The sequence below is a fragment of the Rissa tridactyla genome, chromosome 2 (genome assembly GCF_028500815.1).
Source record: "Rissa tridactyla isolate bRisTri1 chromosome 2, bRisTri1.patW.cur.20221130, whole genome shotgun sequence".
In the NCBI taxonomy this organism is placed as follows: Eukaryota; Metazoa; Chordata; class Aves; order Charadriiformes; family Laridae; genus Rissa; species Rissa tridactyla.
Genome location: NC_071467.1, coordinates 20,164,691 through 20,236,779, shown reverse-complemented (window position 1 = coordinate 20,236,779; position 72,089 = coordinate 20,164,691). Strand labels below are relative to the sequence as shown.

At 39.3% G+C, this 72,089-nt stretch overlaps 1 protein-coding gene across 3 annotated transcripts; it reads left to right on the top strand.

Moving 5' to 3' along the window:
* Window positions 1-14,623: 14,623 nt before the first annotated feature.
* On the top strand, window positions 14,624-61,108 carry EMC2 (ER membrane protein complex subunit 2). Of its 3 annotated transcripts, XM_054191352.1 has the most exons (12): window positions 16,645-16,880; window positions 20,646-20,759; window positions 24,140-24,204; window positions 28,469-28,554; window positions 32,058-32,115; window positions 44,820-44,905; window positions 45,076-45,135; window positions 47,554-47,635; window positions 48,788-48,898; window positions 51,163-51,267; window positions 57,355-57,379; window positions 58,450-58,510. In XM_054191352.1, exons 1-11 carry the CDS (start codon window positions 16,709-16,711, stop codon window positions 57,376-57,378), a joined length of 963 nt encoding a protein of 320 aa, XP_054047327.1. In that variant the 5' UTR covers window positions 16,645-16,708; the 3' UTR covers window position 57,379; window positions 58,450-58,510. The 3 variants fall into 3 exon arrangements, with proteins under 3 accessions (XP_054047328.1, XP_054047327.1, XP_054047326.1); XM_054191353.1 differs by lacking the exons at window positions 16,645-16,880; window positions 57,355-57,379 and adding an exon at window positions 14,624-14,728 and having other exon boundaries at window positions 58,450-61,108; XM_054191351.1 differs by lacking the exon at window positions 57,355-57,379 and having other exon boundaries at window positions 16,651-16,880; window positions 58,450-61,108.
* The last annotated feature ends 10,981 nt before the right edge of the window (window positions 61,109-72,089 follow it).

The following is a 72,089-nucleotide window of genomic DNA, read 5'->3' as shown; positions in this document are numbered from 1 at the left end:
AAAAATCAAGACGTTTTGATAGTCTGAAGAGAGGAATGCAAAATGAAAGTAAGTATGGCACAAATCCTAAGGTCTTTGCTTAGAATTATTACAGACATTTAGGTACAACTTCTTTTGGCATCCATGGGACGTCAGTACTCTCTTGGTTCTCCAAAGGACTTAGGGCAGATCCTCTCTTACAGAAACAAAAGGCATTTGTGTTATTGAATAAAGATAGAAAATGAGAACAGTAAAAAGGCACTGGTAAAATGTCCATGCATACTAAGTTTGACCTAGATTATAAAAGTTTCAGTTACGTTTGCTAAGAACTCATATCGTTAATGGCATGTAAAAATACAAGCAGTAAATCCACACAAATTTGATTAGTATATAAACTGTGCTTAATGCATCAGGATCACAGCAGAACAAAGTGTGACCCACAGGATGACCTATGAAACTATTTGTGCTGGTAACATACATGTTTTCTCTTCATAACAAAAATATGGAACACAAATTGCCTGAGAGGTAAAAAGAGCAAAGTGTATAGCTCTAGATGACTTAATATTAATACTTTGGGCACTATTAACATATTGCCTTTTGCTTCTGATTTACTTGAAAAATATATTGCAGTATATTGCAAACTCTTGCCATTTATAGAAATAAAAATTAAATTTATTGAGTAGGATCAAGTCCAGTGAATTCAGGACCAAATAAACCCCACACATTATCTGTGGATCTCTTTAATACACTGGTGAGCATCAACTATTTCATGAGATCACACTTACTAGTTTGTCATCAGGTTGTAAAACATTTTACTTAAACTGTCAGTAAACGTAAACCAAAATAAATACCGAGTAAAATGAAAGATGGTACTGAAGCTAATGATAAATTCCTTTCATCAGTAGGGACTTCTTCTTCCATTCTGATTTTCAGAAGTAAAGTATTTTTTGAGCAACAGCCTGAACTACTCAGCCGAGAAATGATCCAGTTACAACACTATGTATGGTGTGGTTCACAGTAGCTACTTTTTTGACAACTTTTGCACATTTTTAGTTCAGAAATAGTTTGCGGTTCATGTAGTGGAATAAGTTCTTGTTCCTTTCCATTTAATGACCTTGGGGTTTCTAGCAGTGATACCTTTGAGAAGAATGTTGTGGTTGAAACTTTCAATTGCTGTACTAATGTATCTCTGGTACTCATTGTAGAACTACTGTGCGATTGAGGGGAAGACAGTAACAGCTATTATTTTTAGCAGCCATCTATTTGCAAAGCAAAGTGCTGATGACTAAATAATTTGTTACACATGTACTGGTCCAGATTCTGCTTGTCTTTTGCAATCAAAGCTCTCCTTGATGTGTCTAGGAGAACTGAGAGTACAAGCATAGCCAATTCATTCCTCTAAACATTGAAGGACCTGTTTTTCTGCTTTTCTACCCATTAAGTATGAACGTAACCTGGAAATCATATTTGTAGGATCGGTCATAGAGTAAGAAAAAACATTTACTGAAAGTGAAAAATTTTTCTTTAGATTTATAACATGCTTGTACCGGCAGAAAAAATATTAAAACTATGAGTACTCAAAAAAATATTAAAATAACAAAGTGACAATCCATATTATCATCTAAAAGCGAGGATGTCACAAATCCACTGCCACTCATGAGTCAGTATTTAAGCTCACATAACTGATTGCTATTCCTTTGATCTCCACCAAATCTCTCAATTTACATGTGCCAGTGGCCTCATTCACTCTTCTAAATGGCATCCAATGGCTACACCGAGGTTAGTAAATCAAACAGTGTTCCCAGAAGCAGGAAATCAACTGTCTCTACTATTAAGTTGCCAAATAGTCCCTGGGATGGCCATGTCCAAAGCCAGCTAGCAATCTCCCAACTAATTCCTCGGTGCAATTCAGAAAGGGGCATAGGCCAGAGACCATTGCAGTTTGGATGCAGCCACCATGTTTTGGAGGACAAGAGAGCTCAACAGTAGAGATGCAAAGCATTCAATGCCAGCTTGCGTCAGTACCAAAGAATGGTCTTGTGTACATGGTTTTACTTCTCTGGATATAGCCAGTGGGGACCACGTCAGAGCACAACCTCCGAGACCTCATCCACGGTAACTGCAGTTCTTTCACCAGGAATTTCAGGATACAGAATATGACAGTCTGAATAGCATCGCCCACAAGCGTGAGCTTTCTTGTATTACCAGAGAAGTACATAAAGTTTCAATAACCCTCTTAATTCTCACTACAAGGGGTCTTTCACCAAAAAGCTCTCACACCCTGGCACCTGGCTTTGAGTTCAGGTCCTGTGATTCATTCACTAGAGGCAATTCCATTGTAGGAGTATCACGGAGATTTTTCTCTCCTAACCTCCAGATGGTTGTTATTAGAGTTAGGGAGGATCTAGCCATCAGCTCTCACTTCTGTTTCTATGATGCCAGTTCTTCAAGAGATGTTATGAGTGCAAATGACAACACAGTATGGTTTCTTATGCTTGAGAGGGGCTGTAAAAATGTATATATTCACCATTTGTTTCCTCTTGCCTGTGGAGCTAGGCTAAAAACATATGCACAGTTTCTTTGGGTTTCCACAATAAGCAATTTCAGCACATAAGCTGTGCTCCTCTCTGGTCAAAGTTTCCATCTGCGGCTTACTTTCAGAAGCTGGAAGAGGAGCAGTTATTTTGCAAGGAAGGGCTGTTGACGTCAAAGCTGTGTTTGAGGCAGGTCTGGAGTGCAGCTTGAGATTATAACTTCCCTTATACTTTGGTCCTTTTCAGAAAAGTTGTAGTTAGACAAAAGGCAGTTGATTATTTTATGTGGTTATAGAAGTGTTTGGGTTCCTGGTAAGTCTGGATGCACAGCCACTCACAATCATCTGGAGATATTAAGACCTGGAGATGAGTGAAGCAGAAATTAAAAAAAATTACCATATGCAAGTCACTTTGGTGTCTTTCAAAGATGTTAATTTTTACAGATCCTACACCAGCGTTCTACGTTATCCATCTCTAAGGACACATCAGGCACTTTTACATTCACTCCCGCCTTTTGCAAAAATTGCAGTTCCATGGAACAGCAAATGAGTAATAAAAAAAAATTGCACAGGAAATATTTAGTTAAAAAAAGATAGCAGAATTCATCATTGGACTTCAAAGAAAAATAATGCATTTCTAAATCTTACTTCCAGCACAATCTCATTAAAACCTAGGCAAGTCTTGGTTGTGTATTTGCTCAGTCTTCTCGCAATGGCATTAGTGTAACTAATTTTTTATTGGTTACAACACAAAACAAAAGTAGCAGATGTGCAAAAAATCTCTGGTCTGAGAGAATGCCCTTTAATTTCCAAGAAAGTTGGAAGTATGCTTACACAGTTTCGGGAAGGTGTAGTATTCACTTCAAGTCTGTGCTACTGGCCTTTGCCAAAAAGCAAGCAAGATGTGACAAAAGATCCAAAAAGTGCCTGCAGATGTATTTTAGAATAAAAAGTAGCTTGTCAGGGAATTTAGGAAGCATTTGTTATCATTGCAACTGGGCTGTTATAAAGCTGGGGCTACTGAAGCCTGGTGAGAAGCGTAAAGAGGGCAGATACCCATCTGATTTCTGGCTGGTCACACATGGTAAGCGATGCAGAGGCTAATCAGGCCACATTCGGGAAGCATATATGATCTCCTCCATAGGTGCACAGGGGATTCAGCAACTGTCGTCAGGATTTAATGCTGTCAAACTCTCTGTTGAACACTTGGGTGGACCTCCATAGATGGAAGTCCCTGGGTTTTGTGGTTGTTGTGGTGGTTTTTTTACTAGTAAAAGTAAGACAGCCAGGAGACAACAGTAGCTGCTGGAGAAGTGGCGGAGATCTGGAAAACTGCAGAGATAACGAAGATTATCTGCACACAGGAGTGGTGGGTTGACTGCTATCTTTGAGCATTCAACAGCAGTCTGACCAATATCAGGTCGTCTAACAAACCCTGGGGAAGAGAACAGAACACACAGAAATGTGTCCGGAGTCCACAGTGAAGTTGAGAGAAGGACGTAATGGAAAAGAGGAGAGGAAAACCAAGATTTACTCATACGCATTTATGAGAAGACCTGAAAAACTGGTCTGTGAGTGGTAATAGTAACTCATCATATGACCAGGAAGACGACACAGAAGAAAAAGGAGAATTATTGTATATTTGCTTCATATAAGAATGGAAAGGAGATACAAAAGATGGAAGAAAAAGCACGTTCTGGATCAGGAAAAAGAGAAGAAATATGGTGGAGACAGTCAATGGTCACGGGTTATGCAGAAATCATGATGATATTTAGGAGATCATCAGAAAATACAAAAGACTGAATGATACTCAGAAAGCTGGGAGAATAGAAAAATGGGGCTTAAGATCCACACTAAGAAAAGGCAGGTCTGCCTTACAGAGGAGCCCTTGTTAAAGATCAATAGATAGGCAATGGTAGAGAGCAGAAGGGAAGAACAGAAAGGTATGCACAATGTTAGTTTCAAGCCTTGGAAGAGTAGGCCAGCAGGTAAAAGGATCCTTGTGGGACCAGAAAAAGCCTGCAACTCATTCTACACTTCAGGTTAAATGCCAGGGCAAGGTTCCTGTTACAATAGATGTGAAATGACTATCATCTTAAAGAAAATATTCACAGAAGTGCTGTAAATCAGAAGACAAAAACTAGTCATGGGGTATGAAGCAACAACCACAGATCTATCAGAAGAACTGCTTAGAATGTAGGCCAAATGTTTGTGAGGCAGGCAGATGGTCAGAGAGAAGATGAACAACTTTGGTGAATTTTCCAAGAAGTTCAAGGCCAGAAGATCTGGAGCACAGTGACAAAATATGACAGATTTGGAAAACATATTGTGCCAAATGATCTCCTATCTCTCAGCCAACCTACAAAGTTTACCCACCACTCTGCTATCAAAGCACACAAATAAGAGGGCTCATGCCAGCATAAGATCATGACCTGAAAGCCACTCAAGACCAGCACCTGTTCTGGAAAAACCTTTGCTCATATTAGTACAGATTTGTGATGCTATTTTGGAAGTTGTAAAACTCTGATAAATCCTGGACTCTGGCTTTCAGAGAATGGGGCTTACAAACTACAATAAGGTCACAGGTGGTACAAACATACTCAGCATTTTCCCTTTCACCAAAGGAACCAGTGAATAAGTGAACCTTAAGATGTTCTTTAAGAGCCCTGAGGACCATAGAGCAAACTTATGAGCACCAGCCTGGGAGGCATTGGCAAGATATACAACATCTGCGTTTGGAGCAGATAAGACACACAGACCTTTGGACAAGCTGAGGTCTTTATTCTCTCCCACTAATAACATTCTCAATAGGGTGCAGGTGCCTCCTGTTATTTTGAGGAATTCCATCTAGCTTCTCCTGCCAGGACTTAAGAAGCCAAATATACACAAAGTGCATCCACCCAGTGCATGCAGCCTGTAATCGTTGCAGAATGGTGGTGGATTATTCACTGGGAAGGCTGGAGGCAAGAAGTCATGGTTTCCAGAGTCACTTGAACGCCAACATTATAAAAACTATACATATGATGATGACCTGCTTTACCTTTTTGCAACATATGGGAAACTGGAGGTAATTTTTTTTTACTATTGGAATAATATCTGGATGCTGATGAACTCATTAGCTGATCTGAAAATCTGGAAAGAGCTCCCAAAGGCAATGCAGGTCCTAGTTCAAGAAACTAGGGAAATTAGGAAAGTCACACTGGAACTTTAGTGTATAATAATTACAAATTTTTCAGGATGACTTTATGGTCAATAGCATTTTTATAGCACCTTTTGTTATTGAAATTCTTCACATTTTTTTCCTGCTTACTTTTTCTGCCTTCACAGAAAAGCAGGAGAAGAACAAAAAGTGATTTACAAAAAAGCAACAACACCTGTTTCATTATACGAAATGTAACACATATACTTCTTTCTCCTCTGCATATATACACCAAATAAATATAGCCCATATGGCACTCTGAGTATGTATGTGTTCACATTCATGCCACACATAGTTATCCTTTCAAGAAGTCACCTGCTAACTCACGTGCTATTCTGCAGACTGGAATTGCTCCTACTGTTGCAATGCTGCACCGAACAAGACGCTGATCTGCAGGGCAGATGTTATTCCTGGTAAATTCCAAGTCTGGTAGTGTATAAAACATTGATTTTTCTGCTGAATTAGGTATTGATTTAATCGGAGCTTTTTCTGCCGGCAATTTTGGGATTGTGGAACACTATTTCTAAATTGTACATATTGCTCGGTGGTTTGGAATATTTCAGTAATGTCTTGAGGCTTTCTGTTTCATTGCAATTGCATTTACAGCAATAAATTGTTCAACAAACACTGAATTTTATTAAACTGGCAAAGTATGTGATAAAGAAAGCTAAACAAGTCCACAGTTAGCTGTGTCAAAAGCAAACAAGTGTTTTCTTTTAAATGCTACAATAATGTGCAAATGAGACTCGGCAAAACTAAAATGCAGAATAATCCAAAACCCAAAGTGTGTATAAAATTAAAACTCAAGAGAAGAATACTCACGCCATCCAGCTGCAGTTCCACAACAGAAGGGATTCATCATTCCATGTGTAATGAAATCCTTAGCCATCTTTTCCTATCCCTGGCCATGGTGGTATTGCTCCTTCAATATGGTTAACTTAACCGAGAGACTAGATCCCAGGCCCTGAGCTGGAGTGAATGGTCCTCCTTTTTTAAAGCTCTTTTTGGGTTAATTTTCATCTGCCTATATTTACTGCTTGAGAACCAGCAAACAGTTGTACGGGCACAACTGAGGACACACTGTGTTCTCAGGGATGAGACAACAGGTCTGGAGAAGACAGGCAACTTTTTACACCAGCCTTGCTGCCTAATCTTATATATGGCATAAATATGGTCCCCCTAGAAGTGATGCCCTCCCATCTTTTCCCTTTGCTTTCTACTTTCCCATCGCATCTTTTCTCCAGTGAACAAGCGTGAAAGAAGAGGGGACAGCCTTGGCCTCACGGTTGTTGAGCTTTTTCAGCACCCATGGAATGACCACGAGGGTTCATCCTCTGGCCATCTGCAGCAGCAGTGCCATATCCATGTTGATCAGCAGGCAGCTCACCCCACAAAACCGCAAGTGCTGTCGGTAGGAAATAAAAATAGCTTTCATTCAGTGTTTTGTTTTAAATTAAGTACATATAGTTTCTCCTCCTCTTCTCCTATATCCTATCTTGAGTGTTACAAAGCTACAGTTTGCATTTTATGGTTTTATCATGCCTGTGCATATCCAAGATAAGTAATTGAGGGTGAACACTAGAAGGCAAAGCAACTGCAGTCATATCAGAAAGTCGTTGTTTTTTTTCTTTCTCATACAAATAATATAGAAAGTCATAGAAACATGAAACCCATCCTCTAATGCAATCATTCCTACTATTTCATCTGTTCTTAGTACCCTTCAGTGACAAAGACTCCACAGTCTGCCCAAGCAGTCATTTACAGCAGTTAATTATCTTTACCAATTTTTCCTTGGTCTCCTATCTTGGCGGACAGCAATCTCCCTGTAAGCGGGACATGGTTACGGCTGATATAAAAGATCTCTTTCACTAGCCAGGGCTCCATTGCTCTCTTTCAAGCTGATCATCTTGTTAGGAACATATTTCACAGGCTCCTGGTTGGAAAAGGATGGTGGCACTTCACATCAGTGAAGGACTTTCTTCAAAGACTCTCTTTTACAAGCCTTGTGACTGCAAAATATACAGATGAACAAAGGGGAATGATTATTTCCTTAACTCACCGATTAGTAGATGTATAAAAACTTGCAAATGTCACTTTTTTACAATGGTGAGAGAAAGGAAGAACATCACTGGAGAGAAGAAAGAAGACCCTCAGGAGCTTTGTGTTGAGAACTTTAATGACTCGTACCCTGAGAGAGATTTGCTAAAAGCATTGTTTTCTCTTTCCCATTTTCAGTGGCTGTAGCAAGGCTCAAGCAAGGACAGGAGATACGCCTCTAGGGAGAATTCATCTAACTAAACATAGACATTGTCAATGAAGACATCTGCAGCTGAGCCAGTTCTCTCAATTCCCCTTACAGTTAATGGAAAGAAAGAGTTGCCTGTAGGTTGTGATTTACCTTATTCCTTGGACACCTAGTTTAGGATGAGATGCACCACACAAATGCATAATTTGCTCCACTGATTACAAATTGAACCTAAGATACATAGCTTCCATATAGACATCTAGTCTGTATGCATTGAAAGTGAAGTGGGATGAACCCTTCTGCTGCTGACTTTTAACATGAACAGTTTCCAAGTAAGGAGTCATATTATTTACAGGCAAAATCACAGCCTTGTTTTGATTAATTTTTTTTTTCCACAAGCTGCAGTCCATTAACACTCATTCATGCAGATTGTAATGATGTATTGTATATTCTTCTTTTTTAAATCTTATGTAACAGCTCTAGTGTGTAACAATGTCATGGTAATTAGAATCACAGTTTAGATTATTATGAGGCATTTTCTGCTTGGCTTGTGCTTTAAAACTGTTATTTCTCTCATTTGGCAGCCATACTGCCAAGGATGTGGCAAGGCGGGGGAGATGTTTAGATCCACTAAAGTTTCTATCCCAAATCAAAGCCAGTGACACCCCAGGAAAGTCATAACCCTTCTTAACTCTGTTTTCATTATGAATCCATGAGAAGACTTCCTCCCTTCCTTGAATTTTTAATTGCAAAATTAGGCAAAGAGGGCAGAAATTGAGACTGCCTGGTACCTCGGGGTGCAGCTGAGGTCGCACTACCAAAAGCATCTGCAGAGAACCTCCCCAGGCGATCTCATGGATCTAGGTTCAGAGCACATCGCTTTGCACTTGCCTAGGGATACCTATTATTGCAGTGTCCAGGTTCTACCCGTGCTCTTCTACAGTCTGCTTCCACCTCCAAAAAGAAGCCCCAGGCTGAAGAAGAACTGGATGAAGCAATGAGTAGATTAGTGTTCAGAGAATCAGCAAGTATCTAATTCAGGTTTTTGTGGCAGGGTATGTAGTCAAGGCATAATTGGCCCTCTAATGAACTCCTTTTGATTCCCAGTTGAGCTGTATCGTACGTTCGGTGTACTCATGGCCCTGGTAGAACAAAAATGCAGCTGAGGATACTGCTGCCAATGCTGATGTGTGTTACTACTGTAATGGTGGTGTTCACTGTAGCTCCTCCAGACATGCCCTGTCCTTTGGACACAGACTCTACTTTTCTAACCAGTGACTTGGAGTGTGAGAGCAATTGGTCGGACTGGTAAAAAAGCAGCTAGCTGGCAGTGTGGAAACTCATAAATGTTGGCCAAGCAGGCTTGAACAGTTTGTAAGGAAAATGAGGGGTCAAATGACAAATAACAAGGTATACATTGCCACTAACCTTCTAAGAAGTTAAAGCAGGAGAAGGGGTGGAATACCTAGAAAAATTAATGTTGAAGTTTGACACCTCACAAACCTGCCCTAATTGCAGCAGGACCTGGCAGCATATGTTGTGAGCAGCACCTAAAACAAATGTGTGTGAATACCGAAGAGCGATATGGTTAAAATCAAGAATAAGGAGTTTCAAATTGGACAGTTATTCTGTGCATGAATGGTGGGTAAATCCTTTGTTTTGCTTTAGGAGTTTAGGTCAAGTTACATCAGCTCCCTGTATTTTGATTTTCTCATCTCTAATACTGAAATGAGAAACACATATACAGAGTCTTCTTATTTTTCTCAGTATGAGGAGGAAATGGCATATGAGGTGATGCCTCGCTGAAGGAACAGCATGGAAGTAATTTCTGCTTGTGCTGAAGCAAGTATGGGTTAGCTACCACCGACAAGCCGTCACCATCATTTTGTCTTGGCAGGTGTGATAACCAGTCCCTATTTCCGCTACAGTTTACCTTTCTTTTTAAGGGTAGAAACACAAACCCCTATATCCATGAATAAAACATGCTGCCCGACAAAGAGATCATTTCCCCTCCAACTCCCGTGATTGTCCTGACAAAATAATCTCAGAAATATCACAAAAATAATGAGACATAGCTGAACACAAAGAGAGAACTCGGAAAAAGGAACAAAGTTAATAAATAAGGATTGGGGGAAAGCACAGGAGAATTCTTTGTGAGACAGACACAAGAAATAAGAAGACTTTTAAATGGTCAGGATGTCAGGAGGGCGTTTAAAAAACATTCCGAGAGCAGACTTCAGCCCAGGGAGAGCACTGTAATTCCCTTAACTTCAGTACAATTTATTTCGAGTCAGTCAAAAAAGACCCCAAATGTACATGACACAGTACTGCAGCTATGAGGAGATGAGTGAGGGGGCTGGGGGCTGCAGAGGTGAGGGCGGGAGGTGAGGGCTACGAGCAAGCAGGAGACTGATGGGCCCTGCGGGCCTGCTTAAGGAGAACGGGTGCATGCACACTGCGAAGAGAAATGGGATGAAAACAGTGGGATTAGGACAGTAATTTGCGGGCATCACTCTCCCCCGCGCCCAGAACCGCTGGCAAGGGGGGCTGGGGCGGCAAGGCCCAGCTCTGCCCATCTCCCGGCCGGGCTGGCCCCGTTCTCGGCCTCCTTTAAGCTTCTGTAACATATTATTATTAATAATGGATTCTTACATTTAATTAATGCCCACAGGATCTAGTTAAGACTCTACAAAAATTCTTAATTAAGCACACAGAGAGCTGTCTTTGGGAGAGCAGTTTCAAGCTTGTATATACTCAGCTAGTAAATGCTAAAAATGAAGCACATATTACCTTATCATATGAACCCAGGAACTTGGATCTGTGGTGCTTGTTCACTTCACTGCCATTTTAAAATCAGCCTCGGGAGGCTCTCAGGATACAGCTTAGAGCATCAAGCTGTAGAGGAAGTGCTGTTCGACTTGCTTAAGGATTGTTCAAGTTGTCAATTCATCAAGCTGATTTATATTTCTTGTTTTCCCCAGCTTTCCGAAAGTGTCTCCTCTTTGCCTTTATTCGTGGCACGCTGAATGATGTAATTCTGTCCGTGTTCTCTGTTTGTGAGTGTCAATAGCCAGGAAGATTTATAGCTCGAGGATAAAAAACTCCTCCAGCACGGTCTCCTCTTGTCCTTTAATCTGGTAGTCAGAAAAAGGGAACCGATTTTAAATTGCCTGTGAATACCAATGCTGAATTACAAATTCAAAATGTACATATGTTCCAATATATAATAGTTTGGTGCTAGTCAAAATGATAAGGAAGAAACCTCCAAATTTTTCAAGATGAGTTACAAAATTTTTACTTGTTGCTTCTTAATTGTGGTGATGCTGTGATAAAACTTAAGAACATGTTAAAATGTTCTCTTCGCTATATTACTCCTCATGGTAATCTCCTAAAGCAAATTTACTCATTTATTTTCTTGCCTATTTTTTCTTTCATGTTGGGAAATTTTAAACTTGATGTAAGAAAGTATCTGAAGTTCCAATGTTAATAAATGAACGTTGAGTAGGATCAAGCTCAAAGGCAGATACATTAAAGCACAGAGTCCTTAAGTCACGTGATTTAAATTTATTGAATTTCCTGTATTTTTCATCCACTAATTTATCTTTACTGATCTTTACCATCACTACACAAGTTGATAGTATCTGTAAATGCTTCATACATAAAATGAAGTTTGTCCATACTCTTGCACAGTGGGGAGAGTTCATCTTAACAAGCAAATGAACCATTTGGTTCACACAGAAGACAAATGAGCAATTTATTCGTTCACAGCATTCACGGATCCTATAGGTGTACATTATTCCTTGCGCCACGACTGTCATAGAGTTGTTTTCTGCTATCTCCTACCTACTTGAAGGATGCCACCATTGTTACACTACTAAACTAACCCCAACAGGTTCTGGAACCCCAAATAGGTTCTAGATCTTATTAGGTGGTGAGCCCAAATATCTCTATATGTCCCATATCTCATGCACAGGACACAGACTTTCATGCCTTGCTGTATTGATAAGCTGTAAATAAAATTACTATGTTCTTCTTCCTTGGTAGGTGTCACTTCTCTGAACCATAATTCTGAATTAATTATTATTGAACTGACTGATGGGTTTCATAATAAAAGAGAAAGGTCTTTTAATAGGAAACCGAGTGAAAAAGGGTATTTGTTAATTTTTTTTTTTTTCAATTGGTAATATGTAGAACTAGCTGTGACACCCACAAAAAGCTTTCTGCATTTTTAAATAGTCCCCTAAAAACACCTTGCATTTACCATTATTAGGTGAGATTTGAATCGCTACCTTTCTGGTTGGTTCCCGCAGAAGTGGCACAAGAGCAGAACATGACAGAGACAGAAAAGAGATTTCATATGACTACTGCTTTTTTACAGCATTTTAAGCTTTATTAGCAAAACACTTTCAACTTTGAATTAAGTGATGGAGCTCCTTGGCATTAGAAAACAGCTTTCAAAACCACTGTTATAGTTTCCAAGAAGAAAAAGCTTCATACCAAAACCATGTCTGTTTCCAACTACAACAGTATCTGGCATAACGGGATATTGTAACAATAATTCCCAGCTCTTGGTGAGTGTGGATGGTTTTCTCTTCCACAGTAAGAGCAAAGGAATGTGATTTTAGGCAAGTTGGTCTCAACTACATCCAAAAAAGGCAGCAGGCAACACTTACAGAGCATAACTTCAGGATCCAGTCTCCTCTTACAGCACAGGTGGAGGGCTGCATGTCTTAGGAACCAACTCAACGTAACCGGGGAGCTGTCTAAATCTAGCCAGCAGAGAGGTCAGTTATCGCCAAGAACAGGAACTGGATCGAGCGCCCATGAGGTACTGTCTCCTGCCGAGACAGAACGTTGTGGACAGGTGCAGAAGCACAGAGCGAGGCGTCCAGGGAGCCCACAGCCCGAACCCCTCCCAAACACTTTAAACACACATTTCTCAAATTTCAGTTCCTTCAGCATTAGGTGGCAGCTGACAGAGCTTTTAAAAGGATCAAAATTTTGGATTTATTTGCTTAAAAAGTTCTGTCTGTGTCTCACATTAGGCATTACAGCCAGCTCAGCAATCCAGCAGAACTGAACTCTGCAAGCTAATGTCTCATTTTACCTCGGCTATTTCAGTGTTACTCTGTAATGTGCAGAGCAGGTGTGTGCTAAATCCCTTATGGATCTGACATGTAACTATTCTGCATTCATTCATTTACCTGTAAAACAGGAGCGATAGCTCCCTACCCATAGGAATACAATGAGAATAAATACATAAATGCTTTTGGAAGTGTTCAGATAATACAGACACTGGCATTGTAAAATCAGCTGGAATTACAGCTGTGCTATACAAAGTCTAAACTATTCAGTGCCTTAGAAGATCAAAAACCACTTTTGAGTGAAGAAAAAGTAGGCATACAGAGTTTTTCTAGACCACCATTTGAATTCCAGTTGAGGCCTTTTAACTGTTGAAGTCATTACATGTAATTACACTGTAGATCGCATTAAGAATTAGTATTTTATTCTAGTTCAGAGGAGGCAACACAATAAATGCAGAAACAGTTTTCTTGATACAAGGGTGTATTTGTTGATGGAGCTGGTGGATTAATTTTGTGGATGGAGTCTGAGGCATTTCCCAGAGAGATCTTGACAGAGTTGAATGTCAGACAAATAAGTTCCTGGTGTGGTGGTTCACTGCACATGGGGTGGCTGGAGCAAACACAGAGAAACAGATCGTTCACAGAATCATAGAACAGTTAAGAGTTGGAAGGGACCTTAGATATCACCTAGCTGCAACCCCCTTGCTATGGGCAGAGACACCTCCCACTAGACCAGGCTGCTCAAAGCCCCATCCAGCCTGGCCTTGAACACTTCCAGGGATGGGGCATCCACAGCTTCTCTGGGAAACTTGGTCCAGTATCTCATCACCCTCACAGTGAAAAATTCTTTCCCGATACCTAATCTAAACCTAACCTCTTCCAGTTTGAAGCCATTACCTCTCATCCTATCCCTACGTGCCTTTGTAAAAAGTCCCTCCCATCTTTTTTATAGGCCCCCTTCAGATTCTGGAGGGCTGCTGTAAGGTCTCCCCTGAGGCTTCTCTTCTCCAGGCTGAAAAACTCTCTCAGCCTGTCCTCACAGGGGAGGTGTTCCAGCCCTCTGGTCATCTTCATGGCCATCTTCCTTGATGGTTCACCTCATCTCCACACGGAGCCAGGGCGCATAAACACACTGGCCGTTCACTGGCTGAAAGGAAACCAAAGCGGGCGCCTCCTCAGGCAGTGCGTATTCACTTTGTACACCATGCGAACTGGAAGTGGATTATAAAATAAAAGGAGTTCATGTGCAGCCCTTAGTGCCATCTCCGGTTCAGGCTAAGCCAGCAGCGACTCTACGCTTTAATTCAGCTACGCCATGACCAGCGCCGGGTGCCAGGGCAAAGGCGATCGCTCGTCTCCCCTGCCCACCGCGCTCCCGAGGCAAAGGCAGATCAGACAAACCCCAAACCCACGGCGGCACCAGCGCCAGATTTTTAACGCTCCGTCCCTCCCTACCCGGTTCCTCCGGGGCCCGCCTCCAGCCGGGCGGGCCGACTCCTGCTGGCCCCGCCGCTGAGGGCCGGCCCCGGGCGCCGCCGGGCCGCAGCGCCGGGCGGGCCCCGCCGCGGGACACCGCCCTCCCGCTCTCCTTCCCCGCCAATGACGGCCCGCGGCGTCACGGTGGCGCGTCACGGGGGCGGCCGCCAAGATGGCGAAGGTGTCGGAGATGTACGACGTGACTTGGGAAGGTAACGCCGCTGCCACGACCGACCTCCGGGCGCAGGGCGTGGGCGGCGGGTACGGGGCAGGCCGGCGGCAGTGGTGCCCTGGCGGGGCCGGGGCGAGGGGCCGGCGGTTGGGGCCCCTCGGGCTGCGGGTGGCCCAGCACAAGCGGGGCGGAGTTGGCGAGCCGCGGTTACCCTCTGCCGCCGGCTGGTCGCCGCCCGGAGAGCGGAGAGGCCCCGGTGCCCGCCCCGGTGTGAGGCTCCCTGCCGGCGTGCCCTCCCCAGGCGCCGGTGCCGTCCGCGGTCTTCCCGCCGGTGCCACCTTTCCCATAGGTCCCCTTGAAGTACTCGAAGGCCGCTATAAGGTCTCCCCAGAGCGTTCTCCAGGCTGAACAACCCCAACTCTCTCAGCCTTCTCTCCCTCATAGTAGAAGTGCTCCAGCTCTCTCATCATCTTCGTGGCACTCCTCAGGACTCACTCCAGCAGGTCCATGTCCTTCTTATGTTGGGGTCCTGAGAGCTGGACGCAGTACTCCAGGTGGGGTCTCACCAGAGCAGAGCAGAGGGGCAGAATCACCTCCCTTGACCTGCTGGCCACGCTTCTTTTGATTCAGCCCAGGATGTGGTTGGCTTTCTGGGCTGCGAGTGCACATTACCGGCTCGTGTTGAGCTTCTCAACCAACACCTCCAAGGCCTTCTCCTCAGGGCTACTCTCAGTCCATTCTCCCCCCCAGCCTGTATTTGTGCTTGAGATTGCCATGACCCAGGTGCAGGACATTGTACTTGGCCTTGTTGAATTTCATGAGGTTCATATGGGCCCACCTCTCAATAGCCTCCATATTTTCCTTCCAATAATTTTGATTGACGTTTGTGGAATTATGCTAGGTACATAGTTTTGCATATGGGTATGCTGAATAAGAAAATTTTGGGCAGTAGTTGGGGAGTTTTGTCCTATCAGTTTCTAAGCTGGTATTTTCCAGTTTACATCCAAATGAAAGACTTGGACTGTAAGGGAAAACCTTGAAGCTCTGCCTTGGTACAAGCATCTGTGTGCGCTTCAGAAGCACACATTTGAAAAATTATATGTATTTTTCTTCTATTGTAAGAGATACAAAGTAGAATAAAACCAAACAGATTCCTGCGACAGACTGTACAAAGGCACTTCTTGGAGAAGGCAGCTCTTCTCTTTACTCCATGTGTGCTCTAACAAATCCCTGTTGCGATGAGGCTTTTCATGAGTGGGGTGATCTCAGCAGCAGAGCTTGAATACAGCTCTAGAGATTGAATGTAGCTTACCTTGAATTTGTCTAAAACACTTAATTTCTATGAAACTAGGTGTATGGTTGGTATTAATCTGAAAAATGTCCTTTTTATACTCAGTTCTTTCTAAACAAGATGCTTTTTACTTACATGTTGCTCAAAGGTGAAAGTGTGATTGGAGGTCAGGGAAGAAGAATAACTTGAGACAGATGAAAATCCAGTTTGTACCTTGCTTCGCTTTTGACTCAGGTTCTTTAGGACAAAGGTGGGAGTTTAACGATTGTACGTTAGGTAAATGCATTGCACAGGTGGAAGGAAACACAAGTGAAAATAACTCTGATTTCCACTCTTGCAGATGTTGTCTTTATTTTTTCTTTCTTTACTTTGTCTGCAGCTGTGTCTTGAGCTTTAAAGTGTATTTTTAAACCAGTGGAGCAGGAAAACCTCTAATTTAACTTCAGGATCTTGATCAGTGGACTTAGATGATCCAAACATGGCTTCAGGGTGCTGTTGTATTAAAAGAAATGCTTATCTGTGGATATGCATCATATATTTTACGGCTTTCTTATTTGAGACTAAGGTGATATGTTCCTCCTTTTTTTTGCCACTGTTGCTAATTATCCTGTAAAAAATGTTATTGTCTTTTCTGCTTCCTTTGTATTTACAGGAATTAGAAACTATGTGGAGTGACAGGGAGCCAAGAATTGCAAGTTTGGCAAAGAAGCGTGATCGTAGGATCATAGAATGTGTTGGGTTAGAAGGGACCATCTAGTCCAACCCCCCTGCAGTAAGCAGGGACATCTTCAACTAGATCAGGTTGCTCAGAGCCTCATCCAGCCTGGCCTTGAATGTCTCCAGGAATGGGGCCTCCACCACCTCTCTGGGCAACCTGCTCCAGTGTCTCACCACCCTCATTGTAAAGAATTTCTTCCTAATGCTAATGTCTAATCTAAACCTACCCTGCTCTAGTTTAAAACCATTGCCCCTCCTCCTGTCGCTACCTGCCCTTGCAAACAGCCTCTCCCCAGCTTTCTTATAGGCCCCCTTCAGGTACTGGAAGGCCCCTGTAAGGTCTCCCTGGAGCCTTCTCTTCTCCAGACTGAACAACCCCAGCTCTCTCAGCCTGTCTTCATAGGCAAAGTGTTCCAGTCCTCTGATAATCTTCGTGGCCCTCCTCTGGACCCGCTCCAACAGGTCCATGTCCTTCTTCTAGTAGTAGTGATGTAGTAGTTCAGCACGTCAGTCACAACTGGCGATGTGGAACCTCTTAAGCCCTGTAGAACTTTATGGAGGCTGTTCATAAATATTTAACATGGTTTCAGTGATACACTGATTTGGCCCGTGAGTGGAAACATTTAAGGGGGGGAAAAAAAAACCACACCTATATAACTTCACTTTAGGAGCAGGTTTTGTAGCACGCAGGTTAGCTTGCGTGTGCAGAATTAGCGTGATCTTCAAATGAGAAGGAGTCATGATAGTCAGGAACTAGTAAAATGACCATTGTCTTTCACAGAAAGCTTGTCTGACATACTGTCAGAATTGGACAAAATAAACCAGGTTTTCTTTTCTTTCGCTACCTTGCACAGAAGCATAGTAGTGCTAACATCTCAAACCCAGCTGAAATGAAGCAGTGACTTTTGGCTAATTATAGACAGGCTTTCTGGAGATCTTTGGATGCTGTCATGGCAATTCTTGTTCTGGTCAATAATGCTTCTTCACTGGATATCAAAACCAAAAAAAGGCCAAGGATGGCATATTCTCTTAAGTAGATTTCTTTTAATATAAATTGAAAACAAGTGCAAAGAATATTTTGGAAGAGTTGGAATAGCTCATGATGACTGTTGCTTAAATTACTTAAGTTTTATGGATCATTAAATTAGTATTGCTGCTTAAGTAGTGGCATACTATGAGTTTTTGTTACATGCTTGTGCAAGAGTTTTTTCAAGGAATTATTTGTGAGTTTTGAAAATGTCATAAAATGCTTTATAAGGTGAAATTTAATATTCTGTACATCCGAGGCCATTTTCCTGCAAATATATGTATTGGGGAACATCATATATAACAAAGAAAATCACAAATGAATTTTAAAAGCGAACACATCTATCTTTACTGTCTCTAGTTCTTAGAGTTCACTTTAGATGACAAAATTGTTTCCTTCCTATGCCTTAGAAACTGAATTCACATTTACTTTGTATGGAAAGAGCCTAGGAGATAGAAAACAGTCTTAACATTTTGTCTCTATCGTAATCTGTGTGCAATTAAATGTCAGTGTGATGTTTCTGTTGTGTTCCATGCGGTGTTTGCTTACTTTTAGGTATTCCTAATTTTTAGTTGTAATCAAAGGGACAGATTGGTTTACTCTGGATTTATGGGATTACACAGGCAAAGGTGAGATGCTCCAGTTTTTGTTGGGGCCACTCTGAAAGCCGAGTTGTTAGGGTTCAAGGCAGCATCCACAGCACCCAGAGCTCTGCCTGTACCTGCTGAGTACTGGACAGGTGTCAGGGTGAGAATAAGGGGTCTAGAGACCTGCAGGGAGCAGTAACCAGGCCATCACACTCCCTCTGCGTTTAGGTGAGCTTGTTGAACTGGTGGATTGGTGTTTTTTTTGGTTTGATTCATATTTTGTAAGGTGAGGGTGGGTAGAGCTGAGGTGTGGTAGAAGATTTGGTGTCTGTAACAGAAGAACAATATACAAATGGGAGGTCGGTTGCACCAGGGGAGGTTTAGATTGGATATTAGGAAAAATTTCTTCACCGAAAGAGTTATCAAACATTGGAACAGGCTGCCCAGGGAAGTGATGTAATCACCATCCCTGGAGGTATTTAAAAGACGAGTAGACGTGGTGCTGAGGGACATGATTTAGTGGTGGTTTTGTCAGTGTTAGGCTAATGGTTGGACTCCATGATCTTAAAGGTTCCTTCCAACCTAGACAATTCTATGAAATGAGCTCTAGAAATGTAATGGTTATGGCGTCCCTGAGTGACTGCTGGTGGTAGTAGCTGTTACGTGTCAAGGGATCATTTTGGGGTACACAATCTATGTCTCTACTAATAGGGGTAACTTCCTTCATTTCGTCAGGTGCTTTTAGATATCAAGGACTTGAAAACTATGATCCAACTAAACAATCAAGGTATAAGTAATTATGAAAGGATTACTTCATATCAGGTTGCTCAGGCCAAATTAACTGACGCCTTAACAGACACAAAAATAAAACACGGGTTATTTCCTTTGGCTTCCTGTAGACTGCTTGCATATTTTTAGGGAATAACAAACATTGTGGCAAGTGTGTCTGCTCCTTTGAACTTGTAATGTTTTGATTTATATGTGCAAAGCTTGCTAATTTGAGAGAATCTAAGACTAAACCAAATCTATCAGTTGCTCTGGACCAGCCTATATACATGACAGGAGTGATTGTAATTAAAACTAGAGATTTCTCTAACTTTTTTTTTTTTTTCCCCAAATCCTTGATTGCCATTGGCCAGACTTGTATTATGTGCTGTACGTAGATTTGCCTCCAAGACTTAAATTATTACTGGCTGACTCTTTTGATAGCTTTCGTAGTAAAAAACTCATTAAGTTTGACAACATTGTAAAAAGCCTTGCGTAAGTTTTACTGCAGTTTTTAGCATTTTCTTTTTTCTGCCTCTTGCTTAAAAGTCAGTATTTCTAAAACTAATGAGCCTCTTCGTAGATTCACTTGAATGAGAACATTTATTTTTACTTGTTTTTTGGTCATCAGCTGATATACTGTTCTCTGTCCTGCAGTTTTTTTTCCGTTACTGTAAATGCACTACTTGGGTGACGAATGGTAGAAGTGCGTTCTGTTATACATAATTCAGATACTGTTCTGTGTGGAATCACACTGCAATGGAGGCATTGATAATTTCCAAGTAAATGAGTAGGTAGAAATCAGACAGCTTATTTATTTTTATGGGTTTAGCTTGTCAGCTTTTGTGAATGTTTGTGTTCGCTCACATTCTTGCTGTTTAACTTTGAATTTCCAAGGGGCATCATGTGTCTAGAACCATTTAACTTTACCCATGCATATGAAATATAACCCTCTAGTGGTTTTGGTTGAATTTCAAAATACAAAATGTAGCACAATAAGAGTCTTATGAGCTATCCAAGATCTCTTCAGGTAGATGGAGGAAAGTTCGGTGCTTAATTTTTACTGCCGGTTATGTTAACTATGCATTTAGAAGTGCAAGAAAACCTGTCAGTGTTTAGATCTATTGTTGTTTTTCCAGATGGTGTAAAGATTAAAAAAAATATTTGCAACAGTTGTCATGGTTCCTTTGTATTAGTAAATCCACTATCTATTAATGAAAACTATTTTCCATAAGTTTTCTCAAAATTTGTTCTTGTATATGGAACATCTACATGTATATAAATGTATATGTGTATATAAGATCACATTCTTAGCAATTTCCTGATCTAGAGGATAAATAAAACCTAGGCTAGGTAGTGCTCTCCAGCTGACTTTATGAATTAAAGCCTGCTCTCTTGGAGATCTGATTTATACCAAATGTACTCTTAAAACAAAAATCCTAGATTTTTAGATCTATTGTTCCCTAAACCCATTCTTCATATGCATATTTTCTGAAAATAAAATTCAAATTCCCTTAATATCTGGAAATCTCAATATTTTCTTTATTTTTTTTCTCTTCTTTGCCCCCAGATATGCGTGACAAAATGAGGAAATGGAGGGAAGAAAACTACCGAAACAGTGAACAGATAGTGGATGTTGGAGAAGAGTTAATTAATGAATACGCATCTAAACTTGGAGATGACAGTAAGTAAACAATCATTATTTTTAAAACTTCCATTATCTGATTTTGTTTTCTCTTTTCAGCCTCTATTTTATACTTCTGTGTTGCCTTTCTGTATCTGCTGATGTTGATGAAATATATATTAGTCTAATAGGCTGACAGAATTCCTAGATTTTATTTCTTTCACAAATATGGGCTGCAGTGGAAAAATTACTTACTAGAACTGTTAGTTTGCTTGATTAGTAGTTAGACCATTAAGTGAAAACTTAGCTTGAAACTTTTACCTAGCTGTCATTTGACTGATTTTCTGTTCTTCAGCACTGCAACAAAAATTGAAAAATAGCTTTTTGTAACAGAGAAAGCTATTCCTTAATCAAGTCATACACACTGCAGAAATTAATATTCAGGCTGGTTTTATTATCAACATTACATTTGTGATATTATAGTTGAAGGTAAGTCTTAAGTTTACACTATTTATGAAATCATTATTTTCAGGACATTTTAACTACCTTATACTAATTTCAGTAGGCAAAATGTTGGATGTAACATTTCATACTAAAAGAGGATTGTTTAGAAAAGTGTCACAATACAATAGCACTCTTTACTATAATCATAAAATAAAACAAAGTATAACAAAATGCTAGCAAGATTGTATAGGTTTACATATTAATCTCAAACAGGTTTTTATTTTAATGCTTATTCTTCTTTCTTTTTCCCTTTTTTATAATTCAGGTAATTTAATATAGACATCCTTTAATACATTTTTCTTGTAGTTCTTTCATTTTATTAACTGGTGTTACATACTCACAAGTGGATTTTAGCAGCCACAGCAGTACATTGTATTTACTAATAAAAGTTACAGTATTGCATACGATTAACTTTGTTCAGTTAGTTTAGTAAGTTAACTTTAATTTCAAATACCTAATTTCATACAGTGTTCCAGGAATTCAAATCCAGAAAATCCAGAAATTAAATTCAGAAAGAGACTTTGCCTCCCTTTCTTGTCAGGTGTAGTCAGGTGAGGAATCTTTCAGTATTGGCTTTGGGGTCCTGCAGATAGGATTTGTTTTATATCGATGCTCTGCTCTGGTTCAGTCTTGTACCCTCTGAGCTGTAGTTTTCTTCTGGAGTTCTTTCCATTTTATGGAACTCAGCCACTGCAGATGTTGTACTTTTTTGGATATAAATACATGGATAATCTACCCAAAGTATTGTATATTGATATGCGCAGCAGTGAGTCATGACGGGCGCTTGGAGATTCAGTGCCTGAAGCAGATACTGCACCATGAGGGGGTCTTGCACTGTAACTGTGAGGAACGTGCTTGGATTTAGCCTGCATGCGCAGGCTTAATTCACCCACCTGCAAGATAGTTGTCTTAGGTTCCCTCTACTTCAGAAGAACTTTGAGAACTAACCTTGATTTTACTTTCTTTTACCATGTTGCTAGTAATTTGAGAACTATATTTTAGTAAGAAATTGTTGAGCAGCTTAATACTCCTCTCACATCTTACTGATGCCTTTCTGAAATGTTGTTCTCAGTAATACAGGCTGAGTCATTCCTTTCTTTTTTTCAGTGTTGTCATTTTCAAGATTTATGCGTTTTATTCTTTCATAAACTTGGCATTCAGGATTCATTAGATAAATTAGCTGCAATGTTCCTGAGGTTCTTAGCAACAGCACAGAAGAATCTGAAATTTATTTACATATTTCCATCCTGTTTAATTTTTATTTTTAAAAGTGGTATCAGAATGGCAACTATATATGGTTTTAAAACCAACCAAACAAAAAACAACCACCAAACCCCCCCCCCCAAACACATATAGTAGACCTAGAATTCTTTCATGGGTAGTGACAGAAGGTGAATGAGTTGTATATGATGGGTGTTAGTCTTGTTGCTTTGTGTGTTTTCAGAAAATACCTGAATATTACAATGGCTAATTTCAGAATGCATATAGAAGGGAACATAGTGAATGCAATGGGGTAGATTATTTGGTATCTTTGTAACTTGCCTCCTCAAGCAGAAGACATCCAGTGTAATTGGAGAACAAAAAATATTATTAGTGTTTTTAAAATAAAAATAACTTGTTGAATATTCAGTCTAAGGGGTGGGGATACTATTATCCACACCATAATTTTAATGAAAAGTTGGGATTTTTTTATGGACAATCAGTATCCAAAGCTGTAGCGTTGGACTTCAAAGTGGAGAAATAAGACCTTTGGCGTTTTTGGGGGTCTTTTTTAAGCTTGAACAAGAAAGCCCTAGTACAGATTAGAAAAAGTCATAAGTCTGGACTGGATACTTGATTCTCTTACAAGTGTTCTCTTACCTAATATCTGACACTAACATGTGCTAGAGTTAGAGTATCAAAGTAGAGGTTTGATTGAACAGGGAGAGCAATTTCATAAACTATCAAAGTATCTTCTTCTTGTGTTCAGAATTTTTTTTAAAAACATAGTACATAATTTAATTCATAGGTATATGTTACCTGTGTTTTGTCCGTATCTATGTATGTATTTTTACATTCATGGAAAAAATGTATATGTTATATAATAAAAATAGAATATATGGCTTAAAAATAGTTCCAATGGGGAAGAGAGGTTACAGGCAAATTAATGCCTGTTTCTCTTCTCTTGTATACTTAGGAAAAAATAGTGATTTCTTTAAAAAATATTGGAAATTTGTATCATAGAAACTATTTTTAAAAGTAAGAGGGCCTTTGTTATTTTTATTTTTTTATTATGATTTTATATTTTTATTTTGGGAGACATTTGCTTCTGTTTCAGTTCTATGAAATTTTGGGTGCACCTGATTGGATTTACATGAGTTCAAAACACTTTGTACTTCTAATACTCGCATTACATGTTTCCCTCTGCTATAACCTCTCTTCTCTGCAGCTTGTGTAGCTAGACCGTTAAGTTCTTTACGTTCAAGACCTCAGTAGGGCTAGAACAGGAATACTGTAATCTGTTTGATTGAGAGATATTGTTCAAATCCAGGAAGAAGGCAACATTTGTAGGACTTCAGCAGTGATACGGTTAAGGGAAATTTGGGTTTTTTTCCAGCCTAAATGGCTGTTCTCCAGGTCTGATCAGAGAGCAAGCCCAAGTGGGGATCTGTTTAGAAGACTGAAGCTATAATCTTAGGAAAAGCAGAGAATTAGAGCTTTTTTTACGTTTCAAGATGTCAAAAGGTACTTTGTTACTAAAAGCAATAAAATTGCTTAAATGCGTTTTTAATTAATTCCAGCAGTTTCTTAAAATGTCCCTGTTTCAGTAGTGATCCACAGGAGTAGAAGGGGAAAAATATGCAGACAGAATTCATTAATCTTATTTACATTGTAGGTGTTTCCCATTATCTTAAAAAAAATCAATTATCTGCATTTAATGTCTCTTTTGTGTCTAGTTTGGATAATATATGAACAGGTGATGATTGCTGCTCTGGACTGCAGTCGAGATGATTTGGCATTGGTAAGTGTTCAAGTTTACCTCAAACCTTAAGTTTTCTTCCTTGGTATCTCTTCCAGATAGTTCTTTGGACATTTATAGGGTATTCTGTACTCCATAGCTTGGACTTGTAGAATATCTATCAAGAAATGCACTGCTGGGAAGAAACCACCTCCACCCACCTTCTCTAATGTGTGACTTTTGTTTAGACAGATCATGTCTCTTCCAATAGCCATGAAAATATTTACAGCTACTCTGGTATGGGCTAAATGTCAAGAATAATATTGAAGTTGCCAAATTGTACAGAGAGTGTTTGTTTATTGAAAAACTCTCAAATCATATTGGTTTTTTGAATGTTTTGAGGTAAAATGTCCTGTCATGCATAATGTATTATATGTCATGTTGGCTATCATCAAAGAAAGCCATTGACATACTGGAGCGAGTCTTCAAGATGAATAAGGAACTGGACTGCATAATGTATACGGAAAGGCTGAGAGATCTGGGTTTGTTAAGTTTTGAGAAAGCTAAGAAGAGATTTTATTGCTATATTTGAACATGTACTAATGGGAAGGTACAAAGAAGGTGGAGGCAGATTTTTGTAGATGTGCAGAAAAAAACAAGGGAGACAGACATAAGCTGCAACGAAGGAAATTCTAATCAGGACAAGTGGCACAGAGAAGCTGTGGAATCTCCATTGGAGATGCTCAGAAATGGATTGGGATATGGCCCTGCACTCACTTGGAAGCTGGTTCTGTTTTCAGTGGGGATTGGGAGCAGGCAACCTCCAAAGGTCCCTTGCAATCCAAATTATTCAGTGATGCTTGATAAAAATATTGTTAATGGATATCTGGGTTTAGTCAATTTGTATGCAAATTTATTTGAATTATACAGATAACAATTTAGATAAAATGAGTTTTATTTAGAACCGTAACCCCTGTTCACTAGATTCAAAATGGAAAAACACCAAAACAAACAAAAAAACCCCCCAACCAATCTTAGCTAATCTTTTAAAGGCAGCAACTGAAGAAGGGAAAAGTGTGTTTTGCAGGCAGATTTTAATAATTTCATCCCTTCTTCACAGAACGCTGGGGAAAAAAACCCATGAGCTTGTCTTGTGCCCTGAAAACCAGCAAGCTTGAGCTCATTCTAAATAAAAAGAAAGATATTTTCAGGAGTCCAGGTCTTTCATAGAGATTACTCTTCCAGTGCCTTGTTCTCTGTCAGATGGCAAAATGTCCCATAAAGTCTTTGAGCTTCATGTGATGTCATTTGGGTGAAACTTAATGGTGTGTGATATACAAGGGGTCAGACCAGAGGATGTAGGTGGTAAAAGGGCAATTTGAAAGTAGGCAGAACTTGACAAGTTTATCTTGCATCCCATATGTATATGGTAAAAAGGAGTACACTGGAAAATACAGCGCAACGTGCTGAACTTGTCGTGAACCCCCTGAACTTCCCTGTCTTTTGTTCCTCAGAAGAAAATACTGTTGTAGTATAGCTATGTCTTTGAACAAAACCAAATAGACTTACTGATTAAATATATTTCTCTTTTCTGATGTATATCTAAAACAATTTTGGTCTTTAATTTCAGGGTCTTTTTAGGAAGACTTTCCCAAAATTGTTGAGGGAGCCAGTGTTGAAAGATCAGTTGTGAAACGCTATTTATTTTTACTAAGCCTGGCAAGGATTTTAAATTGCAGTTTCTGTGCCCTCTAAGGAATATTGCTTGAGATGAGGGAGTACAACATTTTATAATGAAGCTCAGAAAGAAAGTTAAAAGCTTAAAGGGAAACTTAGTTGTTTTTTTATTTTTTTAAATTTGGTGGACTTATAATAAAGAAGTAGTTACTTCAAACAAGTCAATGTTGTATGTGGCTTTTTGCTACAGCTGTAGTCCCAAAGCAGACAAACAGCTTTGGAACTTCTGTGTTTTAACAGTGAGCTTTTGACAGCTGTGATGCATTTTGCTTAAGGGGATAGGTCTCATCTGCTCCAAATGAGGAGGCTGGGATGGTTTTCAGAGTTGTTTATCTGACTTTTGTTTTTCTTTCCTCTTTTTATTGCTGTTGTCCTCTGTCCTGCACAAAAAGGCTGTGCGTAAGGCATGTCCCTGCTGCAGTCAACCGGTTCTGCCACACGCGTGTTTTAGTGAAATGACCTACTCTTGGCAGGCCCTTGCAGCTTTACATGCTGAAGTCCAGGTTTATATTTCTTTGTCTTTGTCAGACATTTAAAATTAAAAACTGATGTGATTAGAAAGCAAATTAACTGCAAATTAAAGTTTCACATACAAATGAGATTTACCATTGTAATTGCTTTCTGAGAGAATCTCAACAGTAGATTATTGATATAGTGCAGACCAGTCCTCAGTAACTTAATTGATTATGGGGATTACAGGTTACGTTTAAAAACAGGACATTCAGTGCTGCCGAGCCCGGAACCTTTTGAAGATATAGCTAGTTGAGTTTATTCATGCACTTTTGTGTTCAAAAGTGTTGCACTGAGTTGTTCGTGACTGTCTCACAGCTTTTCATGTCACTTTATTGTGTCTGATGTCTTACTCTACAGGAGTTTATTTTGGACTTGTGGCTGCTGTATTTGGTTTAATAATAATAGTGTCATCAGATCTAATGTGAACAATTCTGATCTTGTAGTACTTCTGCACTTGAGTGCTATTTCATCAACTCTTTTATATCACCGATGGGGTTTTTCTGGATGTAAAAGTCCATCTGCAGATTGTGGAGTTTAGTATTATTGCAAATGTTCCAATATTTGACATTCAGAATTCTACTGGAGAAAAGCAGCGCGTGTTTTTATGCTGAAAATCACTGTCCTTTGGGATTCCCAGATCACTGGGCCATGGGGTGGATTTATTGCCTGCAAATGTTCTTTTTAAAATCTAGATTGATTGTATTGTAAAAGCTGGAGTGAAACTACTTTTTTGAAGTTTTATATAAGTTTTCCTGTCTCTTAAGAATGTACACAGGTTAGTTCAGACATCATGTAGCATGCTGCTAAGTACATGTATGACATTTATTAATTTATGACAGTTTGTTGTCCAGAGCAGCAGCAGTTCGCCTAGACATCACTCAAAGTGCCAGTAAACTGTTCTGTACTAAACCAGTCTTGCTATGTGAAATTTTTGCCATTGAGATCTTGGTTCATTGGAAACTAAGGTGATCATGATGAAAATAGTCTGTGCTTAACATTTCTGCTTTAGTTACAGTTTCCTTTCTCTCTTCCTTCTCTATTTTTTACATCTGCGAGAGAGATTAATATTTCTCTTTGCTGTGCTCTAGCAACCTCTTTATCTACAGAAACAGAGAGGGAACCTACTAATTTTTACTGATTTGCTTCTGTAGTTTTCCTTTGAGCAGTGGATGTGATGAGGTGGAACAGATTATGTAGATATTCTCTGCTAGAACCTTAGGCCTGAAAAACAAGTTTATAAGCTGTGTTGTATGAATAAATGCCTGGAAAAGGAGGGTTCTGTGTGAAGCTTTTAATGCGATTCAAACCACTGGTCTTTTTGAGAGCCTGGGGACTGTCCTGCCTCCCACCGTAATGAGTCAGCTACAAACTTTGCAATGCTATCTAGCCGCATTCATGATATGGTTAGAGTTAGTTTGCTCTGGGGAAGTTGTGACTCAGTCCCTCTACCAAACGTCCTTTTTTGCTAATCCAGAGAAATCTGCCTGTGATGAATTCCTTTTATCTAGTCCAGGTGTCTCATTGATTTCAGGAGTTAGAAGCTATGCCTCTTCTGCCAGCAGGCTCAGCCCAAGCCAGTGACAAACATTTTCTTTGGATTTCAAAGTTTTATTTTAAAAATAAACATAGAGCATAGTATTAACATAGTTTGTTCCATTGTGAGATATCCATTTATTAAAGAAGTATCACATAAGCTCTTACCATCTTTATTTTGTTTTTTTTACTGTCTTGTGTTCTTATGAGGCAACTAAGTAGACTTCAAGTTTTAATAGTATCAGAAGTGTTTTAGTAGGTGAGTTTAATTTCCTAGACAAATAACTATTTCCAAGAAGGCCTGACGATCTAATGACCTGTATGGAAGATATTTCTTAGAATTAGTTTTCTATCAAAGTTTCTGTTTCTGAGCTTCTCTTTATCAATGCATTTTATTGCTTATATCAAAATTTGATATTTGCTTTTACTCAGAAGTGCTGTTTCAGGTTGTTGACTCCATCAGCCAAAGACTTTTTTTTTTTTTCTTCCAGCTTCTGTGTAGGTAATTGTATTAACAACAGTATTTTTGGTTTTATTTGTATAGTTTTGCCTTCAGGAACTAAGGCGGCAGTTCCCTGGGAGCCACAGAGTTAAACGATTAACTGGAATGAGATTTGAAGCTATGGAAAGGTAAAACCTGAATTTAAAAATTGTACTTTCTGTCTGGAAAAGTGCATGCTATATCTCAAAAAGGCATTCAGGCATTATAAAAACATGGCAAAGCAATGCTGGGCGGTTTATAGAAAATAATAGTGTGCAGGATCGTATTATAATGTTTAGACATTTTTATTGCATTTTTACATGTACTGTGCGGTGTTGCATTTTTGCAATCTTTCCATCAGACTTCATAGATTAAAAAAAATTTCTTACAGGACAGCATAAATCATTATACAATAAAACACTAGGCACTTTTCTGGTGAAGTCTGTGAGGTTTACATTTTGTCTCACAGAGCTAGAGCAGCATATGAAAAACAGTGCCAGCAGTTTTTTGCTTTCATTGTTCTCCTAAGCTCCTAATTATTGCGGGACGTAGCTCTTTTCCCCAGTTTTCTGAGTGTGGATAAATCCAGTAGAACTTAATAAGGGTTAAATTTATAGTTTGTTATAGAAACAACTCAAAAAAACATGGAATAGAATGGCAGAACTTAAAAATCAGACTGACCTTTTCGAAATATCCTACAGAAGGGTTATAACATACTAAGGTTAACAGGAATTATTAAAATAATGAACAGCTTAAAACCTTACAGCTTTCCAAGATGAATGACCTTAGGGCTTTATGTTGACCTTTATTGTCCACCTTTTTCCTTTGGATATATCCTTGATATCAACATTCTGTTCTAAAGCACTTCTCTTGGGTGTTGAGAAGGACCTCCAGCTTCCAGTGCCTTTGAATGCTTGCAGATCGGTCCCATGCCATGTTTTGCATCCAGAGTTGGTGAGGTTTGGAGCCTTTGGGCCATCTTGATACAGAGTGGCTCAAAAGCAGCCCGGCAGAAAAGGACCTGGGGGTGCTGGTTGACAGCCGGCTGAATATGAGCCAGCAGTGTGCCCAGGCGGCCAAGAAGGCCAACAGCATCCTAGCCTGTATCAGGAATAGTGTGGTGAGCCGGACTAGGGAAGTGATCATCCCCCTGTACTTGGCACTGGTGAGGCCCCACCTCGAGTACTGCGTTCAGTTTTGGGCCCCTCACTACAAGAGGGACATTGAGGTGTTGGAGCGTGTCCAGAGAAGGGCTACAAAGCTGGTGAGGGGTCTGGAGGACAAACCTTATGAAGAATGACTGAGGGAGCTGGGGTTGTTTAGCTTGGAGAAGAGGAGGCTGAGGGGAGACCTTATCACCCTCTACAACTACCTGAAAGGAGGTTGTAGGGAGATGGGGGCTGACCTCTTCTCCCTGGTGACAAGTGATAGGACGAGAGGAAACGAGTTCAAGTTATGTCAGGGGAGGTTTAGATTGGATATTAGGAAACATTTTTTCACTGAAAGGGTTATTAAACATTGGAATAGGCTGCCCAGGGAGGTGGTGGATTCACCATCCCTGGAGGTGTTTAAAAAAAGGGTAGATGGGGCACTTAGGGACATGGTTTAGAAGTGGCTTTTGTCAGGGTAGGTTGAAGGTTGGACTCAATGATCTTAAAGGTCCCTTCCAACCTCAGCAATTCTATGATTCTATGATTCTAAAAGAATTAGAAGTAAAACCCTAAAGGATTTTTCTTTTAATTTATTTATTTGGCAGGTGTTCTTCACCCATTACATTCTTGCAAAATGAACTTTGAAAATGTTACTTGATATGACCTGCCAATGAACATCCATTGCTTGGATCAAAAAGAGTGGATAACTGGGCTGACTCCGCAACTACAGGAGCAGTCTCAGGGCAACTAGATGTGCCACATTTCACACTCACTTTATATCAAATATGCATTCATGAAGAATTTCCATTAAACCTAGCTGTCCTTCTGTCTTCATTTGATATAGGATAGGAAGCCAATGAGAGAATGGCAGCAGATTTTCCCCCCTTCCCAAAACCTGTCCACAACCGCAAAAGATCATAATTCTATTCAGGCTTATGTGACTACATTGAAGATGTTATTGCATGGGAACAGATCTTTGTGGGAGATGACTGCTGCACAAATGTTATGTATTGTTTCAGCAATGAAGTGAGATTGAGCCACAGTTTTGTGGAAAGTGCTCGTAAAAATTCTTGGCAAAATGTCTCTGTCAGGTTAGATCCTTGAGATTGGAGTATCAGAAGAGAGAGGAATTAACAAAAACTGAGGTTTCATCTTCATAGATTTTCTCCAAAAGTCAGAGAAGAAAAAGAGGCTTCAGTTCTGGGTTGTTTTGAACAGGAACCCATCTGCAGGTCCTGTAAGCCATGCTCTGGAGACCCTAGGGAGACTTTGGCTGGAGGGATCACATGTTCAGTTGAAGAAGTGAGCTTCTTGTTAAATTCTGAGTGACTTCCAGGAGTTAAGATCCTGCCTTCCCCAGCAGGAAGAGGAAACAGCTAGGAGCATCCCTGTAGATGGAGACATCTCTGTAGATGCTGGCTAATCAAAAGAATAGTATTCTGGAAGTTCATCCCATAAAGCTGGGATTGTGGCTATCATGTTCAGTCTTGTAAAATACGTTGGATAAAGTAGCAACAAACAGGGAACATGAATACAGCATTTTATAACACGTCTGTAGCAGTCACCTTCTACTCGTTTTCTGCTTTTGTGCTGCTTTTCACATGTGTTCTCATACCTTATGGTAACTGGACTGGACGGCGGAGCCATGCAAATCTCAGCAGTGCTTAGGAAGCAGTGAGAGTACGTAAACGGGTGTCCAAAGTGAGAAGGGGATGTGTAGCATCAAAATTAATCAACAGTAGCTCTCAAAAACTACTTGGCAAGCTGTGCATGAAGACACACCTGGTTATGTGGGGATAGCGCAACAGCTGTATAATCAAATGTATTTTGAATTGAATTATTTCATTTGCCCAGTTTGGGTTCATCACACAGCTGGCTGAACATACAAATCTACTTCCCAGAAGGTATAAAGCATTTATAGCAGCTAGAGTAACCTGATTTGAGCATACTTCAAATACCAGAATTAATTAATAAAACCTACGTAGTGATGGCAGAAAACATTTTTCTTCACCCCGCCTAGGGTGGACTCCTGCGTGAATCCCTCCAGTTTACCATGTGTGGCTGCTTATGCTTTATGAAATTGTAACAGAAGAAACTTCCATGGAGTTTTAAATAACAAGAATGAAGTGAAAAGTCATTATTTTGGATGGCCTTTCAAATTTTGGGGTTTCTGTTTCTTGGGAGAGTTGGTATGTGATGATTTGACCTGCTGGGTACAGAAAAAGAGAACAGATATGAGAGTAAGAAATTGGTTGTAAAATGTATAAGTTGCTGCTGAAACAGTATTCCATGAAGCAATTACCATGTATTTTTTCAACTTGGTAACATAAAATACTGCTGTTCATATTTAGCACTCACTCAAGACAATTTTGTATGAATATAGTTTGCTTAAATATATTCAGTATAAAAAGTGCAGGACAGTTATTAAATATTGCAAGGACAGTCAAAAAACTCAGGAGTTTTGTCTTACAGAAATAAATGTGAATGATTTCTTTGAACAGGTATGATGATGCTATCCAGTTATATGATAGAATTCTACAAGAAGATTCAACTAACACAGTAAGTTTAAAACATTTTTCTGAACTGCAGTGGTTTGTTGTTTGAAATTGTGATAACGTGTGTTTCACTGTGGAAAAACGTGTGTCTGTATTCCTGTATTTGTTTCCTTTAGTTTCCTGGTATAATAACCTATGTTACCCTCATTAGAACAAATGAGATTCGTTTCACGATGAGGTGTGTTGCAATACCTACTTAAACGCTGAATTTAGAAGACAGGATTATAACTAGCAACCTTTCCATCCGTCTTAGTGGGGTTTAGATTGGGCCTTTCAGCTTTTCTATTTGCCCTGAATATTCAGTATTTAAAGGACCAATATAGTCTGCCATGTGTCTTCTGTCTTCCTAATGATTAATCTTACTCAAAGATTAAGTATGAATGAATACACTCAGGTAGTGCTTGAATAACAGTTATTTTGATTTATTGTCTGGGACGATTTACTAACTTTTGAATCAAAATGCTACGAAGCTTGCCAGTCATATAAAACAAAATCTGAGACAGGCTGTACTTTTCTTTTAAGCATTTTTTGAATACTTGTGTAAGCCATCTTGAGCTATTAGATGCCAAAATGAAAGTCTAGGGAAATTTGTAGCAATATATTTTCATGCATTTTTTTTTTCCACAACGATAAACCTGGAAATACAAAGAAACTATGGAGTCTCAAGTTTTTATATCTCATGTTGCAAAGTCAGTTAATTATTATTAATCATTGCCTGGTATGGTGTATGGAGGATATACGTTTGTCTGTGTTACTTGGTTTCGAGGAACTGGTTCTCTTTATTGGGTAAACTTCTATGTAAATATAATACTTGGGTTATTGTGGATGTTTTGTCAGTCTCATGTAAACTTTCCTTGCTGTGTTTTGAACCTCTACCTTTCTTCGGTCAGCTTATTTGATGTGTTCTACTATTCAGGAGGGGAAAACCCACAGAAACACAGATAACTGAGGGTAACTAGGGTATGCCAGAGCTGGATATAGATAAAGTACCATCACTTAAACTAAGTAAACCATTAAAGAACCCCTACAAAACAAATTATAAAAACCCAACAGCCAAAAAACACCCAAAGCCACCAAACCAGAAAATTATTTTTGAGGTAACGCATCTGAAAACATTAATACTCTGTTCAGCACTCGGCCAACAGTGGTAGGTTAAAGGCTGTGTCTTTTAGGAGTGATAGAACTCATATTTTTTGTGCAAGGGCAAGAAGAACTAGTTCAACTCTTCACTGTTATTTTTCGCTCTCCCTAGAGCAGTGCTACTTGAACTACGTTCTGTGAGACAACTGTAGGGGATCTGCAGTTGTCCTTTGAAAGTCTGTAGTGGTTTTGAGTTGAAGTTTGAGCACAGGGTGTGTAGCTGTCTGCTGTAAATGTTGATGGATTTCAGTGTATGGCCCAAAGAGCTTCAGAGGCACCAAGTCTTCAGAGTCAAGCTGAAGCAAGATGGAAACCGCAAGAATAGATCACCTAGGTGCACATTTTATGACCTTTTGCTGAAACCAGTGGAAAATGGAGCACCATATTACAATGACCTCTGTGGATCATAGATCTTTGAAGTGCACATTTTTGGCAGTTCTACCCTTCAGCTGCCTCAACATGGTTCACGTCATCTGAGTGGTTTGTTAGACAGTTTTATAAAACAAAATGATATATTTAAATAAGTAATACTCATGACTATTACCTAATTTGGATTTCCTCCTTAACAAAATCATAAAGATCCATAAAATGGTAATATTTAGAAGCATAAGATGTAAATATTAGAACAGCTGCATGATCTATTGGATTTCTTAGGATCTGAGAACAGGAGCATTAAATGCAAAGCAAAGGTTCCTTGCTTTATTGCTATGGAATAGGTTGGCTAAGCCTTGCATGCGAAGAGTAAAAGTTAAATAGAAAGTTTTGATAAATTGTCATGTGCAGATTTCTTTGTGTCTTTTACCTGTTAATTATTTCCATGCACACATGTGGCTGCTGTAGGAAAATAAATATTTCAAGATTTTAAAAAAGAAACTGTTGCTGAGTTTGTCTTGGCACTCACCTAACCTTATAGCGATTTCTTCTGGTCTGCTGACACATGGAGTTGCTTATATACATTAAACGTTTTGGCAACGTGCTGTAAGTGAAACACAGACATTTGTTCACACGAATCATGTAAAATCATACTTTGCATCGACTGACAGTTTCAAATAGAAGCATGGAAAAAGCGTTTTCAAAAACTTACTTATTTTAGACACCTAGCAGACTTTTCCATTATGAAAAGTAAACTTTGAATTCGTATTATGTAATGGACATTTACACTTTCAGATGAGGTTTTGTTGCATGCAAAACTCTAAAATTATGATAACAGTAATTATTTTATTTAATTTCTTTGGATACAATTCAAAGTAGTATGTTTTTAAAAGATGACCATCTCAATGTCTTACCTCACTCTGAGCTTACTTGCTAAAAAAGATGACTCATTTGACAGTGGAGCAATGTTAATGTTGTCACTTCAGAGATCGTGTTTCATTTTGCAAAGCCATGTGGACATTGAGTAAGAGTCTGTCCTGTTTCTAAAGAGTTTAACATTAATGAATGAAATGTGACTCCTGTGAAAAGCACAATTTGTGTGTATTTTAATAGGATGAGAATGGGAACCTTTTCCATTCTTGTCCATTTTGGTTGAAATGAAGGCTTATTAGAGCTGTAGCTGGCAGATTATTCTGTTATTAAAGCTGCATAACATTTTCCGTTGTAGGGCCTTTCTTATTAATTAAAATGTAGTATCCAATTGAAAATCTGATTCTATGATTCTATACTGGTGCTGAACAGTGGCTGAGCTGTTTGTAAATCTTCAGATAAAATGCTTAGTCTGTTCCTCAGAACAAAATAAGAGGGGCGTTGTTTTTTTTAGCAAGGCTGGTGCAAAGGACTTTTTTTGTTTGTTTTTGCTGTTAGTGTATTTCATTGAGAAATCCTCATCCTGCTCCACTTTGGAGGGAAATGTTGGATACCAACAGGAAAAGAGCTCTTGGTAGAAAGCAGCTTTTATTATACTATGAGAAAAACACCCAAACTGGCTAAGCTACAAGCATTTGAAAATCTTCCACTTCATGTTCTCAGTAGACTCTGCTGGAATTTTTATTAAATACATCTTCTTAAAATCCCATTTCTATTGAGCGTGATCTATCCCAGGCTACAGAGACTAAGCAAGGCTTCCTTGCAATTGCTTCTCATGGCTGTAGGGCTGTGGGAAAGGGGCAGAACGTAGGGAGGCTCCTTGCTTCTTGCAACCAAGTGATGAGCAGGAGAAGGACAAAACCATCCAGAAGGAACTGAGTGAAAGGAGAAGGGAGGCAGAACTGTGAGGACCAAAAGACAGAGGGACAGATAATGAAAGGTTAGGTGGTAGTTAAAAGGAGAGAGGTCAGGTCAGGTGTACGGGAACAGATGGCTTGAAGGGTAGGTAGGAGATCAGAACGGAGGGATTTGTATTAACATTTAAGTCTTTGGCACTTTTTTTTTCTTCCCCTAAAAAGAAATAATTAAAAAAAAACACGTTTTGCCTTGGGGCACTGTATTTTCTGCTGTCACTAAATACCTTTGAGACCTACTGTTGAAATGTCTCTTATTCCCTGTAATACCTGGTGTGTATTAGTTCTGTCAGTAGCTGTTTTAGCTCTAATAGTGATGGCACATACCATTTGAATGCTGCAAGTAACCAAACTTGTGGTTCTGCAAGATGGAGTTTCTGTTCTTTCACTAAAGAAAACCCAGGTACACTTCATACCTTCTGGAGAGAAGGCTGAATGCTCAACCATGCTACTTGAAAAATGCCAGAATCTCCACACTCTTAAAATGACCGGTAGTCTTTTGAAGTAAGTAGTTATTGTTTAGCGGTATCCTTTGTAAATTCAGATAATACAATGGTTAAACTTTGATATAATTTTGTAGTATGAAATGTAATGCCACGTTCAAACTCTAGGCATTTTTAAATCTGAAGTTGGTCTTCACAGTGTTCCCAGTATCTTTATCAGTGGTCTGGATACTACATTGGGGTTTATTATCCATTGGATGGATTGCTTGTGTAGAATTTAGTAGGAAATTTGCATGGAATTGATACATCCATATTTTCTACTTGATATGTAAGTCCTCATTTCTGGGAATGGGGCTCCCACATAAGAACCTTACAAATGGAAGTAGCACCTTGAATGGTGTTTGTCCCACAGCAACCGTGTGAGATGAAACAGTACTGACATTTTGCATGTGGAGAGCAGATGAAAGTCTGGCTCTGCAGAATTATTTAGGACTCAGTTTCTAAGCAGGCAGATAGCACTCTCATTTTGTTATTGATTTCAATTCTGCAATGAATATTAAATGAGGAATTTTTAAACTATCTGTACATGTCTGTACCAGATTAAGTTGAATGCCTTTTTGCATTATTTTACCCTGGCAAAGATTCTGCTTTTAGGGAGCAATTTGAATGTAGGCCCATCTGTTTTAATTAGATAGCTAAATATTTTTGTTGGTTGGGCCCTTCTCGAGGTGGCCTGTCCAGGAGCGCAAAGAAGATTGACGATGAGAAAGGAAATCGAGTTCGTGTGTTCAAGACAGGTTGGTGTCTAACCCACTCCACTAGCATCCTAGTGCACCTGCAGCTTCTCCTCATTCGCCAACTCAACCATCAAGAAGATTGCAGAGCACCTGGTCAACACCAGGGGAAAGTGAGATAAGGCACAAAGTTCTGCCTTAATTCTAATATACAGAAAATCTGATGTCTTTATTGGGATGATAATTCTCCTGTTTTTCTTGCCACTTTTTCAACTAAGCTTTTAATACAAGAAGACACAGTATATGCTTGCTTAGCTTAGGGCATGTGAATAATCTCATTAACTTCATGGGTCTGATAATATAATTGTGTCAACTAAGAATTAAAAATAGAATTTTCAGAACAAGATTGTGTTCTGGGTGAAGCTGTTGTCTTTCAGGGTTCGTGAAATACTTCACTAGGAATTCTGTTGTTTATGGGAGTGGGCAGGAACAAATGTATGGTCAACAACATGGCCATATGAAGTTACACTTTCCCATACTATTTTGAGATTCTTTTTCTAGCCAAGCTGGACATGTTTCAGAAAAGACACAGGAGGTGGTTGAAGACATATGGGGATCCAGATACTAGAAAAATTCAGAGCAAAATTTTAGTACTTAGCATCATGTAAATAGGCAGCAATTATATATCATGAATATCTGAGTTTCATTCTTCCTAGCATCTCTTTCTATCATTGTGTATTACTACCATCTTGATTGTATACGCAGCTTTTCTCCGTTTCTTATCTCTGCCAAATGAGGTAAGAATAACAAGCGCTAAGTGTGAGCATTGCGTATCTATTTATCATCTGAACAGTGATGGTTCTTTAAAACTCCTGCAGTAGCTGTGGATTCATTTTGAACAGACAGGAGACCTTCCGTTAACTTCTTGCAGATTTGTACATGTATCTACAGGACGCTTTAAGTTTCAAAAAGGAAAATTGCTCACCAAATAAAGTGTCTACTAACAGAGGAAATTTTTTGAGATGATGTGTCCGTATTTCACGAAATACATTGCTGGCACTGCCAGGAAAGACACAGCTAGTCCTAAACTGAAGTTTGTATGGTGGTAGTTTTAAAGGGAATTGAAAAAGATAGCTTGGCGTTGTCTGGTACAGGATGGAGTTGGTGAGAGGTGTGAAGAGCTGCAGCTGCTGCTTCAGATAGTCCCAAGGAGGATGGGTGATTAAGCTGGGGATGCACTCAGTGGATCCTAAAAGAATGTTTTCTTCTTCTGACAGTTAGAGCATCATTTACCTTTTCTAGGTTGTTTTTGCTTCTTGTTGAATCATGATCAGTGAAGTGAGAGAGCAGAGTGCATTTCGGCATTTTTCCCATGTGTTACTTTTGTGAATTTAGCACTTCCAAATGTTGGGGGAGATTTTGTCCCTTGAAATTAAGTATTTGAGAACATAAGAACAGCTATGCTGGAGTCATGCCAAAAGTCCATTTTACTTGTCCTGTTTCTGACAGTGGCCAATAGCAGATACTGGGAGAAGTGTTGAAGAACAAGGCAATTGTACAGTATGCTCTGGTCTATTCATCTTCATGCTACGGTTTTCCTGTGCCAGAAGTGGTAACTGTTTTTGATAGCTCTTAATGAAATTTTTGCATTGATTTTTTTTTTTAACTGCTTTTTGAATTTGTATAAATTTGGTTGCATGTGTCTAAAACATCTTTCAGAACTGAAATTTCATCATTTATTCATGGATTGGGCAAATCTCTCCTCATTTTTCTTTTTTTTTCCAAACTTTCAATGTATCGATTTTATTTGATACCCCTAATTCATCTGTTAGTCAACAGTTGTGTTCTGTTCACTTTATTCTTGCTTATGATTTTAGGGTTCTTTTGCATTTTTCTTCCCTCTAAGCTCAGAAGTCCTAATCTGTCTAGCAGTTTTTGTTGCCGTTCTGTGCCATGAAACCCTGCTGCTATTTTGTTTGGTTTTTTTCCTGTATTTGGATGAGGAAGAAGAGGACAGAACTGCAGTCAATATTAAAAATGCAGGAACATTATGGAATTATACCATGGCAAAATGATGCCACTGACGCGTTCTGTTCTGTATTCTTTTCTGATAATTCCAACATCACAGTGTTGTTCATTTTGGTTTGTTTTTTAAGGCCTTTTCTGAACATTGGACTGACATTTTATGGAACTGTTTATTACAACTCCACCCTCTCCTTCCATACTGAGCAAATTCAGAGTTCTTTGCTGTATACATTAAATTAGTATTGTTTTACCCTATATGCAGCCCTTTATCTAGATTAAATTTCAAGGGCTCTTTTATCATACTGACATTCACTGGTGTGAATGTTATTGTTTGCAGTTTACTTTTTTCCTTTATACGTAAATAACTCATTATCATCAATTAATTTTAGCACATCACTGTTAATTCCCTTATTAGATCAGTTATGAAGATGCTGAGCAGTAGTTTTTACAGTACAGGTGACTGATATTCTTGGTGCAGAAAACTCACTGGTAGACAGGAACTCTTTTCTCCTCTATTTTATATCTCTTGGCTAATTTATTTATCCATGTGAAGACCTTCCCCTCTTACCCTGTGGCAGCTTAGTTTTCTTCAGAGCTTTTGGCTTCAGAGTGAGAGATCTTCTTGAAATTATTTTGGAAGTCAAAGTTGACTTTTAAATGGATCTTTATTCATCCACATTCTTAGTGACTCCTTTGAAGAACTCCAGTGGATCTGGGAAGCCCTGCTTTCCTCTGTGTAAGCTGTTCTTACTCTTCTTTGGTATATAGCATTTTTCACGTTTTCCGATTCCAGGCTTTAGCTTTTTAGCTTTTATAGCTATTACCAATTTGCTGTGTGCTGGTGTTAGACTTTATGGGCTATTGTTTATTGGATTCTCTCTAGAACCCTGTAAAAAGTTAAGTTCACCATTGTTACTTACGCTTTGACATTGTCCCTAAAGTAGCAGCTTCAACTCAGCAGCTCTGTGCCTACATAGATTAATTCGTAAGATTTGGCCCAATTTAACTGTCTTCCATGGTTTTCTATGTCTTTCCCATGGAAAAAAAGTCTGGTAAGAGTACATTGGTTATTGTGCTTGTGTTCAGATTATGTGGTATTTTTTGATGTCTCTGTAATTCCTTCCCTTTATTTTTGCTCTAGTTGGTTACACTTCTGTTTTGATTTGCGTATTGCAGTTTGAAGGAAATTATTTTAATGTGTCAAACTCTTAGACCAAATGTACATTTTCTGAAATGTTAAGTCCTTGATAAAACCAAATTTTAAAAAAAAGAATTTAATTTTAAGATGCAAAATACAGTTCATTTAATGCTGCAAGAATTATACAGATACAAAATTGTTCCTTTCTTAGAGGTGTCAGTCCCTGAAAATTCTACTACTACTACTTGCTTTGCAACCATGAAATTTTGAACGATCTTAAGACTCTCTTCTTGGAATGTTTTACAAATCAAATGCAGAAGTTGATAAATGTTCAAATCCTCACTTCACTTTGAGTCTACTTAATGCTAATTAAAAATAATCATGACAAGTGGAGGATTAGTTCTTGTGCCAGATTGGGGATCATTGGTCTTTAAAAGAAATAGGTTGGAAAGCTCCGCTGTTCAGTATGTGTTATGTGACATACCGAAGTACCTCAGTCCATATGATACTGATTACAGTATAACTGTTTCTTTTGATGGCATATATCTTTACATTAAGAATGCTGGATTTACAGAATCTGCCAATAACTATTCCCGTGTTTTGTTTTAAACTCTGGAAAATTGATAGGGGGAATTCTGTGTCCTAGGTTCTGCATGGTCAAAACACAGCAGATCTTGTTGCGGCACTGAACTTTTTGTCTTTTCCTTCTAATTTCAGGTCGAAGGAGAAAGGAGATTGAGTTTGCTTTTGCATCAGGCTTGTTCTTAAAAATCTTACTGTTGTGACGCGAAGGGCTGGAATGTGTGACTCTTGAACCTTACTTTTCTATCTTGGTTAATAGAATTATCACAACTATTTTCGTATGCTTCACAGATTTCAAAATAGTCTCAAATCTTGTAGTTAAAAATAGATTTCTCATGACTATTCTTAGTGAACTTGAAATTAACGATTGAACAGATTTGTACTCTGCATTCTGCAGTTTTTTAGTATCTTGCAGTAGGTCCCATAAAAATAAGCTTATACTTTGAAATGTGAGATTTTTACTAAACAAAGCCCTGAAATGTAATAAAACATATGAAGTGGCCTGGTTTTCTTATGTCAGCTAATAGTAAGGCAGGTAATATATCAGATGTATGAAGTGAATGCTAGGTAAAGCTTTTCTAGAATTGGTGAGAGTCTGCCTTTCCTTATAAAATAACTAGGTTTTGTCTGGTAAAGTGGTTGTTAGTGTCGGCAGTGGTTCTGTGCATTAAAAAATTTTGTTTAATTTGATGGAAATAAAGAAAAATTGATGCAATGCGTGTAAATTGATGTTAGTTATGCCACTTTCCTCAGGATGCTCGGTAAGCGTACCGAGTGCGAGCCCCAGCTCACTGCAGAGGAAGCTGATGCACACAGAGAGCTAGACAGAGGCTCAGGGACAATATAAATCAGAATAAGAATTAGAAGTTTACAGCACACAAAATGGCCCATGTTCTGGTTTCAGTGCAGGCCTTTTCATGTGTATTTTTTCTTACATCATTGACTACCGGTGTCATATTGAATTTCAGTGTGTTTTAAAAAAACAGCAACCTAACTGATAGTCTTTGTGATTCAAAGAAGAGTTAGAAAGTCAGATCAGAGAGTAGTCTTTGAATACGGATTGTTTTAATTGTTTAAATTTCTTTATTTTTTAGACTGCTTTATCACTCCCAGGAATCACAGATCTGAATACTTCAGATCTACTGAACACCTATGTCTATGTCTCTTGGCAATGCATTCGGAATATGTGCGTTGTAATTTTACTTATGAGATTGTAAAAAGGTAGTAATTACTTAAAAAACCCCCACCCTACATCATGATTGACTTCTTCCCAGTGGTCTTAAAGAGACTTTCAAAAATTCTGTGCTACTATGCAACATTTTGTTCATCCTTTGAATGTCAGCACTGTTTTGAGTGTCTGAACCTCTTTTTTGTAAACTAAGAGTTCTCTGTAAATAAACTGACTTATCCCTGTGTTTTGAAGGTCTATTTGAGGGTGAAGAGAGTGCAGATGCCCAGATGCTGCTTTCTTTCTGGTGGCAAGGAAGGTGGATAAAAAAGGAGGTTTTAAATTTTACTTTTCTCAAATAAGAAAGAAAAAGTGTAATTTTGAAGAAATATTGTGGGATTTGCTGCAGTTTAGAAGTAAATAAATCTTGTCAAATGTATATGTAACTAATTTTATTCCGAAGTGCTACCATCAGAACATGTTATAATTGTCTAATCCTTTTATCCTCATTTGATTGCATTAGATGATGTGCTTGTTAAAGGTAAACATCAACTTATATTTGTGACTAGAAATAGTTGCAGCTTTTCATAAATTCATGTCTTGAGGTTACAGTGATTTATGTTGTTTGGGAGTGCTGTGGTTAAGAAATAAAGCAACCATGGAGGAAATGTGTTTTCGGACGGTTTGCAGGACTTGCATGCGACTGAAGAAGTCGCATTAGAAATGAAAAAGGAGGGTGACTTCTGTTCCTGTTTGCCATTGCAAATTAAGTTGTCAGATGCATTGCTTGATTTTGTATATTAAACAGATTATTTCAGTTCTCAAGAAGTTTATTTTTGATCAGTTCAGTCTCTTTTTTTTTTTCTTTAAGTTTTGAAAATAACAGCTGAATTTTTAATCCAAAAGCTACATTTTAAAGTAGATAGCCCATCACCTGCAAAACCCCTTCTGTCTTCGTAAGCTGTAACTGCGTGATGTGCTCCTTTGCCTGTGCTCGCTGTTATTTGCACTCTCCCTTCTTTCACGTTTGGGGCTCAGAGGGCAGGTCACTGGGCTGTGGGTAATATCACCCTTCGGCAGCAAGTTTTAACGCTGCCCTGGTGTTCCCACAATAGCAAGGGTAGTGACCTGCTTTACAAAATGCTTTGAGAGCTCTTCATAAAATTTGATAGAGAGCAGTGGTTTTGGGGTTGTGTTGTTTTGTTTTTCTGTTTAGTAATAGTAGCAATATTGATAAGCATGTGGGATTATTCTTTTTATACTCAAAAAAATAAGTTTAATTACACTGTTATCTTTATTTTAAAACCTCAGAAATAAAATAAACAGTGTGTATTATTGTTACAGTGATAAATGTGGTCAGCAGTTAACGTTTCCAGAGTCAGTTATGGCTTTTAGCCAAACGTCTCCCAGTAAAAGCAGAATGATGAATGTAACTTCACAGGCTGCAGTTTGACAAAGCAGCAGTGGGAAACAAAATGACTGTGGGTAAACCCACCACCCTGCCTGTGTCCTAGTTTGTCTCTTGATCATTCTGATAAATTTTCTTTCTGCCTGTGCCTTGCGTTTGAGCGGAAGAGTGAAATATTTTCTCCTTGCTTGAGTCATTTTCACTGAATTTTCATCGATTATATGTTTGTGCGGGAGGTGAAGGGGATGAACTCCAAGGAATGAATAAACCTACAGTTAGCGTTAAAAGCCCTTCTAGCTGTGCGGTTGTGGTAGCTTGAATTAGTTTACTTAAATGCTACATTTTTGTCTTCTTCCAGAAGCAAAAAATTTGTTCAGATGATGAACAAAGGATAAGAAATTATTTATAGAATTATAGAATTGCATAGGTTGGAATGGAATGGAAAAGGTTGAAAAGAATGGACCTTTCAAATCATCTAGTGCAACGAGAATAGTTATGTTCAAAATACTGTAAAAATACAAGAACTCTTTTGGGGTATACGTGGCTGTGGTCTTAGGAAGGTACATCATGAAGAAACTAATTTCAGAGCTATCTTAAATTCAAAGATTAAAGTCATTTAAGATTTTGTTGAAGAGTTGTCCGTTCCCGTGCTGTCAAGGCTTCCGTAAGGTGATACCCGACTGTATAACCTCTTTATAAGATATGAAATGGGACGAGGGGAATAAGCAGTGGGACTTCATTACTGGAAAAGTGTGTGAGTACGGGCAGACCCGTCACGCACACCAGACTGTCTGTCTTCTCGTGTCTGATGACAGCAGTTGTGATCACCCAGGAGAACGGGGATTATAGGCAAGGCAGGAGGCTGACGGCATTTGTTCTTTGAGGCATGTTACGCTGGAATTTGGTTTTACTTTCATTCCGTCAGATTCCTGATCTGATGACTTTCAGGCTGGCTCAGGTGTAGTTCTGTTTGCTCCAAACTCTGTCAGACTGCTGGGAGGACGTCCGTTGTTTTGAATTACACCTCAAGTGTGTCTTGATTCACAGCTCCTGGAGGGCTGAAAACTGCTTTGAGAGAACTGTAACCAACATACTTCAGAAACTGGAATGTTGGGTTGAAGTACAGAATAATCAACTATTAAAATTCTTGTGTATCTTTTCTCCTGGTGGTCTGTAACAACTTTTATGGAGTTCAAAATTCAAATACATTGTAATTCTTATAACTCATTTTTATATTGTTTATGTTGAAATGCGTTTGCCACTCACATATTAAAGTAGTGCTCAGTTTTGCCAATTGCCATTGTATTCCCGTCACGTTGAAGAGCCTACTTTGTACTCCAAGAATGATGAGAAACTTGTTTATAAAATTGGTGTGTATTCAACATTAATTAAAGATGGCATTTAGAACTCCAACAAGAATCTTTAAAAATGGCCGAGAGCCATATTTTACAGTGGCAGCCAAGATGCATGTGTGAGATTCTGTGAGACTCTGTCACCATCTCTCGTCTAAAGTCATGGATCTTGTGAATGACAAGGTGGGGGTCTTTGGAATGGCTGGAGATTAGCATCCCCTGCTGTTTTGTAATTATCAGAATCTGGACAGTCGTTTATTTGAATGAAATAATGCATACAGTTTGTGCCTCCAAAGAAAAGCATACATAATGCGATTGCAAGAAGAAGTTTTCAATCTCTCAGTGGGATGTCATAGGGTATGTTTATAAACTTCAACCTAGCAGTTGCTCTGCAGTGGAATTCCACTGGTATTGAGATAATAATTTGCACAGTCAAATTGCTTTCTTTACAAAAACCCAGGGAATTATGAGACCCTAATCCTTTATTAATGTCAACCCATAGGCAGCAAGAAAGCGTAAGATTGCCATTCGAAAAGCCCAGGGGAAAAATCTTGAGGCCATCCGAGAGCTGAATGAGTATCTGGAACAGTGAGTGTCTTACAAGAATACGGATTGTGTTTTGCTATTCTGATAAATCTTTTTAATTAAAATGGAATTTGCATTTGATTTACGCTTTTGCTTACATGCTGGTCATTTACAGAATCCCTTGCACATTCTTTCTTTGTTTCCTATTTCTCTCTCTTGTCTTCTCTATACAGATTTGTTGGAGACCAAGAAGCTTGGCATGAACTTGCAGAACTTTACATCAATGAACATGAGTAAGTTGTTTGCTAAGTCCACAGAAAAATGGTTAAATTGAAACCTACTCTGTGTAAGTCAAAGACCTCAGTGATTTTTTTCTTGAAGGGCTAGTGTTAGAAAGTATGTTGTCTCATTTCCAATACAACAAGCATCAATAGCAAATAATTACCAGCCTTATTTGACTACCAAATGCTTTAAGAAGGCATTTGATTTTAAACAGAAACGGTTTACTTAATTAGCTGTATGTTTCAATATTTTTTTTAAATCCGGTGTTTTAAAAGAAGTGGTTTGAGTGTAGCAGCACTTATTTCCGATAATTTCTTGTTCAAGTGATGTTGTTTACTAGTTGTAGATTTTAAATTCTGTACTTCTAAAATGAGTTGATCACGGCAACCGATATTCTGATTTTCTTTTAGCCTCTGCAAGAACTTTTAGTAACCTTTAAAGAAAAAAAACAACAAAACAGATCCAATGTTAGAGGCATTTGGTCGCCTGGGTACAAAACCCAATGCAATCAAGAATGCTGAATGTTGTAGTAACTTGCTTATTGGATATTTAATGTTTTTGTTAGCTTTTTTTAATTGCTATAGTGACAGGAGGAAATCCTGGTGTGAGAGGATTAGCTCAAAGCCCTAGTGCAAGTTTTCTAATATCACAGCATTAATTCTAACCTCCACCCAAAGGCGTATCTTTTTTTTCCCCCTTCTTTAGTTCTTCAGCCCAGCCTGAATTATATCACATTGTTTCCTTCCTTTCTAGAGAGTAGTAAAAGAATCGTTCTCAAGGAAGAAACAGCCCTTCTCACTGTGATGAAAAAATTGTTCCCCCATCACCTCTCCTTCCACCCCATTCTCAAAGAAAATAATTATTGAACTCTTTGAAATGCTGACTTAAGGAGTAATCTAGAATTTTGATATCCGTATTTCCAGTTGTTTTGGGAAATTCACCTGCCACTTTTCCAAGAAAATAGCTTTTTTTTTTAAAGTGGTTAGAAAGATACTTAAATTTTTCAGATCTGGTGGTACAAAAATGAGTGATACAGTGGTGCAAACATCCATATTCCACTACTGGGTTGTTTGGAGTTTTTTTGCTGTAATCTTTGTTACAAAATTATGTAATAAAACCTGAGAAAGAAATTACTTTTGCTTAGTCTGTAATTCCTATAAAATAATATGTAGAATTTCTCCAGTTCATTGAAAAAATTGACTGTGCTCACTGTACTTTTATGAACATCATTGTTATTATTTTCATGGAAAAAATGGAATCTTGGCTAAATCTTGGGGAACAAATTGGAATCTTGGCTAAAAAGTAACTAAAAGTTAAACTTTAAAAAAAGAAACAATTCATCAGCTTACTTGCTTTATCAGTGCCACAGATTTATTCTGGCTGGTGAAATCACCATCCTGTTACCGTTGTTCATAAACACACTTAGATGTACAAGGTTTATGGAGTCCTCAATTGTATGCTCTGTTTCATAATGAGGACTGTGGCTTCTGCTTTTGGAGAATGCGGTGGCTCTCCTTTTATCTCCAGATTAGTATTTGAAATACATATGCAACTATCATAACGTACGCAGGGGAAAAACACGGTATGTTCATTTTAAGAAATAAGATTTTATAGATTATATGGTTTGATACTGTCTCATAATTGCTGAATTGCTTTTACTCTGATCTTAAGTATCTACCCATGCTGTCATTATAAACATTGCGTCTCTGAGTTTTGGAATCCTATCCAGTAAACTCTCTGCAACAGTGCTGTCACATATCTGTAGAAGATGCAAATTCTGCAGGAAACTTATTATGAAGTTAAGATTTTTATAATTAAATTAGCCTACATTTTTAGATTGACTTAATTCTTTCTGAAAGCTTTCATTTAAAGAACAAGTACTAGCCTTTTCTTTTGCAATGGTAAGTTGTTGCCCATTTGGACTGTTTGATATTTAGACCTCTTCTTAGTGTGGTTTTTTGATGTCGCGTCTGTGGTTGACTGTGAGCAGGTAAAGGTGACAGTGTAAGTGCTCTGGTCTGTAGCTTGGTTTGCGAGTCCTCAGGTAGCTGAATTTTCTTGTAGAAAAAAAAGAACTGTTTTACAATCTGAGTTCAAATGTCTTGTAAAACCTAAGGCCTGTTTCTACTCCTCACTCTTGTTGGTCAGAAATGGCACTTACTAATAAGAAATTAGTATATTGAATGCTTTCCATGAGCTGTTCCATATGTACCTAGACTATTAAATTTTGTACATTTTTCACTATCTATGATGTAAAAATAGTAACTTGAGATTTCAAACATCATTTAGAAGTAGCACATTTTTCTTAATTGTGAATCACGTGAAGTTATAGGGGGAAAAGCAAGACTTCTTTTATTGTGAAGTAAAGAAACTGAAGCAAAGAACCGTATAGTCTGTTTCATTTTGTCGCTGTTTTTTGTGTTCCTCAGCTATGCAAAGGCAGCCTTCTGCTTAGAGGAGCTTATGATGACTAATCCACACAACCACTTATACTGTCAGCAATATGCTGAAGTAAGTATTTTCAGAAAAATCAATTATGTTTGAATACAGATTCTGTTCCTATGTTACTGAAGTGGTGAAAATGGCATAAAAATGTTTTCTCTAGTTTTTCCCTAGGAGATTTAAGAGAGTACACAGAGAATGTTAACATCTTATAGAACTTAACGTGTTAAGAAAACTGTGTTTTCTTACTCAGTGTGACTAAGCTAAATATAAGAGTAAGGGCAGGAATTATTGAAGATAAAAATTCATTTTAAATGAGATATTTTTGTTGAAGTGTTTATGCACTTTTCAAATTAAATGCATGAGAAGTTAAACTTTTCCACAACAATGCTGCCTAGGAGGTAATGGTATATTGCCTGTTATTGTGGAGCCAGATCTTGGAATCCACATAGGAAATTTTGCCTGAAAGAGCCCCTAGGGCGGGCTCTTTTGGGCAAAACGAGAGAGGGCCCTTAGAAGTTTTAGCTCAAAGTTTTTAGTCATTTGCACTCTTTTTTCAAATATATATTTTTTTTTCCTAAATTATACTGTTAACTGCTTAGAATGCATTTAATTTATTTTGTTAATTTGGATAAAATGGGGTCAACATTAAAAAAAATAGCTAAATAGCTTTCTGGTAGAAAGACTGTGAAGCATGTCGTCTGGTATTTATTCCTCTTTTTGTTGATATAATAACAGGCAAAATGACTAGAAAGACAACGGAGTAATCTTCTCAACTTCGTGCGCTATTTTGCAGTCGAATAGATAATGAAAGGCATTGTGTTGTTTTGTGCACTGGTGTAATGCTGTGCTGAAGGAATATAGAGTTAGTTTGGATTTATAGCGGTCAGAATTTAGCTTTAAAGTTTGTGTTAATTTTCTTAAGAGACTATCCCAAGGTTGTAAGTATGTATAGGTGCAAAATAATCACTTTTTATTCTTGTAGCAATAGATTAATGAAATTAATGCTGGCTTTTTTTCCTCCTATAGTTAAATATTTTAAAATTTTTATATTGAAAAGAGCTCAGATTTCTCCCAAGCCAGCATTTGGTAGGACTCACCTGGTTTGAAATATCACGTGAAACAAATCTGAAGTGAAGTTTCATAATATCTTTGCTTCAAGAGTGAATGCCTGAGGTATGAATGACACGTGCAAGTTTCAGGAGCTTACAATTTTTACAGGTTAAATACACTCAAGGGGGGCTTGAAAACCTTGAGCTATCAAGAAAGTATTTTGCACAAGCACTGAAGCTTAACAACAGAAACATGAGAGCTTTGTTTGGACTTTACATGGTAAGCATGATTATATATTTTTCGTGTTATCATTTTGAGTATGTTTTTATGCACGTATATTATCCTTTACCGTTTGCTCATTTTTTTTCCTTTTGGTTTAACTTACTAGCTCAGATTATTGAGAGTTTTAAAATACTGAGTATGGACAATTTTATGCCAGTAAGTACTCCTTACTTGAAGTGCTCTTAAACTTTAAGTCTTGCCCATGTTTTCCAAAGAATTATAATTATTGGCACATGAAGGTAACTTCTTGAAATAGGATTTAAGGTCGTATTCCTCTCTACAGGATGGTGAACTGCTGAAGAGTCCCAGAACAGTATGATGGCTGCTTTTTTTTCTTTCCTTTTTTATTTTTTTATTTTAACCAGACTGGTTTTTTTAATTTGTGTTTTTCCCCCCTCCAATTCCTAAATACAACTTTCTGCTTTCAATTTCCAAATGAGTATTTAGCTTGCACCGTGTTGTGGGCTTGAGTGTGGCCTACAGTAGCATGTACTGGCACCGGTTCTTCAGTTTCTCAAAAGATACTGAGACCTCTGCTGAAGATCTTCCTTTAGATTTTTTAAATGATCTTTTTAGGGGTGAAACCAGAAAGGTTCCACATTTTATTTTATTTTATTTTTTAAATTCTAGGCCACCCTTTTGTCCCTTGGGAGCAGGGGGGCAGTTTACAGGGACACATCAGGCAGGTAACTTTGGGGCTTCTATAAACACCACGAAATAGGAGCTTGCTTTCAAGGACTTGTTGGGCATCACCTTTAAGACTGAGAGACTTGGACCTAATCTTCTTAGCTCATCTGCAGAGATTCTTGGGTTGGCGATTGTATGTTCAAGGAGAAAAGACTGGCTCTTTGCTGCTCCTTAGGTCACTTAGCTTTACAAGAGTAAGTTTTGTAGAAAATCTGTTTATTACCCTAAACTGATTTCTAAGGTGTGTATACATAGACTTCTGCATTGACTCTGGAACAGGCCTGGGGTTTTTTTTTTGTGACCAATCTTGGCTTGTCCCCTGTCAGATCTTACGTCCTGCCTGTTATTTTCAGTCTGTAAAGTAGATTCAGAGCCTGTTGTCTATGATGATCTGGCTGGTAGCCTTGAGCTAAAACGACCCAAGCATTTGAGAAACTTTTTGTTTTGGCAGTGCCTGAAAGTCATATGCATAAACCCTGATTTACATAGTGTAAGCTCATTACTGCAAATGCATATAAAAATGCATTTACATGCTGTTTCAGGTCTTCAGTTTTTCTCAGCTGGCTGCTGTCACGTTTCACTAGGTGGTTTTTGCAAGCACAGCTTGCCATCACAGCTTCTCTATCTACCCTTTGGCACCTAATTTCTTTGTAATGCTGTTTCCAGGCTTTGGGATCTGGTTTTGCTGTGGCTCCTGCTTTTGTGTTTGACAGACATACCCAGTGTTTGTAGTCCCCAAAGAACGTCCACAATCCTGGTAGATTCTCCACAAAGGCTTTCAGCTGTATCTGCAGAGGAAACTGGACAGTACTTCATTCAATTCAGGAAGCCAGAAAGAATGATGGTTAGGACCCTGACCCAGTACTAGATCACAAATTCATTTCATGTGGGCATGGCTGCAGAGAACGTGTTCCTGAGTGTTTGCTTCCATGCTCCTTTTTCAAATCTTCTCTGGAGCTTCTTCACTGATGGGTGAGAGTTGGGTTCTGTGGTTCTTTGCCTTCAAGTACTTTTGCACTCAGAAAGATGCTCTGCGAGGGAGTAGCAATGATTCATTGTGAAGTGGATTTATTTATGTTAGTGGAAAAGTCTTCAAGACGAGTTCAGTTCCTAAGTAATCTATTTTATTTTTTCAGGTGAAGATGGGCATAGTTTATGTATAGAGTATTACCTGCTTTTAAAATGTGTTTCCCGATGCCACAGGGGAAAATGTCATGTTTTTAATGGCAGGTTGGGCACACAAGTGATGTATTTTATATCATCTCTGGTAACAAATTGTTTATAACTCTCACTTTAGGAAAAGCAAATTGGATTAACTGATTGTGTCCAGGTTTGGTTCCTAACTTGGTACACAACTGAAATGAAGTCTCGTTGAGTTTAATTAGAACAAACAATTGTTTGAAAAGTTTAGCTAATTCTTAATTGGATGCTGCTTACCAGTAACTGTTTTTATTTTTTCTCCTTTTCCTCTATGACTGTGCATGGGGCTCTGAATGCAAAGGTGCTGAATGCTTTCAGTTTATTTCATGCACATGTATTTTATAGTTACGCTGTTTTTATTTTTGTATTCCTAGTCTGCCAGCCATATTGCTTCCAATCCAAAAGCAAGTGCAAAAATGAAAAAAGATAATATGAAATATGCCAGCTGGGCAGCTAACCAAATAAACAGAGCATACCAGGTTAGTACATCATTGTTTTATGATACTCTTAACATGCTGTGTAGTTCTTTTCTGCACTTTTATCATCTGCTGCTCAGGAGGTTAGATATGACATGCAGATCAGCATAATTTGCTTAGATTTTTTGTGTTCTACTTCTGTTTGATTTCCTGGAAGCCTTAATTAATATAAGGTTGATATTTTACAGTTATTAATTACTATTATTTACTTATTAGCTTTAAACAGGTGTTTCTTCTACTAACAGTAACTGAATATACACTAGTGTAATGTTGACCTCCAAGACTCAGTTCTACAGCTAAGTATTTTAATAAAACTTGGTATGTCTTAATTCTTAGAGTGACTGGGTCATCTGCTTCTATTTTACTAGAAAACAAATGAAAATTCTAGAATTTTATTTTCCTTCATTTTATTCTGACCTTTCAAAATCATATTTAATGGTGTTCCTAATAATTACCTTAGTAGTTGTGACTGAAGTTGCTTTTGTGTAGTTTTACAGAAGAATGCCCATTGAATTGTAAAAATGTAGACTTTGTAGGCCAAAAGCTTACTACAGTCATTAGGAGTCTTTTTACCTATTTGAAGTTATGCATAAACAACTATATTTGCTTTTGTATTATAAGCCTCTATATTTTTTTTTCTATAACTATGAATGAAAACAGATTTTTAGCTCATAGGTGCTGCTGTCCGTGCATCCAAACATACTGTTTCTATTTGACTCCCTTATAGCTATTCTTAATGATCTACAAAATTTATGTATACGTAATCCTGAACATCGACATCATACTGTCTGGTTCTCCCCAGACTTTTTCTGAGCAAAAATGTTGGTATTAAACGCAAAGACTTTATATACGTGTAACACTCCTTTCTCTTTGTGATATTTCAGTGTCAGAGCCCAATATTTAATTTTTCTCTTGCTGCTGCTGTTTCACAGTTAATACTTCCAAATGGCCTTTTGACCAGCTCCATCTATTATGGAATTAAATGAGGATTTTCTTTTATGGCCAATGTAGTTTTCTTAATACGCTGTATGTCAGTTCATTGCCGCGAGTGCAGCTTCTTATGGCTGACGTGTTTTTGATGTATTACAACTTTGAAGTATTTTCCATTTCCCCGATCGGCCCTGTAGCTTCTGACTGTACTTTACAGTGAAGAATATTGTATCCCTGAGGGCATAATTAGCCATTTTATACTTGTGTGCCTAAAGTTTCCTTCTCTGTTTTGCTGTTAAAATGACTCCCTGCTTTTCATTAATAAACCATTTACGTGCTCATGACAGTAAGGTGTGTATGAATTACCAACTTTGTCTGATTTCACCATAAATAAGCAGGACTTCAGTATGTCTGACATTCCCATAAGCATAATATTGATGGAAACCTCAAGTATTGCAGGGTTAAAAAAACAAACACCCCCTCAAAAAACCCTGTAAGAACAGAACACACATAGAATAGAACAGATTTTTAAAGATGTGTGAATTTTGAGTGAAAACTTTTACTCCATGTTTTACATCTTCCATAAATGAACTGCTTAGATTAGAGGGTTTTGAACACATGTTTTAAGTGACTATTACAACTGAAATTTCCAGTTCAAAGCACGCGTGGAAACCTGTTAGCGCTTCTGGGAAACAGCCCCTTTCAGGGGGCATCAGGATGGAAACGTAAAACCAGTGTTGGCTGTGGAATGGTGGCATACCAAGATTAAGACCTAAAATTAGGCATCACCTGGTTCTAACTATAATGAAAGTTTGATTATGGCAGTTTGTAGTTACTTGACTTACAGCCAGATGAGCTTGCCTGTTTTTTCTTTTTTTTCTTTTTTTTTTTTTTTTTTTTCCTTTCCACGCGGCTTTCTGTTCACATCACAATATCTCTAACTAAATGTGACTTCCTTTGGGACTGGTAGTGGTGTTGGGGGAGAGAAGTTTCTGGGTGTGTGTTTGGGGTTTTATTTCGTTTTTTTTATTTGGATTTATTTTTTTTTTCTGTGTGGTGTGTTGACCCTGGCTGGATGCCAGATGCCCACCAGAGACGCTCTGTCACTTCCCCTCCTCAGCTGGACAGGGGAGAGAAAATACAATGAAAGGCTCCTGGGTCAAGATCAGGACAGGGAGCTCACTCAGCAGTTACTGTCATGGGCAAAACCAGACTCGAATTGGGGAAATTAACTTAATTTATTGCCGATCAAATTAGAGTAGGGTAATGAGAAATAAAACCAAATCTTAAAACACCTTCCCCCTACCCCTCCTTTCTTCTGGGCCCCTTGTCCCCTAGCAACACAGGGGGACAGGGAATGGGGTTTGCGGTCGGAGACATGCTGTCTCTGCCGCTCCTTCTTCCTCAGGGGAAGGACTCCTCGCACTCTTGCCCTGCTCCAGCCTTGGTCCCTCACATGGGAGACAGTCCTCCACGACCTTTTCCAATGTGAGTCTTTCCCACGGGCTGCAGTTCTTCACGAACTGCTCCAGCGTGGGCCCTTTCCACGGGGTGCAGTCCTTCAGGAACAGACTGCCCCAGTGTAGGTCCCCCATGGGGTAAAAGAAAACCTGCTCCAGCATGGGCTTCCCTTTCCATGGGGCCACAGGTCCTGCCAGGAGCCTGCTCCAGTGCAGGCTTCCCATGGAGGCACACCCTCCTTCAGGCATCCACCTGCTCCAGCATGGGGTCCTCCATGGGCTGCAGGTGGCTATCTGCTCCTCCACTGTTAACCTCCATGGGCTGCAGAGGGACAGCCTGCCTCGCCATGGTCTTCACCACGGGCTGCAGGGGAATCTCTGCTCTGGCACCTGGAGCACCTCCTCCCCCTCCTGCTTCAGTGACCTTGGTGTCTGCAGAGTTGTTTCTCTCACATATTCTCACTCCTCTCTCTGCTGCTGTTGTGCTGCATTTTTTTTTCCCCCTTCTTAAGTATGTTATTGCAGAGGCGCTACCACTGTCGCTGATGGGCTCAGCCTTGGCCAGTGGCGGGTCCGTCTTGGAGCCGGCTGGCATTGTCTCTGTTGGACATGGGGGAAGCTTCTAGCAGCTTCTCAGAGAAGCCACCCCTGTAGCCCTCCTCCACTACCAAAACCTTGCCATGCAAACCCAGTGCATAGTGGAAAGTGCAGTTCCACTGTTTCTGTGAAGCTCTCTTGGAACCTATGTTAAGCATTTTTGGTTGATGCTTATCAGAACAGATCACGTTAGCGCAACTAACATATATTTAAAACATGTTATAACTTCTTTGTGACTTCATACTTTTGTGATGTGTTGCACACTTCAGCTGCTCTTTTTAGCTGTTTGGGACATAACATGATGAACACCATATCTGACAGGAATCATAAGGGGAATTTAGCTGTACAGAAAATGTAAGTGCTCAAGCTAGGATTTGGGAAGCAAATGGTGTAAACACCTCCTTCCTCTTCACGGAAGCACTACAAGAACCTCTAGAGACTACAGCTGGACAGAGCTGCCCCAGCCCAACCCTCCTGAGCTTGTTACACGACTGCAGAAGGGCTTGGCCACTCCAGTGTTTATGTCAGAAACTTACAACATCCAACCGCTACAGCAAATGGTGTTTGGTGATGTAGTGGGTGGCAGTTTCCCCTCTGAGTCAGTATTGATTTGTTGCTCCCTTAGCGTGTTGAGTGGTTGGAAATTGTCGTCTTTTGGACCTAAGGATGAAACCTTGGTCGCTTGTGCCAGTGGAAGCCCTTACAGCATTCCTCCGTTAGTGAAGGGCTGTCTAGCCAGGATTTAAGCTAGATACTTATATTATCTCTATAAATCCTCCCCGCTTTCCTTGCGTTATCCAGGGTGCTTTTTAAAGTGTAATAAGAGCTTGTTGAGTTTGGCATTGACTTGTTCTATTAGTTCGTATACCGTTAAATGCAATTTTTCCTGTAGTCATGTTCTAGAGAATAAGGTGCATTTAGAATACTGTCTTGGATGCCTAGACAAATCATACAAATTTGTGACTTTAATATATGAAGTTATTAATTCAAAAAGTTACTTTTGAGCAATTGTCTTACAGTGAGATCTTCCCCCGTTTTCAGTCTGGATTTCAAATTGAATTACCAACAGTTTGCTCAGTAGTTTTGGAAAACTGCCTTTATTTTTTCAAATTCAGCACTGGCTGTAGTTGCCTTTTTTTATTTATTATTTTATATGCAATATACTTGAAATATTTTTACTGGTCCCCTTCTTTCAGTTTCTCCTCTCGTTCAGGCAGTTTGTTTTGGCACTTGATTTTTGCTTTTCCTGTGCATTCCTGTATGAAATCAGAGGAACTTTTTAGTTTATTGTCATTTAAAGAAAACAATATTTGGGTGTAAAAAGAAAACCTTACTTTCACTGGTGTTGGTTAGACTGTACAGCGGATTCTTTACAGGAAAATATGGTGATAAAGAGTAGTTGAATTAAGTAATTTTCTGAAAAGTACAGATATTTGATGTTCCATCTGGTTAATATACTTATTTTGATGTTAAATACGTAACTCTCCGTGCTGATTAGTACTTCTCATCTGTGCCTAATCTAGGAGAAATGTAAACTTTCACAGGAAGACAGGAAGGTTTTGTAGTTAGGGCTGCTGCGTGGAGCTGGAATTCCTGGCTCCTAACATATGCTTTGGAAAAAAAGGTCATTATTCTCTAGGCCACTTAAATTTAATTGACTGGGTGAAAAAACCAAAACAAATAAAATTTAATCTTTTATTTCAGATGTTAGAGAAGTACTCGTTATTCAAAGAATTATTATAAGTTTATTATTTTTTATTATAAACTTGGTTTTGGATTATCACTGGGAAACTGGATTATTCTCTCTGTGCAGACCCTGTGAAGAATGTGTATCTGTTCTGGCTGAGGACATGAGTCACAGTTACTTTAACATCGAAACAGAATATGGCTACCTAGTGCTCTTCAATTAGCTAATTGGTTTAGCATGTCCTCTGGTAGAAGCGTTTCAGCAGAGGCAGGCAAGTTTGATTAATGCTCACAAAAATCTTTAATGTGATCCTACTCGTAGTAATTTTCCAGATACATGCTTCTTGGGTACATTGCTGAATTCTTCGGTGTTAGCAATCCACATGTTATTTATGGTTGGAGAGGTGATTCTGTTACAAACCATTTGGGAAACAGAAAATTAAATCATGATTTTAAGAAATGGATTCCGGCTCAATCAGTCAAATTGCTGTGTAATGGCAGAATAGACAAAATAATTGTTCGTCAGGGCAAATTTGAAGTGATTACGTTTCCAAGTATACTTCTGTTTGTTATGACGCAGAGTTTGGTTTTATTTGTTCAGCTTAAAGTACACGTCAGTATCATGAAGGCAACCACTCTTGAAATTAGCAAGTAACATTTTTTAAACTAATGTCTTATGTCAGTTTTGCTTTTGGTGTCCCCGAAGAGAAGTATAATAAGTAAAATTCTTCTTATTTTGAAGCTTTCCTCTGTGTGCTTTCTGTGTGTCTTGCCAAGCCTGCTTTTGGACCACAATATATTCGGGCTTCTGCGCTTTTTATTGAAATCTCTGAATGCTTTGAATTGAAACAATTTTTCAGTTGAGGATTTTGAGTTCTGTTTTTTCATTTGCTTGTTTTTATGAAAGGATTTGGACTCCCCAGGTATCTGCTTTAGACTATTCTTGTTTAGTGTGAACAAAAAGAGGATATTGTATTAAGTCAGAGCTCAGCAAATCCAAGATTACTTCTCTGACCTGGGAGACTGTTAAGAAATCTTTGATTTCCCTCGGAAGTTGACTATTGCAGGTCACTATGGAAACTGCAGAACCCGAAGAATGGATTTATACATAGTACCAGAGTCAAAACATGGCATATCAGTTCATCATCTGGAAACATAAAATATGAAAATACAGTGTTTTCACTATGTCTCTTAACAAAAGTGTTGTCATAATAACAACATTTCATTCTCCTAACTATTTAATTTGAAATAGCGTTTCATTTACCGTGCCAAAACTATTTTTTTTTTAAGAACTCAGTAGTGATTGGGAATCCCAATGTTAGATTGTAGCCTGGGGGTCAAAAGCAGGTTAACAGGTCCTGCAGCTTGTTGCTGGTGTGATATTACCTGGGTTTGATGACTTAATCTTTCTTAACAGGTCATGAAGAGTTTGCTAAATTAAGGTAATTACAAGAGAGAAGGGACACGTTATAAATCAAGGACTAACTATGCGAGACACCAGTGGTATTTGAAATAAAAAACATTAAATTGAAAATTTATTGAGTGTTTAGATGTTAACATGTAGGTAGAGAATAGGCTATTTTACTAGCAGCAAGTTATTGCTTCTGTAATTTCTTTACCACCTCTCCTAACCCCAAATACAAAACTTTTTAACGCAGGTGAATTAAAAATGGTTGAGAGTTTCATTTGACTGAAGACCAACCTAGTCAATAAATCCGCTGTGTTAGATACGGCTGATGAGTGATGGCAATTGTCAGTACAGTTAGAAAAACCCTTTTGAGTCAGCGTGGGGTGATGAACATCTGCCCTTCTACCCCTTCCTTTCCCAAACTTGGCTGCATGTATCTTGGGATACCTAAAGCCATAGGTAGTATTTATTAAGCTGTATCTTTTGTTGTTATCAAGACAGACTTTATTTCACATGCTGCCTGAAATTGCTTTTGTAATAGTAGTTTACAATTAAATACAAGGTCATTACTCACAGTTACTTTGAACCGTAAAATAGAATTATATGACGACTGGATTATTTCATAGTAGAATTTCTCCATCTCACTATAACAAAAATAGAAAATAGGTTGGCTTAAAAAACAGGTCTAAGTCTTGCTACTGTTTAAATGATGAATATAATGTGATTTGGATCACATAAAAAATTTAAGTCTGAAATAAAAATTATGTTAAACTTTACAGGGTAAACAAAACAACGGGAAGATCTCTTCACATAAATCTTAAATTTCAAAGCGGAATATTTGTTAGTGCTGAAAATTCAAATTCAGAGCAAATGAGTGAAATTAAATAGTTCTGTTGTATTTATCATTACTTATTAGAGGAAGGGTGATATAGCTTGTATTCTAGTAAAAATACTAAGTTTTAGTGAAACAATAAAGAGGCTGTGCTTTTTAGGTTTGTAGCAATTAGAGTAAATTTTTAGTACTTAATGTTCAGAACTGTTATTTGTACAGGATTTGTGCACAGAATGTCTGATATATGACAGTCCTTTTTTGTTGTTACTTAGTTTGCAGGTCGCAGTAAGAAAGAAACTAAATACTCTCTGAAGGCAGTGGAAGACATGCTGGAGACCCTGCAAATCACTCAATCTTAGGTTGGCAGAGAAATCCAAGAGTAAATTTTCCAATTCTATGATCAACCTGTAATGACCTATGGGTTATGTTACTCTAGTGCTGTTAATTTTGTATTGATTAACATGCTATCTAAAGTAATGTTTTATGAAAAGTAAAATGCCTATTTATTGCTGCTATGAAAAATATGATGAATACCCACTAAAATGAATAATTTATCCACGAAGACAACATAAAGAAATGACGTGCTGCACATCAGTCTCTTTAGATTTTTGTATTTACAGTACCTGCTTTTAAGCCATAATTTCTAGAAATAAACTTGTTAAATGATTAAAAAAAAGACAGTGATTTATTCAACTTGCAAATGGAAATGTACAAATTTATATATGTAGATGAGTAATGTATGTTAGAACTTTTTATCTTACTTGTATATTTAAGAGCAAAAGCATGCTACAGATATACACTTTCTGGTAACTATTTACCATACAGCAAGGAGTGATTATGAATACACTTTAATAAAACCATTAACATCAACTTTTTTCTCTAATAATGAGTTGATACCCAGTGCTGTAGAAATGGAGAAAACTTATTCATGTACTTTGCTTCAGAGGGACTCTTGTACTGGCTTAAGGCCAAAGACATTCTTCTCTGTGGCTTTGTGGGCAAATGCTTCCATGTCCACGTAGTTCTCCAATCAGTACGCGCATATGCACTTTTTTTATTCCTTCTGTGTGTCCTTTGTTGCACATGTGTTCCCTATCATGAATTTCAAAACCATCTGAATGCCAGGCTGTGTGCTGGTCTGTGCTAATTCCATACCTATGGTATGGGTGCCCCTTGGCTGTGGTGTGAGCTTCTCCACAGGAACCAAGCGTTAGGGCACTGCGAGGATGCGATAGCTTGGTTAACTGTCCTGTACTTACTGGAGGATAAAAGTGTTTTTACACCATTAGCATGAAGCATCTAGCACACTGTAAATCTATACTGTAATTTGTCTGTAGGGGCTTGTTTATTTACTCCGATAATTAGTCAAACACCCTAATTCATTAATTTTGTAGTTCTAATCATTCTGGGTGTTGTTCGGATGTGTACTGTGGCAATTCAATTGCACAGCGATCTTTTCATTTACTATGGCTTCAGTAAGATTGCATAACAGCGGCAACATGCCCTTGACAAATTCTAATAAAAATATTGCAATGTAATTTTCATGACTGTTACCACCATCCAAGCTGATTTGAGTTTCAGATTTTGTACTGCCTACTCTGTATACATGGGTAGGATAAAGGGTATTCGATGGGTATTAAAATTGGGCATTAAAATGCTCTTTTTATGACCCTGGAGTTGATGTAATAAAACAAAGCTGAGCTCTTGCTTAAAAATAAAGCAGCAACAAAAGCTTCCTCTGTGAGTTCAAAGCTAGAAAATGTATAAAACTGAATTGGTTGTTGCATGAGACTGTGCCTTTAAGAAACACGTAAGGTGTCATTCCCATTACCCATGAAGCAGGTTGGAGTACGGTAGTGTGACAGGATGGGTGCTATGCCCTGAGAATTAATTGTATGTGGAATCTTAACTTAATTCAGTATTGTTGAAATATAAAACTGCGTAGTGTTATATTAAATCACACAATTCTAACTTGGGCACATGGTGCAGATCCTTTTATAATAGTAATTCGCAAACTGCCCCCTCAGAGTAGTATTTGTGGATAGATTATGTATGTTTCAGGTGGAAACCCAAGAAAATATCATAGGTGATCCTATGTATTTCTGTTCAGATTTATAGTCTTTTACTGTATGAGTGTGCCATCTAGAGTTTTAAATCCTCATGAGCCTTTGTTTTACCTGCGTCTCAAATAACATGGTTACATTATAAAATTAAAAATGGTGGGAAGCTGTAGTGTAGATTAAATTTACTTAGCGGTGCGTAACATTTTACCTCCAGGGTATTAAAAACCAGCAGTGCAGTATTCTTGTGCAGCAGGCATCTATGCCGCTGGAATGTGTCATATATAACGTTTTATTCCGAGGCAACTTTTAACATACCAGTGTCAGACTTGGGCATATAGTATATCTGTTTCTCTGTAAGGAACTTTGTTCTGTTTCTTGTTTTCAGTGATTTGATGACAAATTTCATCACATTTGGCTGCTTAAAACCTTCTAGTTTTCACTACTGCTCTGTACCTCTTTGAAATTACTATTTAGCGCTCTGATTTGTGCTTGTATTTTGGCATAATTCTCACATAGTAAAGCTTATAAATTGACCTAGCAAATATTCGTGGCAAATTTGTATTTAGTTCAAAGATAAAAGAAATTACTCCTATGAAAACGCACGGGCAGTCTTTGATATAACTGAACAATCTTTGAATAACTGAATTGCAGCAATGGAAAGTCAAGGTTTTTTCTGTATTAAAAAATCCTGGGTCTGCAGGGGAAGTAACTGTATGAAATGCCCTGCAATCTCAGCAAGCAAAGGGTACAGAAGAGAAGCTGTGGTCTAGTGTGATCTCTATAGAAGTAATTTTCCAGTTCTAGTAAATGATTTTGTAATATGTCACTGACGCTGTCTTGGATTAAAGAATAGGTTTTCAAAGAATGGTTACTTAGTTAACAAATGAACTTGATTATGTTCTGCATTGTACTCTGACAGTGACAAATGCTACACAAAAATATTAATATCAAGCATGTAGTCTCCTCTTTCCAAAATAAAAGGCTATGTTTTCATGTTGTTTCAGTCGACAGCAAAAACTTGAGACCTTTGCAATGCCAAACTGTCGCGATGACTTGCATCTATTTTTTGGAGCCATACTTTGATTATAGACTTGATAGGGAGAGCTTAGTGTTCTCTGTTGAAGTAAAGGTCATTGAAGAACCAACAAAACCTCTGATTCTGCCTTTGTAATACAAGTTACTGGTGAGTTCTTAAAAACCTTTTGTCCAAATGTTATACAATTCATATTCTGTGGCTGCAAAAAGCACATCTTGTTTAGAATATATCCCTAAATCTCTTCAGTTCAGTGCCCAGAATATCTTGCAGTTGCTATTGGAAACTCTGTTATTAGTCAACGGAGGACTTCCTCTTGGCAGCGCTGTATTTGTGATGGCATCCGTGTTTGCTAGTCGCTGCATTTACAGTGGAACTTGTATTTTGGCCAGCTTTAGAAGGGAGGGGAAAAGGAAAGCAAATTAAACTTGACTTACTGGCATGAATTTGTTAGCTTCTTGTTACTTGCACCCTCATCTTCCAAGAACACCAACTGTAGCTGTAGTCAGGTTTGCAATAATAATTCTTCTTCTTGTAACTCAAGAGCTTCCATATATTAAGCTCTAAAACCAACACTCCATTAAAATCTAAACCATGCAGATTCCAGTGAAACAGTGCTGTGCAATGCGCACGTACCCCGGTACGCAGGGAAAGGACGGTTCTCCCACCCCTCCTCAAGTTGGTGTTGGAGCGGAGGAGCGTTGTAACAGTTCTTGAATGTAGTGTTGTGTAGAAAACTAATTCTGCTTAATATGTCTTGAAATATTGCTTATTACTTGCATTGCTCAGTGCATGAATAGAACTTTAGGACCAGCTTTTGCTTAACTACAGATACATGAGTCCACATGGAGTGCTTGAAATTAGTCATTAGTCTTATCTGGAGTGACTCTGCACCCTTACAGAACTATATCCTATTGATAGGCACCAGCTGGAAGTTGGATTCAACCCAGAGATTAGTTTTCAGAAATAAATGGTTGTTAATGTACCTACCTCTTAAAACAGTAGCCAAAACAAAAAACCCCAAACAAAACTAACCGAAAAACCAACAACAAAAAAACCCACCCCAAAAAACTCCAAATATCACCCCACAGAAAAAACCTGCCAAAAACCACAACCCCTAAAACCCATCTCTGGTAGAGAAAGTTGTTTTTCAGCTGCTGGATGTGACATGGCAAACCTTTATCAGTGCAGTTCGGGGGTGTATTCATTCTGTTCTGTCATGAGGAAATGCCCCGTGTAAAGCAGTGTAATCCTTTTAATGCCTGTCTAGAAGGAAGAAAGGCTGGAGAGCAGCACCAAGGCCTCTTCAACCCATGAGCCACGTTGGGACGTCCTGTGGCAAGTTACAAAGAAAATGCCATTCATCTGCATGTAAGATGCCAGAGGTGAGCATTCCTGGTGAGCAGGCACCACGGCAGCTGGAAAGGGCTAAATGAGACTGGACCAGCACAGCCCGGAGCCTCCAGAGCAGGTGCTCAGACATGTGTTCTTGGAGCCCCCACAGCGCACATGGGTCTCCACCCGGCTGTTGGTAGGGCTGCATGTCGACATGAACCTGCCTGCAGGTTTTTGCCCCTACTAGAGCCTGTCCTCTGTATTTTACTTTTCTCCCCTTGGCCTCTGCGCAGCAGGAATCTGGCAGAAGGTTTGTGCTGATGTGGTGGCCCCACTGGTTTCACTGGGGCTCGGCGCGGTGGGGAGGGTACAGCCGGATGGCTTTGCTGGGTTGGTCCTGGGCCTGTGAAGGTTTCGCACATTCTTAGCTTGCGTGCACACCTAGAGGTCAGCGTGTGAGCCTTTGCCTTGGACTGGAAGGACGTCAGGCCACAGAGCTCTCCTGTTAAACATCTGCAGTCTCCCCAGCTCCTTTGTGGGCGCTTGAGGAAGAATGTCAGAGGGTGGATTTTTTCCGTGCGGAACGATGTGCAAATGTATAGGAAGATCTATTGCTCGTGGTGTCACGGTGGCTGCGGGTTAGTTCTTGCGGTCACTTCGCCTTTGTGTGTGAAAGAGCACGGGGTGAATAACTTGGGAAAAACACTTCCAGATGGGAGGTCCTTTATCCGAGGTTAAAGGGGTGGCTGGAGGGAGGACGAGCCACCTTGTCAGCTTGCCTGAGTCAGCACAGGTCCAGTGGGTCTCTTCACTGTAGGGGATGATAAAATGTGCTGCATTTTGCATTGCGCACATAATGAGAGGGGTTAAGGCCGTGTTGAAAAAAAAAAAATACCTGGAATTGCAGTGCAACAATACTTTTCTCCTCATCCCGGTGTATTTTAACTGTTTTCAGTGTGACCTTGCTGATGTTAGGGTTCCTCATGCCGTTTGGCTAGCACGTAGGCATCTGCCTCAGGGCTAGCAGTGGAGAAAGACATGTTTATAGCGATGCTCACATGGGAAAAGTTCCTGCTGGGCTTCCATGGCGGCGTGTCATGACCTATTTGCATCAGCAGCAGAAGCGCTGCTTGTTGCACAGACCGTGCTTGCTTCAATAAGATTCCTTTTAGGATCAAGGCTAATTTTCCTTAAAGAACGAAGGATCTTCTCCCAAATTCATACAGTTTTTCTGCAGCAAGCTTTTAGCTCTTGGATAGGGTGTTTGGAAGTGAAACTTTAAACCAGGCAGATGTAATTCTCCTGGGAAGAGACTGCAAAAATCAACACAGTTTCAAAAAAAGTGAGCAGCGAGTAAAATTAACCATTACTTCTGTTTATTTAGGTAATTGAGCTTGACACAGTGGTGTGTCTGACAAGTGGGTTTGTGTTTTCTATTCTATTAAATACAGATACGACACTCAAAGCTGTCGCTGGCCGTCGGAGAATATTTGTTTCAGTTTAGGCTTTGGAAATTGTGTCAGTGTGGATAGATCACGATGTGGGCAGCAGCGTAAGAAAACTACCCAGTAAACCAGTATCTCTTTCCCTGGACAGCTGGCGCAGTTTGTTCTGTTTAAGTTAGAATCAAGAGTGAAAACCATGAAAAATTATTAATAGGTCTATTAAGAGTCAATAGCTACCACCTTTTAATTCTGTAATTGATGTTGTTATCCCTTTAGGGTTTTTTTTTTATTGAATGATTATTGTATGGGCTGCTTGGGTGTTATTAGCAGGCTTTATTGTAAGCTGGAAACACATTTGCAAGATTCAAAGGGAGGATGAAAATTCCAAAAAACCCATTCTGAAAAAACCTGCAATTGAGATAAATTGTATATAAAATGAACAAAGATTTTCTGTTTTAAAGATATCAATAATATTTAGTGACATGTAACAATATTGTAATTGTAGCCATGCCAAGCTTTTTTGATCAAAACTTCCCAGAAATGTAATGTCTGTACAGAGCCAAAAGTTCTAATAAGCTTTTAAGTAAACTTTGATTTAGTTAAGTGTAGACGCCGCCCAGACCGAGAAAGAAGCCTTTGCTGATACAGATAATTTAGTCCTCTTGGGAAGCTCCCATATTCAGGTAACGTTGAGCTTGATGAGCTGTGTGAAAGAAACAGCTACACCTATTAGCAGAGTAGTTTCAAGGCACATCAAGGCTCTTCCACGTACAAACCATCTTCTCAGTAGAGCAGAGATGTAGAGGAGGCCTTTTGGGAGCCGACTTTGAGAGCAACTCGATACGTGATGCCATCACTTTGGGAGGGAATTGGATGAAGCAGCCTCGCGAGAGATTTATGTCTGGTTTTCCTTAGGCCCTTTGTTTTATATAAAGTGTGCTGAAGAAAAAGCCCTCTGTGAAGAAAGTTCATTTAGGTTGGCTGATGTCTGCGTTTCAGCTGTCCAGCTACGTAACAGAAAGGGAATTTTCAGGGGCGGGAGCCCAACGGGCTGGTGGGGGCTGAGGGTGGCGCAAGGAGCAGTGTCGTACGTGGTGTCCGGCGTGAGGGCACCTGTGCCTCCTCTGCCTGTTACTCACCTTGACATCTATCTTCTGGGCAAGAACCACCTTTCTCCTGTCCTTTCACGGCCCAACTGTTGTATTCAATCTTCTAAACGCCTGTGTAATATGAACAGTGCTTTTTTAAAAATTCCGGTGATTTGCCAGTTCAGAGGGGATCAATGATCCGGTTTATTCCCTCCAGCTCTAGCCAGCATGCGTACAAATATTTTGTTTAAAATGAGCTCCTGGGCCCTATTCCTGGATTGCTATTCAGGCAACAAAATAAGGGATGGAATTCTCCAAGTCATCGGCTCCCATTTGGCCTTGCTGGCACTTTTTTGATTCCAAATTTTTTTGAAAATCAGACCACATATTTAAGTGCTTAAGTGCTTAGACGTGGATTTGATTCTTAAATTTAGGCACCGACCTCTTTTATTTTTTTAAGTCCTTCATTTGCCAGACTCCTAAGTGGAAGCAGAATAGAGAGTTGTCTAAATCGCCCTGGCTGTGTATTTGTAAGCAACTGAAAAGTGCCTTTTCATGTACGGCCATCTATGTGTAAAATCGTAGGAAGAAAGCAGCAAAAGTGACTGCTGACTAATGCATTAAGAGCAACGTTTTAAACAAAATGAGTGCAAGAAAGGCTGCAGAGGCTGGAAATGGTAGAAGTCAGCGAGGTAAAAGGTCTACCTGAGAAGATGCGAGAAAGGCTGTGCTCTGCTGGGCTCTGGAGCCACAGTCTTTTTTTTTCTTCATGCTCCGTCCATTCCTGCAAGTCTGTCGCCTGTTACCTCCCACCAGTTGCACCTTGTGTGGTGGTTCTTTGGGGCAGGGTTTCTGTCTGTAGGCTGTGGCCCACCATGACATGCATGAGAACGGAGGGATGACGTCTGGCCACGCCAGGGTGGTGGTTTTTCTGTTGTTCTCTCCCATTTCTTTTTCAGTGGTGGGTGAGAACTGTGGGTGTGCTCTTTGGCAGTGAACAAAGAATACCAGAAGGCTGCCAGATACTGGCTTTGTCCACCTATTTCTGATCACTTCAGGTAAATGAAACAGAAGAGCAGAAGGTGTCAGGAGGATGTCCGTCTGCTGTCAGCTCCCCAGTGGTGTGAAGAAAGCTGTGCAACCAACTCTTCGGTGCCACTTGGGGGTGGGAGGGAGGGGAACACAAACACGCTGAATGAAGACGACTGTTTAAATGGGAGGGGATGTTACTGAGGACTGGCAGGAATGCAAGAATTTTGTGTTACAATAAAACTGAGGTTTGACTTCTGTTTTTGTTCCACGTTAGAAAAAAAACAGAAACCTTTTCACTGCTGAAACAGCCATGCCCACGAGGTCGAACACACACTGGATTACCAGTAACCTAATGACTGAGTCATTTCGCTGGTTTGTAGGAGATCGAGGTTTAAGTGAAGTAGTCTACCTGATTAGGAGAGAGACTTTGAACCCGAGTCTCTCATATTCCCGGCAAGTGACCTAACAATCATGGTGCTGAGTCGGCCTCTGGCCCACGGACGGCTGGAAAATGAGAGAACTCAATAGGAGAGACTGGCCAATTAGCTTTGATAGGTTGGGTTTCTCTCTCACTAAAATTCCCTAAAATAAGCCCAACCCCGAGAAAGCTCCAGTGAAACAAATGCTTTTCTGTGGAAAGCATCTGGCTTTTATGGATCCTAATGACTGCACTATTAATTGTGATCTTTCACAACCAGGACATGGACTTTACCATTTATTTAATATAAAGTGGCTCAGAGGCATTAAAAATAATGAAGTAATTTGCATCTTTTCCAGCTAACAAATCTGGAATTTTACAGGGAAAGTAAAACACGAATCTGCCCTCGGTGCTTGCTCCCTTTCTTTGCTCGCTAATGCACTTCATGTTGTGTGGATGTGAATGGTTTCTCAGGGCTTCAAGGCAGCTCAGGACAGCAGGCAACGCAGGCAGCTGCACAGAACAGGCAATTTTATGGAGCTTTTCCTGGGTCTGAAAAGGCGAAGGTGGGCTCTTTTACTCTGTCTGCCTCCTCTGTGCACCACTTTCCCTACCAGCAGAGTCTAGCGAGGGAAAGGTCAGGGTTCATGTGTGGGTTTGGGCAGCTCTGTTCCACATAGCCTTCCCCCTTCTTCTTTCTACCTCACATAAGAGCAGCACCCACCTGCTCATCCTGGCCATCTTCTTTTCCTCTCTGGAGGAAGAGGCACCTCCTGAGTTGTGGCTGCTCTTGGGAGGAGGCATGAGGGGAAGCAGCACCTCTCCTGTGAGGACCGGCTGAGAGAGTTGGGGTTGTTCAGCCTGGAGAAGAGAAGGCTCAAGGGAGACCTTATAGCAGCTTTCCAGTATCTGAAAGGAGCCTACAAGAAAGCTGGAGAGGGACTTTTTACAAGGACATGTAGTGAGAGGACGAGGGGTAATGGCTCCAAACTGGAAAAGGGTAGATTTAGGTTAGATATCGGGAAGAAATTTTTCACTGTGAGGGTGGTGAGATACTGGACCAGGTTGCCCAGAGAAGCTGTGGATGCCCCATCCCTGGAAGTGTTCAAGGCCAGGCTGGATGGGGGTTTGAGCCTAGTGGGAAGTGTCCCTGCCCATGGCAGGGGGTTGGAACTAGGTGATCTTTAAGGTCCCTTCCAACCCAAACCATTCTGTGATTCTTTTTTCAGAGTAGAGTCAAGGTGGAGGCAGGAGGGAGTGGTGGGGGATGAGAGGAAGCTCATGCAAAACTGGTTCTGTCCTAAAGAGCGAGGGAAGGAGAGAGCCTCAGGTGAACACCTGAGGGAAGGCAGTATGGACTGAACTACCTACGGGGACCAAAATCATCCCAATTTCCTCAAGTGCAGATGGACCAGGTGAAGAAACTTCTGAAATCCTTGCTGTCTCTGCAGAGCCCGGTTCCCAGCTTTACCCTCTGATGGTCACCCGAGAAAGTCGCTGCACACATGGACGTCTGCAGGGGCAGGCCACAGCTCAGGTAACAGCCATGAGAAAAGGGAGAAGCCAGGAAGTATGTTGGCCTGGCACAGTTTTCTTTTTAAGGAGGAACACAGAGAAAAAACTTGAAGAAATTATTTTGGTGCTTCTTATAATTCAATTTAAGTTCTGTATTGTGTAAACAATATATGGAAATTACTTCTAAGGAGCGTAAAGGAAGAGAAGGATGAGAAGAGAGGTCCTTGCTTCTGTACGAGTCAGTGGGAGCTGGAGACGTGGTCCATCCTAGAAAGTCTTCCTTCTCTTGGCAGTTTGAAAGAAGAAGAAACATTGCTTAGACACTTTGCCTTTCTTTCAAGGACAACTTGATGTATCAGCAAAATACTGGAGTGATAACTGAGCTTGAATAAACTGAATTCAAGATATCTTGAATTATCTTGCAGGCATATGGCTGCATAATCACTTCTTCACAATCAATTAACTTAGCACCTTGCTCCTAGTATTGTCACTTGGCTCAGAGGGCAAATGCACGTAGCTTGTAAGGAAGATGCATGCCGTTTCAGCAACAACAGGTCTGAAAACATCGGGTGATTTTTCTTACCTGCTTAAGGTTGGTGGATTTGGGGTTTTGTATATGATTATAGCTGGGTTGAGTTTCCCTTATTATTCTTATCTTTGTGTTATTAGTAACGTGTCTTATCTCCCGAGTCATTCAGTCTGTGAGGTTATGACTTTTTTTTTTCCCCCCTTTAAGTGGTTTAAAATCTCTCTGGTGAAATCTGCATGCAGAAAATAGGTAAGTTTGCTGGAAATTAATTATTTTCCCCTTGTGCAGTGGAAGGGGAGTTACCCAATCTGTTACAATGAGAGAAATCTTGCTAAAATGTGGGCAATGGCGTAATTTTGTGACTACCGTGAAGCAGCCTGCCAGTCTGTGACTTTTGTTATTGACTGGGCTCAGCAACATGATGCAATTCAGTAATTTAGGCTTTTTCTGCTTCAGATTTCTCAAATGTAAAACAGGATCAGTGGAATCTGCTGTGCCCAAAAAATCACTGCTCATGGGTGCCGCCGTGAAATTAATACACCGCTTATCAGTTTGATCCTGCTTAACTTCATAAATATTATATTACTAGTTGGCTCATCAACCAGCTACATCTCTCTGGGGAAAGAAGTAATTTCTGTGTCCAATCATTTCTCACAGGTAACAAGAAATTTATGTCATGTGGGTCACCCCAGTCAGTGCTCTGGGTGACGGGAAAGTGTAGGGGAAATTTGGCAGAATTCATGTATGTTTTATACAGGCTCCGGATGTTTTAAGCATTCTATGCGTTTGTTGAAAAAAAAAAAAAAGGTCTTTTAATATTTGAGGTGGTTATTAATTTATTTGCTTAAACTGAACTTTATGATGAATAGTTAATGGTTATGTTAGCATGTCTTGCTAACCTAAAACTTCCATTAATTATGCATGGTTTATTTTCTATACACATCAAGAGCTTTTGATCCTGTAGTCTGCATTGAGTTTATAAAGGATAATCTGCCATCTACATTAAGACAATAAATGTAATTGAAATATGTAGCATGTAGAATTTTTATATGATCAACTGCAAAATGATAGATCACACAGCAAAAGAATGTGGAATAAAGTATAAAAAGTGCTTGAAAGAGAAAAGGAGAAGTATTCCTGAATGCTAGAAGGGTCACAGCTAATCCTGAGATGAATTATTCTGTATACTGAGAGTTGGATTCACCTTTGATTTAACTCAGCAGGAGGTTTTATTTTGATCTAAACGTGAACTTGGTGTTGTGAGTTTTGGGTCAATGATTACATTCTGTTAAAATACCAATTTGTATTCTATAAATCTATTTTAGACCATTTTCATTTATAACCATAGTTTTCTATATATTGAAAGTGCTGTATTGCCAAATACCTTGCAATGAATCAGACACACAACAATTCAAGTGTTCAAAGTGCAAGACAAAATAAGAAACTGATTTAAAATTTTCTCTTATTTTTAAACGTTTTTTCCATCACAAGTCTGGAAAGTAAGCGACTGAATTTTTTTAATTATCATTAAGCAGCTCTGGTATAATTTATGTTAAGAGGTTTTGGCCTGTTTATGTGTGCTGGAATTTGCCAAAATTAGTAATGCGATATTCCATCTTTAGCAAGCCTATAGAGCAATAAATAATGACACATGACTGTATGTGAGTGTTGTTAGTTTAATTTTTTTTTTGTGGTGTTCATGAAATGCAACAATCTTCCAACCCAAATTCTGCAGTATTAGGCAGCAAGTTGTACTCTGAACTAAACCAGATGCTGATCAGCTCTGTTCCTATTATCGACTTGGGGCAGAGATGGTAACCAGACCTTATTTGCAATGGTAACATTTGGAACAGATTAACAGCAGTTAGGCTGAAATGAGAAACCTCCCCTTTACTGAAAAGGTTGAAAACATGTAGTGCTGTAAAAATCAGGACGTCTGTAGTATGTTAGGTAGGAATAAATAAGTTAACTGTAGGCCACACTTTCCCCTTTGCAGGATGCGTTGTTTCCAGTTTATGAGTGGCTCTTTGAAAGGACATGTTTATGAGGTATAGTGAGGTTTAAGTCCTGATAAACCATCTACTTGATGAGGTATAGTATATCCGAACTGGCTGCGCTTGTGCATTGTGAGAGATCCCTCCCCAGAGCCAAGCTGTACAGAAGATTTTTGTCTGGGGGACAAATCCCACAGGCTCTCCCAAGGCCCAGGGGCCCAGGATGCTTTTGAATGCCAGCCTTCTGCCACATTCAAAAAGCAAACCCAACGAGGAACGTGCCCCAGAGGTGCCCAGCTCAGCACATGGAACACATGGTGGCCGGTACGCTGCACGCTGGGCTGGAGATGTTTCTCTGTGCCTGCTCTTGGTGTCTCAGGGGATTCACTGGGAACTGGAAGGCTTCAGTGGGAGTGTAGAGAAGTCCTAACACGCTTTAGGCTAAGAATGGCCTCATCACCTGTTTGTGAGGGTTGTACAGTTACGGCTGCAACCATAAACTTCTACAATGCGTTATTTCTGGTGCTGTATTACCTTCCTCCTTGTACCCTATGCTTTTTTATTGGGAATATTGCTTTAGCAGGAATCGAATAGCAGGCTTCAGGCATAAGGCGAGAGTCTTTCTGGAAAAGTCATTCAGAGATGTCGCTGGGTTCTCACTGTGTCACCTGTCTGCGTGGTTTTTCCATGAGACTAGTTTGAAAACATGGTATTTGGGTTTGCAAAGAGTAAAAGCTTTTTGAGAACTCACATGCAAGGCTTCTATTTAAACATAGTTATTAACCACTGTATGTACGGATGAAGCTAGGACATTAATTACCCTGGTAATCTGGTCAAATTGTTCATACAGTAGCCAGGTCAGCCAAGGAAATCACCAACCACAGCTGTGCACACAGAGAGCTACGCTGGGAAAAGAACCAACAGCGAGGTGCTTCGCTTACGGGTGGAGGCTGTCGTGGTGGTGCTGGGCGCTCGCCACAGAAAGCTAAATGGGAAATTAAACCTAATCCGCTGTAATTACATTGGGTAAGCTACCACACAGATTTCAGTTCAGTTTATGTTGACTTGAAACAGATTTTGGATAAGTGTATAGTGTGGCTGGAGCGGTAGCTGTGGCTCAGCTATGATGAGTTCCTACATGTGAGTGTAACTTTCTACAGGTGAAAGTTATAAACCTTCTTTAGGGAGCAGCAAAGGCCACTCGTGTCTTTGGGGAAGGGACAAATTCATAACGATGTACTGCTCTGGCCAGGTGCGCAGCCATGAGGGATGGGCTTGGCCTTCTCTGTAGGAAGGTGAGAGGAGCCAAGGTGCGGCCAGGCGGAGCAAGGACAGCACTGGGATGAAGAGCACTGTCAGGAAGGTAGCTAGAAAAGACACCAAGACATGGGAACATTTGCTCCATGCAAGCCATTTAGAGATATAGTCTAAAGCGTCTCTAACTATGGATAGCAACTGAA

What these genes read in the sequence shown, in the direction of transcription:
- EMC2 (XM_054191351.1), top strand. Translation starts at nt 16,709, where the DNA reads ATGTGTTGGGTTAGAAGGGACCATCTAGTCCAACCCCCCTGCAGTAAG. An exon ending in AGATTTGAAGCTATGGAAAG is followed by an intron (nt 28,555 to 32,057) that starts GTAAAACCTGAA and finishes TTCTTTGAACAG; the next exon opens with GTATGATGATGCTATCCAGT. An exon ending in AAATAAACAGAGCATACCAG is followed by an intron (nt 51,268 to 58,449) that starts GTTAGTACATCA and finishes GTTGTTACTTAG; the next exon opens with TTTGCAGGTCGCAGTAAGAA.